Genomic DNA, 66,632 nt, shown 5'->3' on the forward strand with positions numbered 1-66,632 from the left:
TCTTCGTGAGCAATGGAACGCAAGTGACCACCACGAGGAATAAACATGATCAGAAAATGGCTGACTGCCAGACAACTGACTGATTCTGCTATCATTCACTCCCACAACATCATAGAAGCCTCATCATTTCTATTGATGGTTGACATCTAGTGGAACCCCTAGGCAGTGCAACATCATTCATATCTCAAGGGGATTTCATTGGGGACTCTGAATACATACAAAGCTCAGATTTCTGACTTCCTGTTTTGATTTCAACTCAGGAATTTGCCTGCCATATGAGTTTTGTTATACTCATAATCGGTCAACCTCTAATTCCTACAAGCAGACGATGCACAAATGTTTTTAAACAGCAATTGGGAGGGGGAGAGCACTTTTGAAAGCCACTTTGGCCTTTGTTAAGAAAGAGGGGATCCCGGCTTTCCATTGCCACCATGTTTATTTCTTTACTCATACAATTGCGCGTGCCATCGTAAAGAAAATTGCTGTTACAACCGGTTGAATGCATTCAGTTGTGCAACTGACTAGATATCCCCTTTCCCTATCTGAGTGACTCAAACATAACAAAATAAATGGGGACCTGTGCCATGCCAAATACTCCTGAATGCCATATTTTTTAAAATCTTTGATTCTCCCTGACTGTAGTTTTTATTTGGGTGATTTATTATTTCTCAAACATGATCTTAATACACAACATGACCAAAAGTATATGGACGCCTACTCGTCGAACATCTTATTCCCAAATCATGGGCATTAATATGGAGTTGGTACCCCCCCTTTGCCTCTCCAAAACTGTTAACACAAAGTTGGAAGCATAGAATCGTCGAGAATGTCATTGTATGCAGTAGCCTTAAGATTTCCCTTCACTGAAACTAAGGGGCCTAGCCCGAATCATGAAAAACAGCCTCAGACCATTATTCCTCCTCCACCTAACTTTACAGTTGGCACTATGCATTCGGGCAGGTATTTTTCCTGGCATCCGCCAAACCCAGATTCGTCCGTCAGATTGCCAGATGTTGAAGCGTGACTAATCACTCCAGAGAACGCATTTCCACTGCTCCAATGGCGGCAAGCTTTACATCACTCCAGCCGACATGTGGGATTGTGCATGGTGATCTTAGGCTTGTGTGCTGCTGCTCGGCCATGGAAACCCATTCGTGAAGCTCCAGATGAACAGTTCTTGTGCCGATGTTGCTTCCAGAGTCAGTTTGGAACTCTGTAGTGAGTGTAACTGAGGACAGACGATTTTTACGCAGCCTATAGAAAAGTTTGATCATATGCACATCCTTAACATAGGTACTGGGCTAGTAAAGAACAGATAGGTTAAGCTACCAATGCACCTCTTTGACTACGCTTCGATCTGAAACAGATCTTCATCCGATCATAAAACATAGTGAATTGGGAGCTAGCTTGTGTGGCCAACCACTTTGCGGCTGAGTTGTTGTTTCTCCTATGTTTCCACTTCACAATAACGGCACTTAAAGTTGATTGTGGAAGCTCTAGCCGGACAGAAATATTATTAAAACACTTGTTGGAAAGGTGGCATGCTATGACTGTGCCATGTTGAAAGTCACTGAGCTCTTCGGTAAGGCCATTTTACTGCCAAATAGTTTGTTGATGGAGATTGCATGGCTGTGCTCAATTTTTATACATCTGTCAGCAACAGGTGTGGCTGAAGTAACCAAATCCACTCATTTGAAGGGGTGTCCACACCATTTATAAAAGTGTGCGTATATAAGTCCTTCATATTTTCTACGTACTTTATCTGGTTTTAGTCATTTAAGTTTACACAGAACATTTTTCTATGCAGAAAAATCCCTGGGATGTGGTCCAATGGGGTAAATGCAGATCGACCAACCCCATGCTTCAGCATAGCCACTATGCCACATCAGTTGGGCTACAGTTGATAATGTTTATTGCTAATGGCACATCTGATAATATAAACTCAGCAAAAAAAGAAACGTTCCTTTTTCACGACCCAAATAACTTCACAGATCTTCATTGTAAAGGGTTTAAACATTGTTTCCCATGCTTGTTCAATGAACCATAAACAATTAATGAATACGCACCTGTGGAACGGTCGTTAAGACACTAACAGCTTATAGACAGTAGGCAATTAAGATCAGTTATGAAAACGTAGGACACGAAAGAGGCCTTTCTACTGACTCTGGAAAACACCAAAAGAAAGATGCCCAGGGTCCCTGCTCATTTGCATGAATGTGCCTTAGGCATGCTGCAAGCAGGCATGAGGACTGCAGATGTGGCCAGGGCAATAAATTGCAATATCTGTACTGTGAGATGCCCAAGACAGTGCTACAGGTAGACAGGAAGGACACCTGCACAGGATCAGTACATCCAAGCACCACCCCTGCGGGACAAGTACAGGATGGCAACAATAACTGCCCGAGTTACACCAGGAACGCACAATCCCTCCATCAGTGCTCAGATTGTCCCCAATAGGCTGAGCGAGGCTGGACTGAGGGCTTTACGCCTGTTGTAAGGCAGGTCCTCACCATACATCACCGTCGCCTATGGGCACAAACCCACCGTCGCAGGACAAAACAGGACTGGCAAAAAGTGCTCTTCACTGACACGTCGTGTTTTTGTCTCACCAGGGGTGAGGGTTGGGTTCACGTTTATCGTTGAAGGAATGAGCGTTACACCAAGGCCTGTCCTCTGGAGTGGGATTGATTTGTAAGTGGAGGGTCTGTCGGGGTCTGGGGCGGTGTGTCACTGCATCATCGGACTGAGCTTGTTGTCATTGCAGGCAATCTCAATGCTGTGTGTTACAGGGAAGACATCCTCCCTCATCTGGTACCCTTCCTGCAGGCTCATCCTGACATGACCCACCAGCATGACAATGCCACCAGCCATACTGCTCGTTCTGTGTGTGATTTCCTGCAAGACAGGAATGCCAGTGTTCTGCCATGGCCAGCGACGAGCCCGGATCTCAATCCCATTGAGCACGTCTGGGACCTGTTGGATCGGAGGGTGAGGGCTAGGGCCATTCCCTCCAGAAATGTCTGGGAACTTGCAGGTGCCTTGGTGGAAGAGTGGGGTGACATCTCACAGCAAGAACTGGCAAATCTGGTGCAGTCCATGAGGACATGCACTGCAGTACTTAATGCAGCTGGTGGCCACACCAGATACTGGCTGTTACTTTTGATTTTGACCCACCCCCCTTCATGGACACATTATTCAATTTCTGTTAGTCACATGTCTGTGGAACTTGTTCAGTTTGTCTCAGTTGTTGAATCTTGTTATGGTCATACAAATATTTACACATGTTAAGTTTGCTGAAAATAAACGCAGTTGACAGTGAGAGGACGTTTCTTTTTTATTCTGATTTTATATTGTCCTGCTACTAACCGTGTTAATAATATATCTGTGAGAATATCCAACAGGCTTTCTAAATTAATGTTTTGTTTTCAAATATTGTAAATTGAGTTAGGAAAAGTGCCATTCTTGAACATGGGGTGAGACATTTGTTTCTAATTTGTAAATAAATCCAGTTTGTTATTTAGAAATATTTCTGTTTTTTTAGAGGGAGAAAAACCAAACACCTACAGTCATCTCATGGGTCTCCCAGTTGAAGGCGGCAGGGGTATTGAACCAGCATCTGTAGCAACACAGCATGCACTTTTTTAGACCATTGTGCCACTCAGGCACTGTACAACATGACCGGTCGGGAGTGGGCTACAGTAAGAGCAAAATAATCCTAATAAAAGAATAAGAACCTTAGTGTAACAACAGTTTTAGTAAGTAATACTGAAGATGTGCACAATTATCAGTTTCTATTTAGGTTTATGTCGTCCATTCATTGTCAGACACAGCAGAACCCAAAAGCATAGTCACTGCTCTAACTCCTCCTTGCGCTGGTCTGGAGCAATGAAGTGCTGACGCAGGATACTGTACTAAACCACATATTACCTCTTAAGTCCTGCTGCGTAAGTTCGCAACTTCTAAAGGAGGAACCACTAGCCTATTGCTATGTGTGCATTGCTGAGCTCATATTGTGAAGAAATAGCCTAGTAGTTTATCAATCCTTTTAGGCTAAATGTTCTGATCTGTTGCATCAGCCTCGTTGCTTTTAAAAGTGTTTTTGCTATACACTGGTTGTATGAATTTGAAATGTCGTTCAACAACTGTCCCAGTCTGTTTTGGAATATTTATTTCTCGCACAGAATGACAAGCTGACCAATAGAATAGGTCAACTTTTGTATTATCGGGTATAGTAGAGTGACACAGGCTAGTGCTTTTGCTGTTCGTTACTCATCTTGTTGGCTTAGAAAGTAGATGTGAACAGTTCTAACGTCTTCAATATGCACCTCGGGGGGCTTTGAAAGTCAGGTCATGGCTCACAACACCATCATCCCAGAAACCCTAGACCCACTCCAATTTACATACTTCTTCAACCGATCCACTGACGACACAATCTTGATTGCTCTCAACACTGCCCTTTCCCACCTGGACAAAAGGAACACCAATGTGAGAATGCTATTCATTGACAATAGCTCAGCGTTCAACACCATAGTACTCTCAAAGCGCATCACTAAGCTAAGGACCCGGATACTAAACATCTCCCTCTATAACTGGATCCTGGATTCCCATCTGCCACGCTGATCCTTAACACGGGAACAGCATCAAGGGTGCATGCTTAGTCCCCTCCTGTACTCCCTGTTCACCCATGACTGTGTGGCTAAGCACAACTCCAACACCATTAAGTTTAGAGGCCTAACACCGTGTGTCGTCAGATCACTGACAACGATGAGACCGCCTATATGGAGGAGACCCGAGAGACCTGTAAGTGTGGTGCCAGGACAACAACCTCTCCCTCAATGTGAGCAAGACAAAGAAGCTGATCATGGACTACAGGAAAAGGAGGGCCGAGCACACACCCATTCTCATCAACAGGGCTGTAAGTGGAGCAGGTTGATATCTTCAAGTTCCTTGGTGTCCACATCACCAACAAACTATCATGGTCCAAACCCGCCAAGACAGCCGTGAAGAGGGCATGACAACGCCTATTCCCGCTCGGGAAACTGAAAAGATTTGGCATGGGTCCTCAGATCCTCAAGGTTCTACAGCTGCACCATCGAGAGATTCCTGACTGGTTCCATTACCACCTGGTATGGCAACTGCTTGGCCTTCGACAGCAAGGTGCTATAGAGGGTAGTGCGTACGGCCCAGTATCACTGCCCTCCAGGACCTCTATACCAGGCGGTGTCAGAGGAAGGCCCTAAATTGTCAGACTCCAGCCACCCTAGTCATAGGCTGTTCTCTCTGCTGCATAGGGTTGCACATTTTGGGAAATTTACAAAGTCCCTTCCACCAGGTGTCTGAGATATCAAATCTATTTATATAGCCCTTCGTACATCAGCTGATATCTCTGCTGTACAGAAACCCAGCTTAAAACCCCAAACAGCAAGCTATGCAGGTGTAGAAGCACGGTGGCTAGGCCAAGACCTAGAGAGGAACCAGGCTATGAGGGATGGCCAGTCGTCTTCTGGCTGTGCCAGGAGTGCTTGATTGCCATCTGCCTCCACCATGCCTGACAATGTGAGGGTTTGGGGGTGCTTTGGTGGTGGAAAAGTGGGAGATTTGTACAGGGTACAAGGGATCATAGAAAAAAGAAACCACTCCATTTTGCAAAGCTAAGCCATACCCTGGTGATGGTGCTTAATTGGAGCCAATTTCCTCCTACAACAGGACAATGACCGAAAGTGTAGGACCTATTTAGGGATAAAGCAGTCGGCTGGTATTCTGTCTATAACGGAGTGGCCAGCACAGTCACCAGATCTCAACCCTATTGAATGGTTTGGGAGCAACTTGACCACATGGTACCTAAGCAGTGCCCATCAAGCCAATCCAACTTGTGGGAGGTGCTTCAGGAAGCATGGGGTGATAACTCTTCAGATTACCTCAAATTGACAACTAGAATGCCAAAGGCCTGCCAGTCTAATTGCTGCAAATGGAGGATTCTTTGACGAAAGCAAAGTTAAGTACACAATTATTTCAATTAAAAATCATTATTTATAACCATGTCAATGTCTTGACTATATTTCCTATTCATTTTGCAACTAATTTCATGTGTTTTCATGGAAAACAAGGACATTTCTAAGTGACCCCAAACCTTTAAACGTAGCGTCTTTTATTTTGTAGTTGAACTCTGGATTGAATTGAACTTTTGAGGACTTCGCAAATGCTATATACCCCTAAATAGTATAATTTGAGGATATAACTTATAAAGTATGGTTCCATTTCATTTGCTCTGTTAAAGCTACCCTTTTGAAATGACTTTGATGGCAGTAATGAATATATGGAACATTTTGGGAGACCTGACCCATGTGAGTTAAAGATCTGTCATTCTCATTGAAATAGAGCAGTAGATCGTTTCTAAGCGCTATTGCATTTTTGCATGTCTTACTTTCAGTTTTGTACACCAGCTGATAGTACAATAGTTTTGGTTATTGAATATATATTTCATAGCGGTTTAGATGATTCTCTACATTTGCTGGTTTTGTCACAAGCTGAAATGAGGGGAACTGCATATTGCACTGTTTTGCAAGATCTGTCAATCAGTCTCACGATAGCACATTGAGAGTCGGTGACAAATATCAAAGCCAAATATGGATGGGCTTGGTTAACACCCTTCATGGGAGACCCAAATGGATAGCTGTAGAGACCAACTTTCCCATATGAGGTGCTTCCCAGCATATTGTTTTGTTCTTTCTTATAGTGGATATAACGTTGAAGATCTGACATGTTTGAAAGATGCAGATTCAACACTTTATACAAGGCTTATCTATGTTGAAAATTGGTAACCGTGGTGACAATCCTGTGGTTTTGAAGTTTCACCCTCAAACGTGGATTTTCCACATCACTGTTGACAAATTACTTTGAAACAATGTTGCTTTAACCAGTTTGTGCCCAGTGGGAAGTTTCCGTCATGGGATTTGAGGGCTTTGTGTGTGTGTGTGTCCAATCATGTGGTGTAGTGGTTATGCTGACGTCTACGTGTTCCCCAGGCTCTGCTGGAGCGGACAGGATACACCCTGGACGTAACTACGGGACAGAGGAAATACGGCGGGCCTCCACCAGAGGAAGTGTTCCAAGGAGCACAGCCTGGGATTGGAACTGAGGTAAAGCTGCCAGAGACGTAACATTATTTGAAAGGGTCATCGTGGCAAAGCCTTTGACGGATGTAGAGAAGAGAGGCATTTGAAAGACTGTGGCCCCAAGGATGTCAACAGAGACGTTTACAGCAACACTACAGCAGTCTTCCCCTGCTAAAGTATCAAAGGAGCTCATCTGATCACATTGTGGAACCCTCACTGATCTAGTCTCTTTTCTGAGTTCAGGTGTTTGTGGGAAAGATTCCCAGAGATCTGTATGAAGACGAGCTGGTGCCACTGTTTGAAAAGGCGGGCCCTATCTGGGACCTGAGGCTAATGATGGACCCTCTGTCGGGTCAGAACCGGGGATACGCCTTCATCACCTTCTGCGGCAAGGATGCAGCAGCTGAGGCTGTGAAACTTGTAAGTCCCTGCATTCAGTCAAGTCTTCATCTTCACAGAACCAAGGGTCTGGTTTCCCGGACACAGATGAAGCCTAGACCTGAACTAAAAATCACTTTCAATAGAGAATCTCGATTGAATGTGTTTGGTTTTTTTGTGGTCTAGGGCTAGGCTTAATCTGTGTCTGGGGAAACCAGCGCAAGATGTGATAAATTTCATTTTGGACCAGTCACAGGACCTTCTCCAGCTTCCATATCAACCCTGCAAAGCAATCTTTCCTCTTCTTGTTTTCAGTGTGATAACTATGAAATCCGGTCTGGGAAGTACCTTGGAGTGTGCATATCTGTAGCAAACAACCGCCTGTTTGTTGGATCAATCCCAAAGAACAAGACCAGAGAGAGCATATTGGAGGACTTTGGCAAAGTCACAGGTCAGTGAAAGTGTAGACACCCCAATTTAGGTTTACGTTGTTCTGTGGTTTATCATTAGTCAGATATCAGTCATGTGACGCAGGTCTCTCGTTCTTCCTCCAGAGGGGCTTCAGGAAGTGATTCTCTACCACCAGCCTGACGACAAGAAGAAGAATCGTGGCTTCTGTTTCCTCGAGTACGAGGACCACAAGTCTGCAGCCCAGGCCCGCCGCCGCCTCATGAGCGGCAAGGTGAAGGTGTGGGGGAACCCGGTCACTGTTGAGTGGGCCGATCCGGTCGCTGAGCCCGATCCGGATGTCATGGCTAAGGTGAGTCCTGGCTCGCTCGCTCTCACAATCCCACTCACTTTCATTTTTCTTATCTTACAATAAACTCTTTCTGCATAAACTGAGATCAATGTGGAGTTGAATTGTAATGTTTGTGTGTCATCAGGTGAAAGTCCTGTTTGTCAGGAAGCTGGCCACCCCGGTCACAGAAGAGCTACTGGAGAAGACCTTCTCTGCGTTTGGAAAGTTGGAGCGGGTGAAGAAGCTCAAAGATTATGCCTTTGTCCACTTTGAGGACAGGGATGCAGCTGTGAAGGTGGGTTACTCTCGGTAAAAACATACTCCTGAATTTTTTTTTTTTTTTTTTACCTTGCTTCGTATGTTAACATTTTTGCTGCTTTTCTCAGGCAATGGCAGAAATGAATGGGAAGGAGCTTGGGGGAGAGGAGATTGAGATAGTCCTAGCCAAGCCCCCAGACAAGAAGAGGAAAGAGCGGCAGGCTCATCGCCAGACCACCAGAAACCCAGGGTGAGGCCACGGAGAGAGACTGTACTTGACTGATTTCTGTTATCTATTTGAGTAGATCTCCCATCATGGGATTGCATTGAAGCTGATGTGTTGTTCTTGTATTCTGCAGGTATGATGACTATTACTACTACCCACCGCCACGCATGCCCCCACCAGGTAGGGGCAGGGGCCGTGGTGGCCGTGGGGGCTATGCTGCCTACCCCCCAGACTACTACAGCTACGAGGACTACTACGATGACTACTATGACTATCACGACTACCGTGGGGGTTACGAGGACCCCTACTACGGTTACGACGACGTGTACAGCATGAGGGGCCGTGGCAGCCGGCCAAGCAGGGGAGGTCCGCCCCCACCCAGGGCCCGCGGAGCACCACCCACACGAAGCCGAGGGGGCTATGCCCAGAGGGGGCCACCAATCGGCGGGCCCAGGGGTGGCAGAGGGGGCCGGGGGGGACCCTTCCAGCCACAGAGGGGCCGCGGTACCCGAGGAGCCAGGGGGAACCGCGGTGGCAATGTGGGAGGGAAGAGAAAGGCGGACGTCTTCAACCAGCCTGACTCCAAACGCCGGCAGACCAACCAGCAGAACTGGGGGTCTCAGCCCATCGCCCAGCAGCCCCTGCAGCAAGGGGCCGACTATTCCGGTAACTATGGTTACAGTAATGACACCCTGGAGTTTTCACAGGATTCTTATGGGCAGCAGTGGAAGTAGACGCGTCAATCATTATTTGGCTAAATAAAATTAAAAGACAGAAAAAAAACGTAAGGAGTTTGGCAACACTTTTTTTTCTTTTCTTTTTTTATCCCTCACGGGGAAAAAAATATTTCACTAAGAGAAAAAATGGACAGACCCCCAGAATTGGCACAACATGATTGGCTGGAATAGTATTTTGGACTGAAGATGTGAATGTAACCATTTTGCTGAATCATTTCTTACGGTTACATGTGCGTTTTAAGATAAACGCCCCATCACTTTTACCTTCTAACATTTTGTTTCTTTTAAAGCCAACAATGAGCATTTTAAATGTGGACATTAATTTTCAAAAGTCTGAGAGGCTGTTATTAAAATCATGATATTGCCTTGCAGGAAAGTTTGTCCAAGCCCCTCCCTCCCCTACCTGTGTTCCCCTTATTTCTGTTTTCTAACAGTAGCATAGGGACTTGCTTGTAAATAGTTGCTTATGGCTAGAGCTTCATATACATTTTTTTTGCCGTGATGGAGAAAATCCACAGAAGGAGAGAATGTAAACGTTTTGTAATGTTGAAAGTGTATGTCTAGCATTTCTAGAGGTAGATCAATTGTGTTTTTTAAAACTGATATTATTACATAACTTCCTATGTTTTCTTTAAACTTGCCCGTTAGAATTTGGTTTGGCTTACCTTAAAAGCCATAGCAGTTTGTTCTCGTGATGTTTGTATTTATAACTTTTACCTTTGTTCCATTTCAATAAAACTCAGTTGAGCATCATTCAGTTGTCAGGTAACTTCAAATTCAATGGTGTCATTCAGTCTACTTCAAATTTCACAGTTGAAACAAGATTTTGTCTGCTTTTTTGCTCCAAGAATAAATCAAGAGACAATGAAATTGTCATACCAAAATAATGGATGACAGAGAGCACAAATGTTTGAATGACTGGAAAAAAAAAACGAACACTTTCTTTTCCAGGATATCCCACCCTCTTATGATCTGATTAAAGTTAAGATATACAAATGCAATTAACATTATAGTTGTACATTTGTATACCGATGCAGAATTTATTTATTTTTTTACCTCGATCTTGTACATTGGACTCAACATCAAGACCAGAACAACTAATAATTTAAATGCACTCTCCTTCCCTGAAGGCATTGGTTCAGTTGCAACTCACCTCAACACCAATGAGGCCCAATTTACACAGTTAAAAAAAAACACAATTTATCAGAAGTAATGTTTGTGCTGCTGCTGTAGCAATGACCCTTCAAGCCCTGCTGTCTTTCCAAAGCAACATGCTAATAGCAAATGCCTTTGGTCCCATGACTATTATTTGTCTTTTGTTTTGTCCTTTTATTCAAACTTACCCAGGTGGTGAAGCGAGAGCTGCATCGCTTGAGTGAGGAACGTACTCACCCTGAACTGTGTTCCTTACAAAAGGCCCGGGTGAGCTAGTTTAGAGTACTGTTTCTCCTCGCCTACAACTGAGGCTAAAATCAAAGGGGGGCAATTTCCAGCAAAAGTCATGCCACACTTGTTGCTGATAATATACTACTGTGAATGATGTAGGTTCTACATTTTAAATGTATTATTTTTGTGGGTATCAATGACAACCCTTGCATCCTCAAACTAGGGTAATGAAGCTTCTATATAATTGCATTGTTATTGGAACTCTAGACAACTTCAAATCTGGAGAAGGTAATTATCGTCCCCCTTACTTGGGAGTTAGCCTAGTCATCCTGATTGGCCAAGGCGTGGTAGGTCACAGTAGTATTAAAGCCATTTGACCACACTACTCTGAAGCAGATTAGACCTATTAATTCACGGAATGAAATGGACAAAAGCAGACAGTCAGATTCTAGGCTTATGAAGGACATAGCTGTTCATTTGGTTTGGAGGTTTAGACCCGTCACTTAGGCTCCGTCTAAAATGGCACCCAATTCACTACTTTTAAACAGCCAATAGGGCCCTGGTCAATAGCAGTGCACTACATAGGGAATAGTGCCATTTGGGACACAGTCTTAGCTACACCACATTGTGATAATTGCTTGAACTGTCCCCATGCCACATTCTTTTGAAAAAGGATTTCCTTTCTTAATCTCTTGATCCTAATCTCAAGGGACTATAATTCCTTTTTCTTTTTTTCCCCCTCTGACTAAGCATATGTTTTATTGGGCAATTAGAAACTCTGACATTGACCTTCTGTATGATGGATACCTGTTCCTACTGTGGTAATTGACAACACTGATCCCAATGTATTTCAAGATTACAATTTAGTCGACGGCTGGGCAAGCGATAGAACAAGATGGTGCCTGGAAATTGGGCAGTGTATTTGTTTCACAGATGTGCCTTATCTCACAAGCAAATGTGATTAATGTTGCCAACAATTTAGCATTGTATTAATGTCTAATCAAAGGTATATTCAAATGATGCTATTTAATAAGAGTTGTGTGTTTATATGTTGCTTCTGTCACCAGACTGTAGGGGAGCTGCCCTCAAGCTAGCCCTCACCCTGTCCTACCTGTGGACCAGTTAGGTTGGGCTTATACAAATGGAGTAGACTTGTGGGTAAGGTGTCATTTGTTCCAATTCTATTCTGTTGTGTATTATTCATCTATAACATTTGAAATCGGAGCCCTTAATTTATATTACATTATTTTATAAGTAAATCCATTGAAGATGCTCTGAGATGTGATGTCAATCATTCACTGATATTTGCCTATAATATTCTAGTAGGATTCCATTGATAACCTAGCATTCCATATATATTTTTAAAGATTCTATTGAGGTGTTGCTGAACTTGTGCTTTGTTTCACAGGAATGTCTGATATTGGTTGAGATTGCTTTCTCTGTGGCCCTTTTACAGCTCTCCCCCTAAGGAGACCTCTGTTATTTCCCCCAAACTTTCAGCCTGGGCCACAGTGGGCATAGACAACTCCCCTGATGAACTCTTGGGATATTTGCGAGCCCAGGCTGATGAAGACTCCATGGCTACTCTACTACGTTGATCTTCCTGTCCCCATACCTCTTGTCTCTAATGTCATAGAATGGAAGGTGAAAATAATATTTAATTTCTTCAACATAAAATCTTTATTTTACATATTTTTTGGGGGACAGTTGCACTGATTATTCTGTTGATTTTGATGTGTCCACATACCTATGCAGGAGTGGTTAGAGGCAGACTCTGTCTAAGCAGCTACATCAAGGCCTGGACCTTAAGGAGAGCCTGGCTGCACGGGTGAGGGAGGCCATCCAGCGCCTAGAGACCCTGGAGTAGGCCAAGAGAGCCGCCCGGTTCTGGCACTGTCACCACCCACTGTCGCTGTGGCTCCTCCACCTGTCACCCTGAAGACAGGCTGCTGGACATCAGCCGGAGCCCTAGCAGACAAATTCAATATGAGAGGAAAGTTGGACCATGTTTTGCTTTGACCATTTAGGCAGACCTATTTTATTTTTGTTGAAGTAAATTGACTCTTGTTATACTTTGGATTTCACGACTGGTGTTGATGTATGTGAAAGGTGGGATATGACTTTGCTAAAAAGTGACAGTGCCCTTTTCGATTGAGCATGTACTCCTTAATAACACACGTTCCTGTGTGGCTTAGTTGGTAGAGCATGGTGCTCGCGTTCAATTCCTATGGGGGACCAGTACAAAAAAATTATGCACTCGCAACTCGTAAGTTGCTCTGTATAAGAGCATCTGCCCAATGACTAAAATGTGAATCACTTATCTAGCATTACATTACAATAGGGGTTGAGGTTGTGTCATTTCTCTTAAATCTGCATTTACCAACTGGTTTCTCATGAGCATACACCGACCTCATCAATTGAGGAGGACACTATCAGATATGGCGTGATCCGAAGTTGGAATGAAGTTTTGAGACCCATCTGTCCATGGCGCTTGCTGTGATGCCATGTTTTGGACACTTCATGAGTGGCCCAGTGACACCTTTGCACTGGTTGTGGTCTTGCTTATCCTCTTCATCAGCCTTACAATCATCAAGATGAATCAAAACCAGGTGACTGACCAATAGGTTTCATAATTTGTCTGGGGCTTTATAAAATATTTCTCCATACAGTATCAGTAGTAGATGATACACATCAGCATAATTAATATTGAAGAAAAATTAATATAACTTGCAACAATGATTGAGATAGTAATTTTTACGTCAACCTCTGCTGCAGTGCACTGTGGACATGCAGTAGCTGTTTCACCAAGGCTTCAGTAGGTGATCATGCAGCTGTTGACTGCCCTGTACAGGATTCACCAACCTCGACGATGTTGTCCATGGAGTGTAGCGTGGAGGAAGATTCACGGGCTCCGAAACTGACGAGAGTTCCCTTTCCATGAATGGGCAGATACTTAGATATATCAGATAGGAATGCTTTTTCTGTGCATCGGTAGTAAATGGTAATCGTGGGAAATGTGGTATATTTTTGAACACCCAAATAGTTTTTCAGCACCAAAATATATATTCCTTGCCTTGAAAAAAAAATTCAAAGTATTTCCCATTTTACAGTGAAGTTTTACATCAACTAGCTATGTTTTATGCAGTTTATTGAATGGTTTGGAACATGAAACCTGACCTGTACTATTAGTGATCACAAATCTTTATGTATTATATATTTTATTGACATGTAGGGCTGGTTTCCCGTGCACAGATTAAGGTTAGTCCAGAACTAAAAAGCTTTCTCAGTGGCGATTCCCTATTAAAACCTTTCTTAGTCCAGGACTAGGTTTAATATGTCTGGGAAACGGCCCGTATAATGTTTATTGAAGGCCCCTATGTTTATATACAGTACAAGTCAAAAGTTTGGACACACCTACTCATTTAAGGGTTTTTCTTTATTTTTTACTATTTTCTACATTGTATAATAATAGTGAAGACATCACAACTATGAAGTAACACATGGAGTCATGTAGGAACCCAAAAAGTGTTAAACAAATCAAAATATATTTTATATTTGAGATTCTTCAAAGTAGCCACCCTTTGCCTTGATGACAGTTTTGCACACTCTTGGCATTCTTTCAACCAGCTTCACCTGGAATGCTTTTCTACCAGTCTTGAAGGGGTTCCCACATATGCTGAGCACTTGTTGGCCGGTATTCCTTCACTCTGCGGTCCAACTTATCCCAAACCATCTCAGTTGGGTTGAGGTCGGGTGATTGTGGAGGCCAGGTCATCTGTTGCAGCACTCCCATCACTCCTTGGTCAAATAGACCTTCAACAGCCTGGAGGTGTGGTGGGTCATTGATGTAAGAATAATAGTGAAGAGAATGTAGAAAATAGTTAAAAATAAAGAAAAACCCTGGAATGACTAGGTATGTGCATATGCGCGCAAAAAACTGCATTGAGTCACGTGATAGTGGATATTGTGACGTCAGATGAATGAAGCCGAGATGGCGGCTGCTGGAGGAGAGCCCTCTGCCCAGAGTGGTCCGGATGATTTGTTCAATCATTTCTACACAGAGGTATGATACATTTAGGAAATATATGCTATTTAAGGTGTTGAACATTTCCGATCATTAATGCTCTGGATTTGTAAGAGGCCTTTAAGCACCTGCTGGCTAAAAAGCTCGAGAGGCTAATGTTAGCTAGCTCAGTAGCTGACGCGAGTTAGCTTTCGTTTGCTCGCATAACACGGTGTGTGTATATGTGCTAGCTAGGAATTGCTAACACTAACAGCTGTGGTGTTGATTCGCCAGGACAATTCTCAGTGATCCTAATACGCATAAAGTTTGGTAAACTGCTATTTTGTTTTGTAAGTGTAGAGCAATTGTGTTTGCTTTTTTTAAAGTGGTGAATGGTTGTATTTGATCTGTAGTCTTTCAAGTATTAGTTTCGGTATTTCACTTATGGATACGCCCCCAGCGTATTCGTCAGAAGGCTTTATTACAATACTTGCTCAAGCTCGCCAGAAGATCCGACCCGCTTGTTTACAGCTGTACTTGGGTCTTACAGGATTCCTGTGTAGAAGGCACTGCAGAGCCAGGGAAATATATGGCTTGGAAAACGTAGAACGTACTGCCTCTGCAACGCAATGCTGCAAGGCAAATGCAGCATTACATTAGAAATGAATGTTCTTCTGCGGTGTGATTGAGGTGTTAATCTCGGTACGTGGTGTTTTATGCTGGGTTTAGACAAGGTATGCAAAAGCCGTCATACCAGTCTGCATAGTGGGACAAGAAAGCAAGAAAGACTGAGGGCAAAGCAAGCCAGCGTTGCTAAACAAAAAGTGCAAATCAACATCTGGAAGAAAAACAACATTATGGAGGACGGCAAAATATTTTAACTCTGGCGGCAAGTCCCATCTACCATAGTGGCAGATGGCATTTACCGTTGTGCTCGCATTGAAAACAATTACTTCCAGTTTGCCGTCTACCTCATACCATGTAATCACAGCATTAATCTACACAGGAAGCCTGTCAGACCCTAGTGCAGCTGTAAGAAAGCAGGTCGTATCTTCTGGATAGTGCTCTGGAATGAATATAAACATGCTCAGTTCCATCTATCCAACCTTCCCCAAGTGGACTCATGAGGCCTGCGGTATAATGCTACGCCAGCTGGCCAGTGAGCGGGATCAAGATTGTAAATGATCATGAGTGAACTTCTGTTACCTTACCTAATATGACATTACTTTGTCCAACAGGTAAAGCAGATAGAGAAAAGAGACTCTGTGCTAACCTCGAAGCAGCAAATAGACAGGTTGCTCAGACCTGGGTCGTCCTACTTCAATTTAAACCCCTTTGAGGTAAGTGGCTAGTTCCTGTCACATTCAACTGTAGTTGATCTATTATTATTGTGACAAGATTGACATGTAGAACTGCATTGAAGGGTCCTTAGTACAACACCAGCCACCTCATCAAGAGGTTCAGGCCTCTTGGCATAATGGCTTAGGTGTTGTGCTGACCGCATCGTTGCAGTATTCAACCCGTTTGGTATACTTGCTGAATGTGCTGGATTGGTGTCAAAGTTAAATGGCGTTAACGTTGTGTGACCATTGTCATGGTAAGATGGTAAAGTGCAAAAGTGTGTTTCTCAAAGGGAAAGGCGTGGTGTAACATTCTTTGTCCAACACCAGCGACTTTGTCAAGAGGTTTGGATCGCTTGATGTAAATTGGTATTTTTACTGGCAGCCTCATCTGTGTTGCTTAGGCTATGCAGTGTCAACTTTGCTTCTAGTGAAATGCCTAATTTCAATTGCAGGTGTTACAAATCGATCCAGAGGCAACAGATGAGGAGTTGAAGAAGAGATTCCGAGCGGTAGGTATGCTACATCTCTGACAGAAGGTACCGGAGTATCCCATCTTGGACCAACATATTCCTTGACAGCTTCCAGGCCATACCACTGTTGAACAGCCTACCCTAGTTGTCCACCTGCACCCTATTAAGAGACTATTTGCATGGACTCTTTACACCCATTCCATACATGCACTCTGACACTCACTACCATCACTGCTGCTTTTATTTATTTGTACTGGTCGATTTACATACGGTCTATTTTATAGTTTAGATTTCCCATCATATCTTAACTGTAAACCTTAGTGGTGAAACAACCACGTCCGTTTGCGATAGATATTGCAACAACAAAGAAGTTAATGCAAAAACATTGCTTTTTCCCCTCGTGCGTGCAATTTAAATTTTTTTAAATTTTACCTTTATTTAACTAGGCAAGTCAGTTAAGAACAAATTCTTATTTTCAATGACGGCCTAGGAACAGTGGGTTAACTGCCTGTTCAGGGGCAGAACAACAGATTTGTACCTTGTTAGCTCGGGATGTCCGCAATGATGTCCGAAGTAAAGACTGACCGATATGGGAGTTTTGGGTCCGATATCGTTTTTAGGGAGGCAAAGGTCACAGATTATTGATATAGCTGCCGATTATAGTTTGGTTTTTTTGAGGTGGATGGCAGTGGATAAGAATCCAAAAGTGTTTGTCCTGAAACACAGAAATTAATTAACCTTTGTCTCAAAGTAAATGTAATGATATTGGTCACATACGTGTTTAGCAGATGTTATTGCGGGTGTAGCGAAATGCTTGTTTCTAGCTCCGACAGTGCAGTAATATCTAACAAGTAATATGTACTCTTTCCATTTCAGTTGTCCATCTTGGTCCATCCAGACAAGAACCAGGATGATCCAGACAGAGCACAACTAGCCTTTGAAGGTAGAAATATGATTGCAGGCACAATATGTCTACATCAGTTAGCTGAATACATTCAAAGAGTTCTTATACCACTGTACCACCCTAATACCACTGTATTTCTAGCTGTGGACAAGGCATACAAAAACCTGCTGGAACCAGAACAGAAGAAGAGGGCAGTTGATGTAATCCAAGCAGGAAGGGAATATGTTGAGCATAATGTAAGTAACTGACCGCTGGTCCCTCTGTTCATACGTCTCATAGGGAGCTTCCCAAATGGCACCCTATTCCCTTTATAGTGTACTACCTTTGACCACTGCCAGCATTATAAAGGGAATAGGGTGCAATTTGGGATGTATATTTACTGCTACTATTACAGTTGAAGTTCATGTATTGCAGTAAAAATGTTGTGCTGTGGCATCTTTTATTGCAACAGATGAAAGAGAAGAAGAAACAGCTGAAGAAGGATGGGAAGCCTCAATTCGTGGAGGAGGATGACCCAGAAATGGTATTGACAAGTGGTTAAATTTAACTTGTAACAGATGTAAGGCTGTTTTGATATTGGGTTTGTTATTTTACTAAGGAAACCACTCTTCTCTCAGTTCAGACAGGCGGTGTACAAGCAGACTATGAAGTTGTTTGCAGAGCTTGAAATCAAGAGGAAGGAGAGGGAAGCCAAGGACATGCATGAACGGTAACAGTGCCATTTCAGTGAACTGAATATTGTACATGAAGAGTTTGGAGGTACAGTGGGGGGGGGAGTATTTAGTCAGCCACCAATTGTGCAAGTTCTCCCACTTAAAGATGAGAGAGGCCTGTAATTTTCATCATAGGTACACTTCAACTATGACAGACAAAATGAGAAAAATAATTCCAGAAAATCACATTGTAGGATTTTTAATGAATTTATTTGCAAATTATGGTGGAAAATAAGTATTTGGTCACCTACAAACAAGCAAGATTTCTGGCTCTCACAGACCTGTAACTTCTTCTTTAAGAGGCTCCTCTGTCCTCCACTCGTTACCTGTATTAATGGCACCTGTTTGAACTTATCAGTATAAAAGACACCTGTCCACAACCTCAAACAGTCACACTCCAAACTCCACTATGGCCAAGACCAAAGAGCTGTCATAGGACACCAGAAACAAAATTGTAGACCTGCACCAGGCTGGGAAGACTGAATCTGCAATAGGTTTGAAGAAATCAACTGTGGGAGCAATTATTAGGAAATGGAAGACATACAAGACCACTGATAATCCCCCTCGATCTGGGGCTACACGCAAGATCTCACCCCGTGGGGTCAAAATGATCACAAGAACGGTGAGCAAAAATCGCAGAACCACACGGTGGGACCTAGTGAATGACCTGCAGAGCGTTGGGACCAAAGTAACAAACCCTACCATCAGTAACACACTGCGCCGCCAGGGACTCAAATCATGCAGTGCAAGATGTGTCCCCCTGCTTAAGCCAGTACATGTCCAGGCCCGTCTGACATTTGCTAGAGAGCAATTTGGATGATCCAGAAGAAGATTGGGAGAATGTCATATGGTCAGATGAAACCAAAATATAACTTTTTGGTAAAAACTCAACACATCGTGTTTGCAGGACAAAGAATGCTGAGTTGCATCCAAAGAACACCATACCTACTGTGAAGCATGGGGGGTGGAAACATCATGCTTTGGGGCTGTTTTTCTGCAAAAGGACCAGGACGACTGATCCGTGTAAAGGAAAGAATGAATGGGGCCATGTATCGTGAGATTTTGATTGAAAACAGCAAGGGCATTGAAGATGAAACGTGGCTGGGTCTTTCAGCATGACAATGATTCCAAACACACTGCCCTGGCAACGAAGGAGTGGCTTCATAAGAAGCATTTCAAGGTCCTGGAGTTGCCTAGCCAGTCTCCAGATCTCAACCCCATAGAAAATCTTTGGAGGGAGTTGAAAGTCTGCATTGCCCAGCAAACATCACTGCTCTAGAGATCTGCATAGAGGAATGGGCCAAAATACCAGCAAGTTTGTGAAAACCTTGTGAAGACTTACAGAAAACATTTGACCTCTGTCATTGCCAACAAAAGGTATATACAAGTATTGAGAAACTTTTGTTATTGACCAAATACTTATTTTCCACCATAATTTGCAAATAAATTCATTAAAAATCCTACAATGTGATTTTCTGGATTAAAAAAAAATCATTTGTCTGTCTGTACCTATGATGAAAATTACAGGCATCTCTCATCTTTTTAAGTGGGAGAACTTGCACAATTGGTGGCTGACTAAATACTTTTTTTGCCCCACTGTATATCGTTGGTGAAATACAGAACACATCAGCACAGAACGCTCAGTGTAATTGCTTAATACTTGAGTTATAGGAATACATGGCCCTCATGTCTTTGGTCTTCTTTTGGTGGCCATAAGGAGGGAATATCAATGTTTCGCGTCATTTTTCTCCTCAGGAAAAGGGCAAGAGAGGAAGAAATTGAGACGGCAGAGAAAGCTAAGCGAGAGAGGGAATGGCAGAAGAACTTTGAGGTATGTTGAAAAAAGGTTGTATTTACATTTGAGTGAAAATGACATTAAGCAGTAAACGATCAACATCTCCCAAAAGAAGCTGGGATGAGGAGGGACGGAGTACCTGTGGCGCAGCGGTCTAAGGCACTGCATCAGAACCTGGTTTGATCACGGGCTGTATCATAACCGTCATAGGGCGGCGCACAATTGACCCAGCGTCGTCTGGGTTAGGGGAGGTTTTGGCCGGGGTAGGCCATCATTGTAAAATAAGAATTTGTTCTTAACTGACTTGCCTAGTTAAAAAGGTTAAGAAAAGTAGCTGCTGGCTCTTCAGTTGTTTAACTGAGATTCAGGGATATGGCGTTACCACCACCACCAGCAGCAGGGTAAAGTCAGTTGTTGTAGAAGTCGGCCAGATATTGCTGTTTTCTTCATGCATCGCTGACTATACCTTACATTTTTTGTCACAAGGAAACAAGGGATGGCCGAGTGGATAGTTGGAGGAGTTTCCAGGCAGGCAAAGGCAAAGCTAAAAAAGAGAAGAAACCCCGGTCGTTCTTGAAGCCTCCTAAAGTCAAGATGGAGCAGAGAGAGTGATGTCTGTTGAGGTGTGATGGTTAAGGATACTACCCAAAGTGTGCACTTGCACACTCCACATCATGTTTAAAAGCATTGGCCCGAAGAGAGTTTCCACCATTGTAAAAATCCATGCAAGGAAGTCTGGAAGTGCACACTTCGGAAGAAGGGTTGAGAATCGAGACTCGACCTGTTATTCTTACTTGCTCTTGACAGTGCATCCACCGTCCTGAGAAATGTACTTTTGTGCTTGTTTTTTTAATGTATATAATTGTGACGTGCAACCTCCATGAGAGCATCACACTGACTGGCCTCAATTAAAGTAGGAAAGATGACAGGAAATCTTCCATTTCTGTAACCACCTTAGTTTGCCTGTATTTTTTTATATACCTTTTAAATAAAAGCTTGTTTGTAACAACGCAGTCTAGGTTCAGGTTAGAACAATGACATCCTCAGGTAACGACTGCCTGGTATGTGTTCGGAAATAGGTACAGGATCCGCTAACATATGAAGTAATTCTTCTCTTACTGTGAAACAAGGGGTCCAGCCGCTCTTGGAGGACAATGGAAGTAGATTTCAGAAATACTTCTTTATTATTTCTGCAAGTGCACAAATATTCTCCCTTCAGTTTACTCCTCTATTCATGCACTTTGGTTGGCGAGCGAGGTAGCGACAACGTCCCGCAAGTATCCCTCTTGCTTTGCCTTCATCAGAATGTCAATTCCACTACACAGAGAAGGCATCCTATTCCATATGTAGTGCACTACTTTTGACCAGAACCATATGGATCCTGGGCAATAGACATGAACTAAATGGGGTGTCATTTGGGACAGATTAGTTACCCCAATTTACCATTGCTCATGACCCTCTGGCCATCATCTTTGTCATAAGAACAGTATTCTTCCGTAGCATTGTGCATCCATTCTGTTTTCATATCAAGTGTTTAATTGCAGCAGTGTTGTACTCAATCTACAGTACCACAGAAAGCCAGGGCCTAGTCTGTCAGTTTAACTCATTGTTACACTATGCCCAATTATATTCTTAAAAAGGTAATCTGAGTGATCAAGTTATACATTTCCAAAGAGATTCGCCAGTTTGTGCTCATGCAACATTAAAGACAATCAATTCCATTTGGCAGACAGACAAATTGACACAAAGTACATTTTCTTAAAGTGCGTAAGTTGTAAATCAGTTCAATGACAAACCTATCGAGGATGTTCTAGTCTAAAGCAGAATATTAACAATGGTCGGGCTCCCGAGTGGCACAGCATCTGTGCAAGAGGCGTCACTACAGTCCCTGGTTCTAATCCAGGCTGTATCACATCCGGCCATAATTGGGAGCCCCATAGGGCGGCGCAAATTGGTCCGGGGTAGGCCACCATTGTAAATAAGAATTTTTCTTGCCTAGTTAAAAAGGTTAAATAAAAACAAGTGAGCGCATGACAATACAGACAGAACAACCAGCACTAAATGACAGTGATCTCCACGGCTACAGTGGCAAAGAAAAGATCAAGCAATTGAAATGCATCTTCACATTCACTTACCCACTGGCGTAACACAGTTTCTCTGAACCCCCGCAAGGTTGGAGTTCTTTATGGAAGGGTTACTGTCAAAATGATTAAAATAAAAAGTAGACTTCTAACAGGCGCGTCGGGGCTGCAGGGGTATGCCAATGCACTTACCCGTTCATCTTTAAACAAACTTAAAAGGTAGACTCAGCAAAATGACATTGCCACGAGCAGCAGATATTGAGATGAGGGAGATGCAAGATGAGCTCGCACATGCACACAGCTTTGCTTCATGCCATTAGTGTGGTAGGTACTGGACCAAAACATCAGAGTTGAGCTTTACGCTTTGTTGATGCAGGAATTGACCCACTATGCTGTTTACTTTCTGCATCTGTCATACTTCTGAGTCTACTTTTACAACTTTGGCTTCATTATCATCTCATCACAAGTGTTGTTTTTCCTAGAGTTCAGTGTCTTCAACTTCTCACAAGGGTAACCTCATTCCCAGTCATTTTTTGTTACCACATAAATATAGAGCCTGTTGGTGGACCAGATTAAAGTGCTAGATATGTAGCTTCGGCCCGGCTTTCACGCATGTGAACGAAGCCTGGAAGTAGAGGCCAGGTGATACAAGTTGTCTTTTGTCTCACATGACTTTACACTGGTCCCTGCTTGAGGCCATAGAGCTCTGGGCACCTCCTGTCCCATTCAGACTGAGCCCCTTGAAGGCACCAACAACTAATCATTCTTCGCAGCTTTCTGGTTGCTCTTGGCATTGGTCTTACTCTACATGGGGATAAAAAAACAAAAAGGTTAAATGATCCGTCTCTTGTAAGTTTTAATACTAAACTCCTGGCCAATGGTAGCCATGTAAGCACTCTGTAAAGAAGAGACATTCTAATTGAACTGACACTCATGTCTCTTGTGATTCCCAAGTTTCATCCATAAACTCCTTTAATCCATCAAAATGAAATGGGTATATTGTCAGATCAGATGTCCACTGAACGAGTGACTTACATCTGTCATTATGACCAGTTACACGTGACGTTCACACACACAGAATTACCTTAGGTAGGAAGTGCTGGCTCCTGATAGATCTCTCTACAATCTTTCTGTTTCTTGCAGTAACACAATACAGAAACATTAGATGTTTCAGTGGCATTGTGAGTCTCCCAAGCAGATACACAGTGCATTCGGAAAGTATTCAGACCCCTTGACTTTTCCCACGTTGTTACGTTAGTCTTATGTATTACGTTCCCCCTGATCAATATACACACACAATACCCCAAATTGACAGAGCAAAAACAGGTTTTTATAATACTTATGTAAATGTGATATTTAAGTTCACACACCATTTACTCAGCACTTTGTTGAAGCACCTTTGGGCAGCTATTACAGCATCGAGTCTTCTTGGGTATGACGCTACAGGCTTGGCACACCTGTATTTGGGGAGTTTCTCTCATTCCTCTGCAGATCCTCTCAAGCTCTGCCAGGTTGGATGGGGAGCATCGCTGCACAGCTATTTTCAGCTCTCTCCAGAGATGTTCGATCGGGTTCAAGTCCGGGCTCTGGCTGGGCCATACAAGGACATTCAAAGACACTCCTGCATTGTCTTGGCTGTGTGCTTAGGGTTGTTGTCCTCTTGTACTGAGGAGTGGCTTCCATCTGGCCACTCTACCATAAAGGCCTGATTGGTGGAGTGCTGCAGAGATAGTTGTCCTTCTGGAAGTTTCTCCGATCTCCACAGAGGAGCTCTTGTCAGAGTGACCATCAGGTTCCTGGTCACCTACCTGACCAAGACCCTTCTCCCAATTGCTCAGTTTGGACGGGCAGCCAGCTCTAGGAAGAGTTGGTGGTTCCAAATTTCTTCAATTTAACAATGACGGAGGCTGTGTTCTTGGGGACCTTCAATGCTGCAGAAATGTTTTGGTACCCTTCCCCAGATGTGTGCCTCGTCACAATCCTAACATGGAGCTCTACAGACAATTCCTTAGACCTCGGATTGGTTTTTGCTCTGACATGCAATGTCAAATGTGGGACCTTATATAGACAGATGTGTGCTTTTCCAAATCATGTTCAATCAATTGAATTTGTAGAAATATCAAGGATGATCGATGGAAACAGGATGCACCCGAGCTCAATTAAGTCTCATAGCAAAAGGTATGTTTTTTTTATACATTTGCAGTAATACATTATGGGCTATTGTGTTTAATTGATGAGGGAAAAAATGTATTCAATACATTTTAGAATAAGGCTGTGGTGTAACAAAATGCGGATAAAAGTAAAGGGGTCTGAATACTTTCCAAATGCACTGTACTTAGATACTAGATACTTATCTAAATAAGCTCTAAAGGACAGTTTCCCAGACACAAGATTTAGCTTAGGCCTGGACTAAAAAGCCTGTTCAATTAAGAATCTCCATTGAAAGTACTTTCTAGTCCAGGATTAGGCATAATTTCTGTCTGGGGAAACTGGCCTTTAATTATTTGATATCTACTAAAAACAATGGCCAACCACATCGACCTTTCTCTTTGAATATCAGCCTGGCATGCTCTGAGCCAAGAGTCTGGTACAGCTCTCTGCAAGAGACGGTCTTCCTTCTGACTGCTGTGCCTCCGGACTACAACTAAGCTCTTCCGTTGAGCCCATGCTCACCACTATGCTCTTCCATCGGTCCCCCATGCACTTTTTTGTGTGTATTTTGTCTGGTTTTGTCCCTGTCCCTGACACAATTGCTTAACTGTTTGATGGGATCACCCAGGGACTTAAAATCCTTCTCTAGTTGTGTGTCTGCGCTGCAGTATCTCTCACTCAGAGCTGGAGGAACTCAACTAATGGCCTGCTTTTTCAAACCTGTCAACGGCAAAGATACAAATAATTAGGCTGAGAAGATGTTTTCTGCACAAGGCTAGTACAAAGGAGGGAAACTACACAACTTAATACATGCACTGTCTCTGATTGCAAGTAGATCTGAACGGTCTTAGAAAAGTGGCATTATGACAATGTAAACTACATTATTTACAATACAGCCAACCATACTAATAATAAAGACATAACAAAAATCAATGCAAGGCTCTTTCAAGTGTGACCCGCATTGTCATTTTTTGGCAAATACCTGTAAATAGTTGATTTGTTGTAACCAAAGAAATCAGGTAATCCACATTCCTCAATGGCAAAACAGTATTGCTTTGAGGTACTCCGGTTGATGGACTTCTGCGCATTTGTCCGGTAAAGTGCCTTGTCTCCTCTTATTGGGATTTCAGACAAACCTCCCTGCTTCTCAGGCAAATTAGCTGAAGACATAAGCACTAATCTCATTACAGGGATGCAAACAAACTAGTGTAGGAAAGAAACAAGTATCATGTCATGTAGTTTAATGACATGGAATGACCCATTCCCATTATTTGAATTTGGTTAGTTTAATGAACTGTCAGTGTAGGTATAGTTATAGGCCTGTGTTGCCAGGTGATATGTTAGTTCTGACCATAAGTCAAGAGTGAGAGGGGGCAGAGAGAAGCCACAGTCTGGAGGAAGACCGCATTGAGGCATGAATCACGTTTGTTTTCAATGTCAGCAAGGGGATATCCGCTTTTCTTTAGAATAGCTGCCATTTGAAGTTGACAGTGACTCATTGGTGCAACCTTGAGCCATCAGCCATCCACTACTTTGTACCCAAATAGCACAAAAGTCACTCAATCCCCACCACCCTTGATCATGTCTATACATTTTGACCGATGGAAATAAACTGTTTGTACAAAATCCAATTAAATGTATTTTCTGGGTTGTTTCTATAGCTAAACGTTTATTAAAGGTTAATTGTTCAGTTCACCCAGTGAACTTAACCTTAGTTTACTGGCACACATCTACAGATTCTGTATAGGCTGTGCTCCAGTTTTCATGGTAGCAGGCGAGGGAAAGCAGGCCAGGGAGTTATGAAAGATGGATGAATACCCATGGCGGTAGGTACTCCTGCATGGCTGCCACAGCTGATCCTCCTGTCCTTGTTCCTTCCTGTGGGTGACACGGCAGAATTTATGGAGGAGTGGCCATGGGTGAATCTCAATATTTTATTGCAAACCCTTTTCTACTCCTTCTCAAAACGCATCGGAGGGGAACATTCGAGGAGGGGAACATTTGAGGAGAGGGACCTTGGTCCTTCTCCTCTAATAGGGATGAGAAGATAATTTCAGAGCCCATGTCCTCTAGACTATTTAAGTAGCAGCAGAGTTGATGGTACAACACTATTAAATAGAGCAATAGGCCAGGGTCAGTCAAGGGTTTCCTGACAGCCTTCTATATCATTGGCCAAAACACACTACAGTCATTAAATAAATCAGGGTTCATAGACACAGTCGAGTATAAGAGAAAAACGCCTCCCCATAACTCAACCAACGGCACTACAAGCCTTGGCAAAGGAGGACTTAACTTTAATTCGACAATCATACATAGTTTTATACATTTAAATCTTATACAAAAAAATAAATGTACAGGGAGGAGATGAACAGCGGTAGCGTCTCATAATAAATACTGTAAACCGTGTGCTGCTGTGTGCCTGTGGCATTGGGGTTCCATACGTTACTATTATGACCCTGTGTGTGCTTCATCTCAGACCACAGGCCTGATACTATCACACATGTAAAAGGCAGTTTGCAGTTTGTGTTGTATGGGGTCTGATTTGTGAGTGTCTGTCATTTCCCCAGACTAGATGAAGACCAGCTGAGAAAACATGTCCAGTTGTGAATACTATTATTACATTAATATGGCATCAATCCCTCTCCTCAGAAGCATTGCATAACGTAACAGAGATACAGTAGATATATTATATCAATAGGAGAGGCCTATATAAGCAATAAATGTGGAGTGGCAATCACTCATTGATGAAACGTGCCAGTCAATTGGCTAACATTAGCCAAGATTGATAGCTGAGTTTCCAAATAAATACAAGACAGTGCCCCTCTTCTCCAAGCGTTTCACCTCAAATGAAGAGGTCACGATATTGGCTTTCAGAGCAAGGCTTCTCTTGCTCTCACTAGTGTTCCACTACACGAGGCCGGTCCTTTCCTTTACATGCGGAAGACTGGAGCTGGGTAATCTAAGGTTGGGCTAAAAACTTTCCCCTTGGTCGTATGCCTTCTGTTGGAGCAGAAGCCGAGAGGACTAAAAGGAGGGCTGTCTGGTCCGTCTGGTTTTCTAGCTGCCAGCATGAGCCTCTCTCCTAACTGTGGAGATGGGTGGAGGCAGTACAGTAAGCAGGAGGAAACGGGTCCATGCTGTGATGAATGGCCAAGGGATTTCAGACAGCCTGATAAGGTCCATCAAATTTGGCCGTACCGCCTTAAGTGGTCGTATCGGTCTGCTCCACCTGAAAATTCGCTCTATCGTTAAGAGTCTGTGGAGGTCCCGGGTCACCGGCTGATGTCGCGGTTGCCCTCCCAGCTCTTCCCCCCCACCGCATCGCCTGCTGTCCCCGATTCGAAGAAAGGGTGTCTGAGGGAGTCTGCCAGGGCCAGGCGCTTAGCAGGCTCGTATTCCAGCATGCTCTCAATCAGGTCAAACAACCGATGGTGCTCCTCGGCTTCCGACAACAGGTACCTCTGAGAACATACAGAGATGTGATCAACATAATGAAAATCAGGAAAATGTGAATACTATATTTGGGGTTAGGGTTCATTTCAATAATGTCTAAATAGAGGTTGATATCAGAAATCCCTGGTTAATCCGACATGAGGGGGTGAATGGGAAGGAAGATAAGTAGTGGGGTGCTATACAAGGAGCTGCTCTCTTACCCGTAAGGGTTTGCAGTTCTCCCTCACGTATCTCCCAGCTGACGAGCTCTCGTCCCAGTCCAGACGGCCACGGTAAAAATATTTCTGCTTCCTGAGTTAAAGGGGAGAGAGGAATTATTGCAAAGATTGAGGAAGAGCGGCATATATAGATAAAAACAGTGTGTGCGCAGGGGCAGCAGCATGGAAGAGTTGCCATAGGGTTCAATACCCACAGACAAAGATCCCCAACAGGCCCTTTGATGTGGCATAAACCTACAACTTCACTTTGATGCTCTGCGTCAACAACTAGACAAAGCAACACTATGGGTGTGTGTGATGGATGACTTGTTGACCTGCAACTACACAGATGCACCTGGTCGTGTGTGTATGTGTAAGCTCTGACCTTGTCTTGCGTATCATCCTGGAGGGCACTGGCCCCAGTATTCTCTCCATCATGGCCAGATGTTCCCTGTTATCATGAGTCTGAGGGAGGGATGAACAAACAAGACAGCAAAGGTAAATCTTAATTGCATTTCTTTCAGTGTATAAATGGCCATAAATGTAGATTGTGGATATCAGCAACGAGACCGATGCCAACACACACCATTATCTATCTTGCAGCAATTTGACTGATAGCACAGAGTAAAATTTGGCCATAAATACTGAGCGCTTTGAATAGAATGAGTGGAATAGTATGAGAGCGCCATCACCTATGGCGTTAGCATAGCCAGGCAGAACTCGGAGCATGGAGGACAACGTCAACCAAGGGTTGATCCCAATTGGATTAGCAGCTGTGTCTCTCTGCTGCGCTCTCTGGCTCAGTGTGTGTGTGTTTGCTTATGTGTGCTCGAAAGCCATTCTGGGCTTTGTTTAGTCCTTCCTGACAACCCGAATCGACCAGACACGGAGAGTAATCTTGGAAGGCATCTGTCGCCACAGACTATGGGATTGGGAAGGCAAGTGGGGCTTTACCTGGAACAAGGTGAAGCCCAGGTAGTACTCGAACAGGATGCAACCGATGCTCCACACATCACACGGCTGGCTCCAGCCCAGCTCTACAGGACAAAACACAGAATGGGTGAATGTTTTTGGGGGTGGTTTCCCGGACACAGATTAAGCCTAATACTGGACTAAAAGTATTGTCAATTGGGATTCTCCATCTGAATTGGTGCTGTGTAGGCTGGTGGAAACTAATAAAACAATGAAAAAGCTCAATGTAAGACCCTAGCCTCACACGCTTGCTCCAGTACTTGGATTTATCAAAAGCAACAACCAAAGTTTCGGCAGCAGCAGCTTTCTACCTTAACATTGGTTGTGACTTCACAACTAGCATCATAGATCAAGAGGGTGAAGATTTAGCTTCTTTAAATAGAACAAGGATGCATACAGGCCACATAACAGACCATGAGTAAGCTTACACATTGAGCTTTGAAAGTATGTGAAAAGACAATCAACTCAGCTCAACTCTGAGCAAGCACACTCGACTAATTGTCTCATGTACTGCAAAGTGAGTACAAAGCCAGTCAACTGTGCTTAATGTCTGACTGTGGGTTGCTGTTCAGTGTCTACCTGACTGGAACCGAACTGGCAGATTATGGCAGTTCAATGCCACTGCTAAGGAACACCCCCTCTGTTTTAGAATAGCCCAACCAGACAGACTATATGTCATGTGAATTTTGTTTTTAATGTTCATAAACTGAGCTTCACTTAAAACACTGTCTATTACTAAGAATTTGTAAGGTTCTTATTGAAATGAAATATACAGAGGCCAGTTTACAATAGTCAGTAATGTTTATTTACAAGAGCGCTGCTGTTCATATACAAAGACATTCCTTTTATAACTTTCTCTTACCCTACCTACACACATGCATACACACCAACCTTTGGATATTCTCATGAAGTCTCACCACAGTTTATAACCACTCAGCTGACAGTTCCAGTCTCCCCCAGATACTAGAGCTCTGGAGGGGCTCTCCCTGTCCTATCTTATCTCTCCAGATTTACAGCCAGGTCGGTTCAAACATAGGTTAATGCTCCTCTTCATTCTCTTTCGACACCCACATACATTGCTTTCTTCCTAGATCTATGCTACATAACCCCTTCCTAATGAACAAACATTTATCATTATAGAAAGACAGGGTAGAATTCTGTTAGTTATAATTCTACGTTAAATGTATACATAATTTAGTGATAATTCATAATAATTATAACACCATAGCAGTCCATTGTCAATGTAGTGGCTACACCACCTGTAGTTTAGAATAGTCCTCATCCAATTGTTCAGCTAACTGGCCTGAAGGAAGATAGGGCTAACTCTGGAACGTCACTCACCTAGTATGACTTCCGGGGCGCGGTAGTGCCGTGTGGAGACGATGGTGCTGTGGTGCTCGTGGTCAAATGTGGCGCTACCAAAGTCCACCACCCGTACGTCCGTGCTCTTCACTGTCCGCTCGTCGCGCTTCTGTAGGGAGGAAGGTGAAAAGGGACATGGCTTAGAACCTTATAGTTTTGTTAAAATTAAAAGGCAGAATGCAACTTTTTTTTCAAACCTCATGAAACACGTGAAGCTAAACTTTTAGACAATTGGCCAGTGAATGACACCTTGATTAGTCCTGATATCTAGTAACATTGACATTATCTATTTTCATGCTTCTGACATTAAACCATACCTGTATCCAAACTGAAAATGATTCCCATTTGTTTTGGTACATTTAGGTCTAATCGTCATTTGCACTTCAGGCAATAGCTGACTGCCAAAGCATTTGCGATGACACTCAGCCTGTGTCCCAAATGGCACCCTTTCCCCTATAGAGCACTACATTTGAACAGGCCCTGGTTAAAAGTAGTGCACTATTAGGGAATATGGTACCATTTGGGACGTAGCCTCTGAAAGCAAAACAGGCTCTGCAGAAAGCCTATTATCCTGAGGCCCGACTCCTCGTCTCACCTTCTCTACATTATAGGTCATAGTGAAGTCGGAATTGACAAACAGGATGTTTTCTGGCTTCAGGTCTGTGTGCGTCAACTTGGTATCATGAAGAACTGTGAGGAAAAAATACCAATTAAAAATCCCAACAGCCATTCACATTCGATGGTGGTCAACGAAAAGAACACTCTTCTGATAGGTGTGTTTGAACCAACGATGCCCTCATGTGGCTAAAGACTTCTTATTGCAAACAATGGTGGCCTTATAGTCCAATTCCTACCTCTCTAGGTGAGTAAGGGGGGATGGCTAAATCAACAAAAAGGAATGAATGAAGGCTTGTGTCACGGTAGTGATAGGGGTCTATGTAGGGCATTGGTTGTTGGAGTGAGACTTATGACCAGTTGGTAGGTCATGTTGAAATTGTTAAAGAGAATGTGCTCTTGATAACTCATCTGGTTGAACAAAGGCAATAAATACAAGATAGTAGCGTAATATCGGTGTGCACTTACACTTGACAGCTAGGCTGTGGAGTGACAATTATGACTAGTTGACTGCTAGTTTCTGCACTTATGTCGGGCCATTATTGTGAAAGAAAATGTGTTCTCAATTACTTACCCGGTTAAATAAAGGCAATATTTTTTTTTATATACAAATAAATATATACTTACACTTGACAGACAGGCATAGCTGGTAGGCCATGTGTCGGACCTGGGCAATGGAATAGGGCAGGTAGTTGTTCTCCTTGAGGAAGTCGAAGGTGCTGAGGGCCAGCAGCTCGAAGGAGATACACATGTGGCCGTGGTAGTCGAACCAGTCATACATCTGCACACACAGGCTGGGAGGAAATATGAGAGGGGCGACATAACTAACAATGTAAACATAAGTCAATAAAAACAAAATGACACAGGGTCCTGTGTAATTAGGGGTTTTCTTCAGGATCAAAAGGGGGGGCTTAGGTGGTGGGTGTGGCAATGGGCGTGGTAAGCAAGGCTGAATTTCTGAGGCCACCCCATCTCAGTGATGTAGAGAAAGGTTTGCATTTATTAAGCCAACTTTATGCATATCCACAGATTTCTCCATGGAGCCGAGAGATATTTTTGCAGTTTAAAAGCTAATTTCCTGCAATTCTACACAGTTGGCCATGGAGCTGAGAGAAAAATTGTGTCGTTTTAAAGCTCAACGTGGGGCGGCAGGGTAGCCTAGTGGTTAGAGTGTTGGACTAATAACCGGAAGGTTGTAAGTTCAAATCCGCGAGCTGACAAGGTACAAATCTGTCGTTCTGCCCCTGAACAGGCATTTAACCCACTGTTCCTAGGCCGTCATTGAAAATAAGAATTTGTTCTTAACTGACTTGTCTAGTTAAATAAAGGTTAAAAAAAATTACAAAAATCTAATAAAATCAATACCTCTAAATTGGAATTTTCAAGTCTCCTTAATTGTCAAGTTCTCAAAGATTATATTATTTCAAAATATATAGGTCCATTATCTTTTCTACATACTTCATACCTGATTTTAGTCATTTAAGTCCATTCCTGAAAATGAATGTAATTACACTGTTTGGAGAAAGTATTTAAATTGGAGAAAAATCCCTGGTAATGAACAATACACCGTAGTGTTCTGAGTCAGTAGTAGGCTACTCACTGTTTGTTTTCTGGATCTTTCTCATTGATTCTCTCCAGCACATTGATCTCCAGACGAGCTGCTTCCTTGTATTTCTCCACATTTTTTATGATCTTCAGAGCAACAGCGGCCCCTCCCCTGTAAGACAAATACAGTATGAATGACAAAGACATAACTAACCACACCACATGATGAATATAGACACAAAACACATGAGGGAATACCTTGCGGTGCAAAGCTGTGATTCCCTAAATTAGGTCCATCTACATAACCCGAGTTAGTGCTGTTGCTTGGGAACCTGGTGTCACAGGTTTGGTAGCTAAAATAAGATGGATACCTGAAGGATAGCTTTTGAAAACAGATTTTTCAGCCTCTTTAACATGATACATTTGTCCAAACTTGTTGAGCCATGAAATTCCACCTTATTTCATACAAGCAAACTGTATTGTGATGAGTACATTCTATTCCCTTGTCCTTGCATGTTGATTATGCAACATGTTATGTTACCAAAAAGAAGTTAGGCTTTATCGCGTTCAAGTTCAAACCTGTATTGTGCTTCAGGGGGCAGAGGCAGGGACATAAGCATGGAACAAATTTGCATGGGGTATCATTGCCCAGCCCCCTAAACTCAGGACCCATAGAGAAGCACACAGACGTCTATAGTGAGCCTAAGTGCAGGCGCTAATACACCCATAGCAAGCGGCCACGACGTGATAGAATAACAGGATCAGCCGAAGGAGGAGGGTTCTAACTCTAGAACTACTATTTGTAAATAGTAAACACCTAGTGCAGGTAGAGGGAACACTTAAAGAAAAAAATAGGACTCCGGAGGCATTAAAAAGGGCCACCAGCTAACAGTCAGAGCAGTTTTCATACATACCGACGATGGTCAATACATTGCATCACCCTCCCAAAGGTGCCTTCCCCCAGAGTGCTGACAATCTCATCTGGAAGACAGACAGAGAGACGGGGAAAGAGAGTGGGAAAGAAGGGAAGAGAAGAATTAGACATGTGGACCGGAGCAGGGACATAAAGGCAAAAAAAAGTGACAGGCGTTTCAATACTAGCACCCATCCCCCTTTTCAGGTTGTGGACAAATGGGATGCCAAAAAGAATGTTTACGTTTACACGGTCCTAGATAACCTATGATAATCGGGGTCCACACACTACCAGAACAAATTATGGGAAAATGTTTGAGTGCCCCCCAGCAGCCTATAGGAAAGAAAACCAAAAGTATATTCCTACAGATGTTTTGGTGGTGTGCCTAATTTAGAGCAAGGGCGTCGGGGGGGGTTGGGTTTTACTGGTTAACCTATATAATTGAAAAATGCACTCAAGCAACACTTCTGAAATAAGTGTAAATGTGCAGACTAAGCAAATAAATTTGGTTTCAAACTGGAAGAACATACAAGTCATGCCAGGGATACGAGCTGGAAAATGGTAAGACTATATGTTAAGTGGGTGGGTGTTATGAGATCATGGATCATAATAACTGTGCTTTTTTAAGCATACAAATCATGCTCTTAATTTACCACTACAAAGAATTCTATAAAGTGTAGCATTAAAAAGATGCAACACTGTCAAAGGTCAAAAATGCAACACCGCAGACAAGGCCCTATGGATGTTTACTAGGTAGGCCTCATGTTAGTTTTGAAGGAAAGGGCTAGATATGAGGGGTTGCAAAACTATTCAAAACAAACGTTCCTAATTGCTTCTCCCACTTAATGTATTACGAAAAAAATATTTGTTTTAGACCTGGACTTTAAACTAAAACGCAAGAGACAATTAAGAAGTTGAGGAAATGTTGTGTTAGGGGAAAACTCTAATATCTCTGATATAAAACCACAGCTAGATAGCCTCAACACAAAACGAGCAGTATTTATCTAAAACCGATATCCTCAAAAAAAATTTGGTGTGCTATCCACCCTGCTTTTTGAGCTAGAGCGAACAGCATTCTACCATGGCATCATCATCAGGCACTCCCCTGTCAGTGAATGCTCTATGGTTTTAAATACTCATATGGAGAAGGGTTACGATAGAGTAGTGGCAGTGAGTACATCTCTCTTGCAGGACGTCCCCACTCCGACAGATCAGGTGCCCTTCCTCGTCGTCCCTCACACTCAGTGCCCGCGTCCGGCTGTCACTCCGCTGTTTGCAGCCCCCACAGCATTAGCAGGTCACGACACGACCGACAGGGGACAGGGGGTTTTCGGGGGCAGCCGTAGCCATGGCGATGGAAGGCGGCACAGGTAGAGGAGGGAGGAGGAGGGTGATGTTGTAGTTGACGTAGTGGTTGTAGGTGGGTGTGGTGGTCATAGGGCGATTCGTATGACACCACGTGAGGAAATATATAACGATAGGGATATAGTGCAAGGGAACAAGTCAAAGATCACATTTTGTCCTCTGCTTCTCTCCCCCTCTACCTTTTAACCCGTGCTATTACAAATAAGGAAGCAACCTGCATATCCATCCATTCATCCAACAAAAAGCCAATTCAGAAAATACCAAAAATATCTACATCAAACTATGATATTGCCCACTTAAAACGAAGCAGAGTACTTCCCAAGAAAACAAATAAAATGAGAGGATGGTAAGGCAATCAAGCAAAAGATAGTTCAAGATTAAAATCAGTGATACATAGATACATGCCAGCCTATGGTCCTCTCTCTCATTTATGTCTACTTAACGCAGAAGGCGAGAATGTGGATGATGCTTTATCCACGTGGGTCCAAAAACAGTCAATGTCTCACTACACAACTCATTTTATGAGAAGACTGTAGAAGGTAAATCTGGATTTAACTAAGACAAACCAGCTACTCAAATCCTGCTGACAAAAACAAAACAAAAGATTGTACTACTTACCAAGTCCAGGAGCTGTGGACAAGAGAAGGTAATAGAGAAGTAGAGACAGAAAGACACGAGGAGAAGAGAAAGATAGAAAGGAGCGGGGGGGGTTAAAGAACAAGCTCGGGCCAGGCTGTACTCACCGAGGAGGATGGGCTATAGGACCTGGTTCTACGCCGCCTTCGTTTGTGCTTACGCCTGCTGCCCTTCCTTCGGTACAACTCCTCCCGTTCCCTCTCGCGCCCCCTCCGGTAGTCGCACATGCTCGGTGAGAAGTCACGTGCGTAGTAACCGCCGTCGGCTGCTGCTGGTGCACCTCCATGTTCCCTTTCCCGGTTTCCGCGGTCTCGTTCGTGGCTCTGGTCCAGACGGCGGTAGCCCTCACAGTAGCGCCGGTCGTATGGCCTGCGGTCTGCCGAGCGATTATCGTAGCTGCAAAAGAGGCACCCAACACCATGGGTTAGAGCAGTGGTGTCTCTGACCACCAACTCAGGCTACACGTTATTCAATGAATGCCAACAGTGCCCTTTGATACTGCTCCATGAACCTATTGAGAGTTTAACAAACATTTCTACCAGATAAACTATCATAAGGTACAAAAGCTTACATACCAATTATTTCGTTTGCAAGTACGCAAATATAACACAGCCATACAAACAGACCTCCTGGAGCGAGCGTAGCTTCCCTCCTGTCGGTTTCCCCGTCCCCTTCTGTCTCTGTCCCTCTCCCGGTCACTGCTAGACGAAAAAGAGGGTGATCTGCGGTGCCTCTGCTTGCGTCCTCTGTCTCTGTCTCGGTCTTGATAGCTGCTCCGGCTGGCCCTTTCTGAGGACGGGTACCGTCTGGAGTGTGGCATCTATGACAAGACATGTTACTTGGTATTTCATTGCCGTTGGTGAGGGGTTGGATTGCAATCAGTAAGGAAGGGATACAGAACAGCTGCATGGTGGGGGAAAGGAAGAAAAATAGTCAAAGAAAACCAGGTGAGGATCCATCCTCAGCTCTCCCATCAAGCCCTTAAACTCTGAAACTGTTTTAAAGTCACCATTGGCCTTATGGGAAATCACTGAGCGGTTTCTTTCCTTTCCAGAAACGGAGTTAGGAAGGACGCCTGTATCTTTGTAGTGACTGGGTGTATTGATACACCATCCAAAGTGTAATGAATAACTTCACCATGCTCAAAGGGAAATTCAATGTCTGCTTTTTTATTTTTACCCATCTACCAACAGGTGCCCTTCTTTGTGAAGCATTGGAAAATCTCCCTGGTCTGTGTGGTTGAATCTGTGTTTCATTTGCTTGACTGAGGGACCTTAAAGATCATTGTATGTGTGGTGTACAGAGATCAAATCAAATCTGATTGGTCACATACACATATTTAGCAGATGTTATTGCAGGTGTAGCAAAATGCTTGTGTCCCTAGCTCCAACAGTGCAGTAGTATCAAACAATTCACAACAAATATATAAGTTAAATGGAATTAAGAAATATATAAATATTGGCACAAGCAACGTTGGAGTGGCATTGACTAAAATACAGTATAATCCATATATACATATGAATTGAGTAAAACAGTATGTAAACATTAAAGTGACTAGTGTTCCATTATTAAGGTGACCAGTGATTCCATGTCTATGTAGACAGTGCAGCAGCCTCTAAGGTGCAGGGTTGAGTAACTGGGTGGTAGCCGGCTAGTGATGGCTATTTAACAGTCTGATGTCCTTGAGATCGAGAGACTGAAAAACAGCTTCTGTCCCAGCTTTGATGCACCTGTACTGACCTCACCTTGTGGATGATAGAGGGGTGAACAGGCCGTGGTTGGGTGGTTGATGACCTTGATCTTTTTGGTTTTCCTGTGACATCGGGTGCTGTAGGTGTCCTGGAGGACAGGCCGTGTGCCCCCAGTGATGCGTTGAGCAGACCGCACCACCCTCTGGAGAGCCCTGTGGTTGAAGGCATTTCAGTTGCTGTAGCAGGCAGTGATACAGCCTGACAGGATGCTATCAATTGTGCATCTGTAAAATGCTTGTGTCCCTAGCTCCAACAGTGCAGTAGTATTTCTTCTGAATGTCTTCAGCCTCCTGAGGTTGAAGAGGCACTGTTGTGCCTTCTTCACCCACAGTCTGTGTGGGTGCATTTCAGATTGTCAGTGACGTGTACGCTGAGGAACTTGGAAGCTTTTTAACTTCTCCATTGCGGTCCTGTTGATGTTGATAGGGGCGTACTCCCTCTTCTATCTCCTGAAGTCCACGATCAGCTTTTGTTGACGTTGAGGGAGAAGTTATTTTCCCTGGCACCACTCTGCCAGGGCCTTCTCATCCTCCCTGTAGGCTGTCTTGTCATTGTTGGTAATCAGGTTCTACCACTGTTGTGTCGTCTGCAAACTTGATAACTGAGTTGGAGGCGTGCCGTGGCCACGGAGTCATGGGTCAACAGTGAGTACAGGAGGGGGCTGAGTAAGCACTAAAATTAGGTACTCATTTAATCATGGTAAACACCAGTTGTGGAAAAGGTGAGTCACCCAGAAAAATACTACCTGAGTAAAAGTCTAAAACTATTTGGTTTTAAATGTACTTAAGTATCAAAAGTAAATGCAACTGCTAAAATATACTTAACTATCAAAAGTAAAAATCATTTAAAAATTCCTTATATTAAGCAAACCAGACAGTACAATTTTCCTTTTTACCGGTAACCAGGGGCACACTCCAACATCATTTACATACGAAGCCTGTGTTTAGTGAGTCCGCCAGATAAGTGGCAGTAGGGATGTGGTCTTGATAAATTGTGTGAATTGTACCAATTTCCCATCCTACTAAGTATTCAAAATACTTTTGGTTGTGAGGGAAAAATGTATGGTGTAAGAAGTACATTATTTTCTTTAGGAATGTGGTCAAAAATATAAAGTTACAGAACCAAAAAAACGACTTAAGTACTTTAAAATATTTTTACACCACACTTATTTCACAGAGTGAGGCCATGCAACTGATGCTACTTGTTCAAACAAGACATTTGAGCTTTTCATTTTTAATTAATTAGTACAAATTCCATAATTCCACTTTGACATGATTGGGTAAAAATTTAAATGGAACTTTAAATTCAGGCTGTGTAACAACAAAATGTGGAAAAATGAAGGAGTGTGAATAGTTGAAGGCACTGTTATTAAGTTGGGGCTGGCCTTATAACGTTACCTAGCTAAAGTTAGCAAATAAGCCAACCACAACGTACTGTACCTAGTTAGTTGATGTCACCTGGCTAAATGCAAACGTTAACTATGTAATGTCGTGAGTTAATCACTGTGCCAGTTTAGCTAAGTGTGATAGGTAAAGACATGGGATTACCAAAAATGTGTAGTTCGACAACTAAGTAGCTTGATAAATGGCAATTTGTTGACTCAGACTAGCTTGCACACTACTAGCTACGACATTCTGTCGAATTGGCTGGCTAACGTAGGTTGTTACTAGCTAGCCGACGCCATGATATTTCGCAGAAATGCAGGCACACGAATTGCTTTCGTGAAGAATTGCATAAATTGTAATTTTGTTCAAATAAATATGTTTGGTTAACTATTTCTGATATTTACCTAACGTTTGCTAATAGTTATTTAGATCGACTGGCTAGCTAGCTCCCTAATGCTAGCATAACATTGGCTAGCTAGCTAATTTGACCGCCATTTTACCTAGCGTAACCTAGCTACTCGCGTTCGTTAGCTTTGATGCTAGCTGACTATAATTGGACTCGCGTGGATCAACATATCACTGAACCCGGAAAACAATGTAGTGCACACGTGTATTTCCATATTATTTTACCGTTATATCAGCCAGGCCTGTGCGTTTATCCCACAGGAAATCCGTGTTTGCGCTTCAATTCCTAGTTTTCACTTCTCACTATTGGTTCAGCTAGTTAGGGCTCTAACCTCGTACAAACCATCCTGATATCGCGAGTTTACATTGTTTCGCTTTAGAGAAACATAATGTAAGCTCGCGAGAACAGGATAGTTCGAAGCTACGAGCACTGCTCCCCACAAGTAAACACCCCCTAATTAAAACACTCTTCCAGCCGCAGCCAAACCACAGAGCTACTGTTTTTTTTTCCGGCCAGACCCTTCTTCAGGTGCGAGCTCGTGCCTTTACTAATGTTTAATACCGTAAGTTCTTCAGAAATAACTTCAACATTTGTGAATATAGTTTGCTAATATATTCTGGCAGAACACATTTGCAGAATAAATTAGGAATGCTATAAAGTACATTTAAATACTTGAATTAATTTATTAAAGCACAATTTAAGAATTGTAATATGAACAAAAAAAACTCAGTGCATGATTAAAATACAAAAACGTTCATTTTTTTATTGAAAAAAGGTTAAGACTACCTATTACAGTATATTCATACATTTACTGCAGCGGTGAAGCTGGAAGTAGTAGTATGGGCTTTCATAACTTTTCCCTGCACTCTGGATCACAGCGACAAATCAGGACTCTTGACGACCTTTTCACACCAAGCTCACATTTATAATCCCACGCCAGCTCTGTACCAGCTCTAATGCGCCTGAAAAATAAAAAGACAATATGATGAATATACTGAAGTGTATGTTATAATACACATGCTTTAGTCCACCTGGGCATGGTCATTTATTATAGAGCCAAAGGCATGAGCAGAACCCATATTAATCCTGGCTTGGATTCTCAAAAGACCAAGCAATAGATAATATCATAACAGAAGGTCACTAACTTGCTGGCAAAGAAGGCCACCCAGGGGAATCGAAGGTCATGTGTGTCCACAAAAACATTCTGCGCAAACAGGTTTGGTTGGCAGCTATGCTGTAGAGAGAAAAAAAAGGTTAATATGTTGTCACAAATATTCAATCCCAATAATAACTAAACAACTATTTAAGCTTTGACCAATCCCAGAGGTTTATAAAACCTGGGTTTAATAATAATAATTAGGCAAAGACTCAGCTTCTGTAAAAGGTTCGTAAGCTTTATTCAGAGAACGTTCTAAAGTAAAAAATGCAAAGACAATAACTTTATAACTCCCACTCCCACCTACTTACACGCGCACAAACAGTAGGTGGGCTGTATCTTTCCCCACATCCACATTCCTCATTTATCACTATTCTACCAAGCTGGCAGTTCCATGCCGTTCCCTTCCTCCCTAGATTAGAGGGACCTTGACAGGGCCTCTTTCTTGTCATAAGTTCTTCAGAGTTTCAACCAGGTCATGTATAGTTCAATTGTCCTCTGTTTTCTCAGTCCCACAATTCTCACGCTTAACTTGTCTCAACCAAACCTTATTGGATTTTAGTCTAATAATTACATTTCAGGGTGGACTTCTTTAGTCATTACTTTAAACATACAAATTCCCTTATCAGATGTATAGTTGGCAGATCTCTGAGAAGTATGGATATAGGTAAAATACAGGGCATACTTTCCAACACACGATACCCTCTGAATATTCCTCCTCATGACTCACATTGAGATAACGACCCACATTCCCCTCCAGCTTTGCGTCGATGACGTAGCATGACTCCTCCCCATCAAAGAAATGCCTAGTGGCATTTGAGGCCTCCTTGTCATTTCCCTCTGCTGTACCATCCTGCTGGTCAGAAGATTTGGCGGCAGAGCCCGATTTCTTCGCTGGGTCTATGAAAGAAGTGTCATTTGATTAGTCTGGGAACCAAAAAAAACAAACATTTTTAAAAATCCCAAAATAGTGGAGAATTCATAGATGTTTCCGTATAGATTTTTGTCTGTGCTTTACTTTCCTCTACCTTCCTACAGTATTTTGAGAAACCAACATTTATCAAACCAAATAAGAATGAATTCTCTACTGAACCTCAGTAAACTTTTTAGTTTCCCTCCATGTTTGTTCTGTATATACTGTTTCCTCTTACCCTCCTGTAGTATTTTGGCATGCCTGCGGGTGACGTAGCTCCTCTCCATAGAGGAGACGTTGTGCCTGAAGTCATCATCAGAGCCGCCATCATCTTCACTGACATTATAATCCTTGTCCTCATAACTGTCCTCATAGTCACTGGGTTCTTCATCATATAAGTTCTTCATACGAAACGGCTCTTTGTCGTGGTTTCCCTCTTCATCACCACCCCCTTCATCACAGTCATCATCATGTTCACTGTTGTCTTCTTCTATGGGCTCTTCTGAACCTGATGGAGAACAGAGGCCGCAACATTACAGAGATGATCAGTTCTATTTCTCTTTGCACTCCGTGATCTCTGTGTCCCCACTGGGTATGTGTATTTACAGTTCATGAATCGACATGGAAATCCAGTGTATCTTTTTCACATTCATATAAACATAATACACAAATAGGGTAGATCTGATGCTATGGTTGCAGGTGAGGCCAGGCTCTGCATGTCTGTACCTGACTCATTGTCGGAGCAGCGGGCCTCACTCTCGTAACCCTCCTTGCTCTCAGCTCCCTCTATGTGGTTCAGGTTGACCATGTACATGTTACCCTCTGTGCTCAAACTCTTCTTGTTCATGATTATCCCTAAGGAGAGAGATGGCAAAGGAAAAAGTTGAGCATTGTGTGGAATATAACAGGAAGAATGAGTAGAAGGAGAGAAGAGGGCAACACTACTAGAGGGCTTGTATTGAGCACTAAAATTATATATATATATAGATATAGACATATATATATATCTATATATAATTTTAGATATAGATATATATATATATATAGATATAGCATTGCAGAATAAGACTAATAGTGTATTTAATAGGGCTGTCCCCGACAAAAACAAATCTTGGTCGACCAAGAGGTGTCTGTTCTTTTGACCAATTGATTGGTAGAAATTTATAAACATGTTTTTTTCCATATAGACAGCCTATGTGTTTGAATCAAATCAACTATATGCACTGAGCTTGTCTGACGCTTTAGGCGAACTGTTTGATGAAATAATTAAGACACAAATTACTAGAGGGAGTCCGACCGCAATTGATTTGATTGTGCCGCCTGGCTCAGACTTGCTGCACTGTGTAAGAAAATAGACAGTTCGCACCCGTGGTCTCTCTCCTCCCTGCTGTAGCGACCACCACAGATAATTAAACATGTGACTGAAAAGTTCCAAAATTCCTCATTTGATTAGGAAAAACATGACCTATTCCCCCTCAAGCCTTGTATGCATCGCATGCACGTGACCAAAGACCTACTCGCACGGGACTAGCATTACTAGAATGTCCCTTATTCTAGATAACGATTCGGACTGGATTGTCGCCCCCCCAAACTGCCCCCAGTAATTCTCTTTTCTTTTCCCCAATAAATTGACAGTTATGAAGGAAACCTGGAGGTTTTTATTCTGGCGTGAAGATACTGAATTTCAACATGTCCAGGTGATTAGGCCACACTGATAACTCGAGCTTGGTTCCCAAGTTCCTAAACCATATTTCCTTTAGTGTTGCCATAATATTTGAATTGATGAAGTGTGATCATAATCATGAGGATATTTTAGTGATCTGCAGTATGTCCTAAATGCTCTCAAGCCTTCAGAGTCAGCTAAACAGTGCAATTGCACTTGAGATGCATTTTAAGGCTACGGATGAGAAAGTTAACTCATCATTTCCAAACGTTTTGGTCAGTTGTATGCTGCTGCTTTGCCATCTATTAACAGCAAGGGTTGCATTAAATAGGCTCAATACTTTTTACTGATGCATTTGACAATATTCAATTTATACGCACAAAACATATAAACAAAATCATTCACTGTGAAAGTTGATGGGCTACAAGTAGCCTATTCATATATCCCTTATGCGCAGCACTTCGTTCAATTTATCGAATCAGTTACTGTTTTTGTTTTCTAAACAGGATGTGCTTTTAGGCCTACAACTCGATGGTGGTTACTAATGTTAATTACATTATTACTATTTTAATAATAATAGCATCAAGAAGGAGATCAAGAAAAAGGAGCGCTATTATTATAAATATTTGGTGTAAACACTAAATCAATTAAAAATAATACCAGAGAGGCTGTGCTAACACAAAAAAAAAGTGTAAAGTCTTTATTACAGCAAAACAAAGATATTTTTTTTTTTATCAATTTGTGAAATTGTTTACTTGACATGTTGTTGCATGAGGCTTGGTGCTCACATAATCAGTAGTCTATTAAACAAAAACTGATTTATTTCTGTAGATATATTGATGATTTATAAAGCCAGGCACATTTAACAGTTAGGCTATTGATTACAGACCTAATTGACTATAGACCTAATTAAGTTGCGGTTTCCTCTCCTCACTTGAGACAATTAAGGCAAGGGCTGTTTTTTCATCTCCTCATTCTGCTGCTGTCGCCACAGCATTGTTCTCAACACCAATATGCTGGTTAACTTTGCTATTATTGATAAGGGAATTATATGCTTAAAGGTAATGATTACAGAACCCCACCCTGAAACATAAATAATTAGTAATTATTAGTTTATGTAACATGTATAATAAATAATTAAAGTATTAAACGTAAGTCCAACAAGGTTCAGAAGAGACCTGTGAGGGAGAGAAATGTGTGTGCCTAAGAAAATACAGAGAACAATTCAACTGTGTTTGACCCGACCTGGCTAGAACTCTTGAGAAACTTATGATAGGACAGTGAGTCCTTCTCAAGGTTCCTCTAATCTCGGGGGAATGGAGCTGTTGGCTGGGTAGTGATAAAATGGATGTCTTTGTATTATGGACTTCAGAACGTTCTCATGAATAAACCGTTACTAACCTTTTGCCAAATTATTATTAAACCCAGGGTCTTACGAACCTCGGGGATTAGTCAAAGTTTATTGATTGTTAGTTATTATCATTGTGATTGAAAATTCTCGTGACAATTATGCACATAGCAACATAGTAAAGGAAAAGGCACCAATTCAACAGCACACTGATATGTTTCAGAACCGTGGACAGCGACCGCTATCCAATGAGGGAGAAAGCGCATTTTTGCTACTGCTTGACTAAAGAAATCTTGGTCAACTAACAGCCTATCGACCAAACAATTGACAAGTCGACTAAAGGGGTCAGCTCTAGTATGTAATCAACAGAAGTCATACTTAACAGCAGTCTGTTTGTGTTGGGTTAAATTAGGTTAGATTACTAGCTCACTCACCAGTGTAGGTGCAGATGAAGGTGCCCTTGGCAATGTCATCCAGGCAGCGGATTCCCCAGCTCTTCCCCACGGTCATGAAGAGCTGTAGCCGCAGCTGAAGGCCATGCTGCACCACCCGGTTAGAGCACACCCGTGGGTCACAGCGGCACAGTGCATTGCACTCATATATACTGCAGACAGAGGGAGGTGGTTGATATAGAAATAATAATAATAATAATAATAATAATAATAATATAAGGGCTTTTCAGACATTGCTCTCAAAGCATGTCACAAAAACAAATGCAGAGAAAGAGCTTGAGAGGAAGGAGAAAACTGAGACCAACAGTCAAATGGATATTGCGATTGATGGATCATTTCCATCTGTCAATTAACAGCCTCACCCCGTGGAGAGGCGTTTCTCCAGCCTCTTGTGTGTGTAGCCAGCGTTGACGTCCTCAGGGCCTGCTGGCAACAGGGCTGTGGCCTGGATGGTCAGCTGGTGACAGGAGCATGCCGACCTACATCAACACAATACACATGTCCATAAATGCTTATGTCAAAACAACCTCTACATACCCCAAATATAATCCGATTAAGACATCGCCATTGGGTGAATGGATAAAAAAAATTTTTTTTTAGATGTGCCACATTAGGGAATTACACCCCTCTTCATTGGCTACTACCTTTAACTCTTGGTGCATACTTTGCATTACAGAAATCAAGGAGTATCAAAAACATGGCACCATGATGACACACTAGGGGTTAAAGCAACCACAGAAAAATACCAAGACTGAAAATTAAGTCGATCTTAGATCGATTGTCTGAGGGGTCAAGTTAACCTCCCTTTTCATGTATAACAAAAAATAATGACCATCATGCTTTTAGGGAAACAGGGATATTTTGTACATCTATTAAACTGCTTGTCCAGTCTTTAAAAAAAGGTTAAGGAAATAAGTGGCAGTGATGGAGAACTTTAACCCGTGACACACACCTGTCCCTGCAGCCGTCGGTGCAGTCGCAGCCCATCAGAAAGTCTGAACTGGTGTTGATGGAGACCCCACTGGCAGCGACACGCTGCTTGTTGTAGATCACTGAGAGTGGCCGGATGCTGTTGAGCTCGTTGATGCAGGACAGCGGCTGGTTCTCTCTGCCCAGCGTCAGGTCTGGGATGTTGATCTTGTAGGGCCGGGGCTGGTGAGTGGTGGTCACAGACACAAAGGGGTCCAGGCAGAACATGTCCAGGAAGAGGAAGTCACAGCGTGTCTGTTGAAGGTAGTCCTGCACAGCAGTCATGTTGCTCAGGCTGAGGCCACACGGCGACCGGTAAAATATGTGGAAATACGTCTGAGAGAGACAGAGAACCGGAGGAGGAAGGAGGTGAGAAAACCCCCCCAAAAAAGCACAACTATACCAGAGTTTTGAATAACTACAGGTATGAATCTTGGATGACAACAGAACTATACATTATTTTTCATCTGTTCCTATGGAAATGTAGCAATTGCTCTGCTCCAAATTCTCCAGTTAAGAAGAGCACAGCATCAGGCATGACCTAACACCCCTGGAGATGAGTAATCACTATAGGTAATGGCAGACTTCTGTATCATAAAGTATGATGTTCCAGACAGTCCAGTTAGCTAGGTGCTCACCTTGTTACTGACCAGGGGTGAAGTTTCCCCTAGGATCAGCTTCACCTCCCCCAATCCTAACCTGAACCATTAGAGGGTAAATGCCCAACTAACCCATGATCAGCATCTAGGGGAAACTTCACCCTACACCCACCTTGTTATTGACCCGGTGGCGGCCCTTCATGCGGCGGAACTCGCAGAGCAGGGGGATGAGCAGCGGGTTGCGTCCACGGTGCTTGGCCTCGACCTTTGACCGGATGCAGTTCAGGCAGGCGGGGCAGCAACGATGGGGAGTGAAGGTGACCGAACCTTTAGCTGTGATGACAGACGACTCCTTGTCAGTTGTACGATCCTGGCCAAAGGGCCTCCTGACATGACCAGGGAGAAGATGACATAGGTTTGAGGGAGAATGAACGAGGGAGGAAAGGTTGACAGCCTGAAACAAGGATCCAAAGGTTAAATAAGGGGTACTTATATTGGACCTGTATCACGGTGTGTGTGTCATGGTGTGTCACGAGAATCTTCAATCCCAATGATAATAACTGACAATCAATAGCTCTGACCAATCCCCGAGATCTGGAAGACCATGGGTTTAATAAAAATGAGTCAAAAACTCAGCATATGCAGAAAATGCCACCTTTGGGGCGGCAGGGTAGCCTAGTGGTTAGAGCATTGGACTAGTAACCGAAAGGTTTCATGTTCAAATCCCCGAACTGACAAGGTATCAATCTGTCGTTCTGCCCTTGAACATGCAGTTAACCCACTGTTCCTAGGCTGTCATTGAAAATAAGAATTTGTTCTTAACTGACTTGCCTAGTTAAATAAAGGTAAAAGTAAAAAAAGATAGTTTATTCAGAGAACGTTCTAAAGTCCATTATACAAAGACATCCATTTTATAGCTGCGCACATACTTCCACACAAACAGTAGGTATCCTACGCACATACTTCCAGCCAAACAGTAGGTGAGTTTCTCTTTATAGTTCTCACCACTGTGTATCACTGCCCAGCCGACAGTTCCATTCCCTGAGATTAGGGAAACCTTGAGAAGTACTCCCTGTCCTCATAAGTTTCTCAGAGTTCCTGCCAGGTCGGTTCAAACAGTTTAATTGTTCTTCGGTATTTTCTTAGGCACACACATTTCTCCCTCTCCCAGTCCAACCTAATTGGACTTATGTTTAATACTTTAATTATTCCTTATACATGCTACATAAAATATACTCCCTAATGGTTACGTTTCAGGGTAGAATTATTTAATCAGTATCTTTAAAACATCAATTATTCGACATAGCAAACCACAGATGTTTTGAACGGGTCACAAGGTGAGACTTTTTAAATGAGAAAGGAGTATCCCGTAGCCAGATAGCATTCGCTATAAATTACCATTCATTTTGGTTCATAAGACGAGGTTCCAATCTCGTTCCTGGTACTTCATAGCACATAAACACCAACTCATCCAATGGCATAAATCAATTGTCAACTCCAGATACTCCCATCTCAAGTAAAACCTCTTCTTGACCCCTCCTGGACAAGCTCACTGAGGGGAGTAAAGCCTCTAGGTCATACACTAACCCAGGATAAGTGGAACATCAGAGATGACTTACAATGGTTCCAGACACTACCACACACATCCCCCAATGCCAAAGGAGGGAATGACTGGCGCACAAACATTGTGGAGACAAGTAATTGGTTCCCCATTAATCACACCATCCCTTCACATGGTTTAAGAATAGGTAGACACATTCACATATGAAGACAACGTTCCCTCCTGTCCTCTTCCCTTTCTGATATTCTGCATAGCACCAGGGACATGTGAAAGACACACCTGACCTCTCCCCTCTGGGCCTCAGGTGACTTTAGCCTGATAAGGGAATTTATATGTTTAAAGTAATGACTAAAGAATTCCACCCAGAAACGTATAAGACTATGTGAAATGTATTAGAATAATAAGACTATATTCCAATAATGTATGTGAGGGACAAGTTAAGAGGGAGAAATGTATGGTTGAGAAAACAGAGGCAGGTAGACTACACATGATAACTCTGAAAAAGCTGACAACAGGAGGGCCCTTTCAAGGCCTCTCTAACCTAGGGAGGAGAGAACGGCGAGAAACTGCCAAGGCTGGTATTAAAGTGATAAAACTGTGTGTGTGTGTGTGTGTGTGTGTGGAGGGGGTTATAAAGACTGTTCAAATGTTGGTTGACTTTAGAACGTTCTCTCAATAAAGCTTACGAACCTTTTGCAGAAGCTGAGTCTTTGCCTAATTATTATTAAACCCATGGTCTTACAAATCTCAGGGATTGGTCAAAGCTTAAATAATTGTTTAGTTATCATCATTGGGATTGAAAATTATTGTGACAAGCCCCAGCTGTGGGAAGAAGTGCAACTGAGTCCGAAGGGATACATTCTAATAACAAGTATATCACCTAAGCATATTATGCAGATAAGACATCTTAATGATCTGTTACACAACTAATTCTGATTCCTCCGCCACATGGGTTACTGGCCCAACGCTCTAACCCAGGGGTGGGCAACTCCAGTCCTCGGGAACCTGATTGGTGGCACACTTTTTCCTCCTAGCGAACACAGCTGATTAATCAAATTGCATTCTAAACTGAAGATCATGATTATGGAGTCAGGTGTGTTAGCTGGGGTAAAACTGTGACAGCAATCAGGCCCTCGAGGACTGGAATTGCCCACCCCTGCTCTAACCGCTAGGCTACCTTCCACCCTAATAAAATTGAATAATAATGTATGCAGGAAATACATATTCAAGAAATTCGTGCAAGACGCACTTTTGAAAAAGAGTACAGAAACAGTATAAACACAAGACAAATTCTACTCACCCTACGGATGCCGACTGTTTACCAGCAGCTGGCTGGCCCTGGCTGACATTGTTGGAAGTGACCTGCGCTGGTATTACTGTTGACGAGGGGTTGACGTGAGGTTTGTTGGCAGCAGCCGTGCTAGTCTGGTGGATTGTAGTAGTAGTCGAAACTGCTCCCCCTGGGTGATGGACAAAGAGTGTGCTCGCTAAATAAACACATTGTCCAGATGGCTGATGTAGATGTTCATTCAGACAAACACAAGGCTGTAGATGTGTTCATTATTTATCAACATGGCACAGAATAAAAAGGAGATAAGACAGACACTTACCACTGTTGGGCCGTGTCACTGTTGGTTTATCCTTTGCCTCCTCAACACGTTTCTTCATGTTGGCCATATGCTCCAGACGCAGAGAGCCTCGGTACACCCATTCCTTATGTTCGTCATCCTGAGAACACCACACAGACACACCTTACCACAGTGAGACATACAGGAAAAAAGGCTTGCCATTATGTGTGTCAGTGAATAATTAGACTTCAGTTAGGTAAGCATAACCAGAATACCAGGCACAATATACTGCAAGTCAATCACTATCAATTTAATTCATGGTTACAGACTAAGTAGTTGTAGCTTCTCACCTTGAAGACGACGCACAACAAGCTGCAGTCAATCTGCTCTACTTCTGTCCTCCTCTGGATCCCCTCAAACTCCACGTTGATGGGCTGGCCTGGTCTGTACTGGGCCATAGGCGGGTTGGGATACACCTTGATGTAATCCTTGATGAACTCCCTGTTGGCCTCATCCTCTATGTCCTCCCACACCTCCGGCACTGCAGTCGATAGAGAGAGACAGGAGGCTTAGCTTGAGTGAGTCTGTGTGGTATCTGCAAGAATCTCGCCAACACCTGCATTGCAGATTAAACTTGTAGCATGACAACAACCCGCGTATGAGTTTTGCTGCTCCGTACAAGCCAATTAATTGAAAAATTGATAACTCAAATTACTTTGGTATATCTTGTTGCACAGGTGGATTCACCCAACTACAGCTGGATCTGAATGAAACATCCTACATTTGGTAGGAGGATCAAACAAGATTGAGCCAAGAAGTATTGAGTATAAGAGAGACTTTTTTATTTTTTTATTTAAGTCTGAGGCTGTTCTTACGTGGTCTGCAAACAATGTGAAGATCCGGCAAACCGACATAGGAAGGTGTGCCGTCATCAAAAAAGACTAGGAACCTGAAACACAAGAAGGAGCGCCACAGAGCTTTACTAAGACATTGATGGATCACATTCAGCATGATGTTTACATATAATATCATCCAACCAATCACACATAATACTATCACATATGGCTGCTACGCTGGCTGTTCTACCTGATAAATGTAAATGTTCCCCTGATTAGAGGGGAACAATTAAAAAATGCAGAGGAACTGGCTTCGAGGTCCAGAGTTGAGTTTGAGGGGTGTAGGCTATATTAAATGGATTTATGTTCCAAATTCCACATCAGTGGCTTGTAGGTTATGGTGTAAGCCATGAGATGCTAAACGTGTTTATGTTAAATAATGCTCAATTACTGTGAGACCGGCAATTATTTGCATGACAATTGAAAGGCTGACAAAATGTAATGAACGCCACAGCCCTACTCACACACACTCTCATACCTCATGCGGTTCTTTCGGTTGGGGAGCTCAGCCAGAATGCCAGAGTAGAACCAGGACTGCTCGGCGTCCTTGAACTTGGCCACCACGCGCACACCCACGTACAGCCTCTCCAGTGAAGCAGTCTGGTCAAAGGCTATGTGGTGTCCTGACAGCATGCTTCTCCCTTTCTCGCTAAAGTCCACCTTATACCTGCTTCCATTCTCTGTGGAGCATCAATGGTTGAGATATAGAGAACATGGAGAAAACAAAGAATTCTGTAAAGGACATGAACTGATATAAAAGCAGATTTATGACTAGATATGTCAAAGTGACTTGAGATAAGAAGAGATTATTGTCCCCATGGGGACATTTTGTTTGCAGCTCTGTGCATACATTACAACACAGCAAGCATAGACGAATGGACATATCTATACCATTACAGACAAATACAATGAGAATATAAATAAATCAGTGGTTGTGTGTGTTCTTACCTGATGGTTTGATTTCTGTAATCCTTCCTGAGTGCCAGGTCTTGGTCCTCCTCCTAGCCAGGACCTTCATATCAGTCTTAATCTCCTCCTCTGTGAGGCCGGGAGGTGGCTGAGTGGCAGGGTTTGGTGCATGTGTCGGAGCTTGCGACACGCTGGTCACCACAAATGGAGTGGACGTTTCTGTCAGAGAGAGCGAGAAGACCACCATGAGAACTAAAGATTTTCATTAAAGATATATCACTGACATCAAGTTGAAAGCAATTTAGAGAAGACCAATAATACAAAACAAGGTCAGACATTTGAAGTCCAAAATGCAAAGCACAAGTCACCTTTTCTGGCCTCTTGTTGTTTTAAAGGGACAGTGGAACCACTTTTGCTGGCCTCCTGTAATTTTGGTGGGGAAGCTGTGCTACCTTTGTTTGAGTTCTGCTGTTTTGTCGACGCAGAGCAGTCACCTGCTCTGGGCTTTTGTGGTTTCGATGGCACAGAAGGATTTGTTGGGGCAGGAGGTGAGTCTTCCCTGTAAGACACAAGTTGATGCTTGGTTCGGACAGATTCTCTTCTCTTCCTTTCACCTTTTCTCGGCCGTCCACGTTTGCTGGACTCTGGACGTTTTGTTGAGATCTTTTTTGATTTTGATGGAGTATACTCATCGCCGCTGTCTTCTTGTGGACTTGGTGGTTCAGACTCTGACTCAGCAAGGGGAGTTGTTGGGGTATCATTAGAGTTTGAGGCTTCATTTTGGGCAACAGTTACAGTCACAAAAGGGGTGGTCACAGCTGGAGAGGATGGCATGCTCTCCATGTCATCTGCCATGTCATTGTACTAAGGAAGAATGAGAGAAAAGCATGTCAGGAGCATGGCCGAGACCACACACGTAGAAGTGTGTGCATTTACATCCTATCTGGCTAAGTTCTCACATTTTCTGTGTCACTGTCTGTAGCTGGGACTTCTCCAGGAGCCGAATCGGAAGCAGCAACTGAGAAAACGATAGAACGGAGATTAAACAATAAAGCATAACGTATTGAGATTGAGGAACACATCCCATCCCCTCTGTTCCCATTGAAACAACATCTCCCTCAATCCCTTACCTCCGTCTGTGGCCATGGTGTTGTCGTTTCTGTCAGCGTCCCCATCATCAATCTCAATGATGCTTTGCTGGCCCACTCCTTCATCTTCAGAGTCTGTGTCTCTGTACTCCATGCCCAGTTTGCTGTACAGCGCCTTCATAACGGTCTCACACTCCACCACAGACCTGTGGAGAAACAGTCAAGGCAGAGGTTGCGGTCCCGAAGGTAACAGCCCTGTTCCCGCCCTCCCTGGAAGCTTCTTCCCCACATTCTGCTGCACGTTTCTTTACCTCTAAGCACATATTTTTATGGTCACCCTGCCTTCACATTTCTCACTCAATCACGAATTATAATACTTAAAGTTTTACTGGTGAAACATCCACGCAGCATCTGCATGTGTCGCGGCAGAATCAGAATCCTTTAATAAAACATCTTATTTATAAATGTTGCCTAATTTTCATAAGCATGCTTATGTGGGTAAAGTTACTTGGGCCCAGAGAGGGGAGAGGTCGGGTTAGTCTTATCTGTGAATGTGTCTAACTATTCCTAAACCATGTGAAGGGATGGTGTGATTAATGGGGAACCAGTTAGGTTGGCTCCACAATGGCTGTGTGCCAGTCACGTCTCTCTGTAAGCTTGTCCAGGAGGGGGTGTAATTGATATATGCCATTGGATGAGGTAATGTTTGGTTCTAAGTGGTACCAAGAACGAGATAAGAGCTTCGGTTTAGGAGACCAAACTGAACGATCATTTATAGCTAATGATATAAATTATGGGATACTCTTTTTTTCTGGTAAAATGTTCTTTGTATAATGTTCCTAAGACCTGTTATTCATCATGTGAGTTTTGATGGGTGTGTCTTGGCTATAAATGATACTAAGGACTTTTGTAAGCACTCCCAGAGAATTCATTTATAGACACTGAATTGATCTGAGAGTCACAGGGCTATGGTGAAGCTCATATAATTAAAGATGGACTTTATGATAACTCTGACTTGTGTGTGGTTTGCCCTCATGATTTGGTAATACAATTTCCACGACACATGCCAACCATTTGATCTCAAATCAGTTTCATGGGAATATACACTTAGATCTTCCTGAGTTATGTAGTGTTGTTTTGAAGTACAGTATTGTTTAGAATTATTATGTACAGTGAGCTAATTTTAGAGTAGAGGGCTGTAGCCTTTTTGGTGTAGGGGGCAGCATTTTCATTTGTGGATGAATAGCGTGCCCAGAGTGAACTGCCTCCTACTCTCTCCCAGATGCTAATATATGCATATTATTATTAGTATTGGATAGAAAACACTCTGAAGTTTCTAAAACTGTTTGTATGATGTGTGTGAGTATAACAGAACTCATACGGCAGGCGAAAACCTGAAAAAAATCCAAACAGGAAGTGGGACATCTGAGGTTTGTAGTTTTTCAAAGCTTGGCCTACCAAATACACATTGAGATATGGATAAAGTTGCACTTCCTACGGCTTCCACTAGATGTCAACCGTCTTTAGAAACTTGAATGAGGATTCTACTGTAAAGGAGGGGCTCATGAGACCTCTGAGTCAGTGGTCTGGCAGAGTGCCTTGGTCTCATGACGCGCGCTCCCGACAGAGTTACCTCTCGTTCCAGTGCTTTTCTGAAGACAAAGGAATTCTCCGGTTGGAACATTATTGATGTTTTATGTTAAAAACATCCTAAAGATTGATTCCATACATGTCAAATGATGTAACGGAACTTTGAGTTTTTGTCTCATGAAGATGGATTACTGGGCTGAACACGCTAACAACAAGTGGCTATTTGGACATAAATGACGGACTTTATGGAACAAATCAGTCATTATTGTCGACCTGGGATTCCTGGGAGTGCCTTCTGATGAAGATCATCAAAGGTAAGTGAATATTTATGGTGTTGTTTCTAACTTTGTTGACTACAAAATGGCTGTTTTGGGTTCTGAGCGCCATTCTCAGATTATGCTTTTTCCGTAAAGTTTTTTTTTAAATCTGACACAGCTGTTGCATTAAGGAGAAGTCTATCTTTAATTATGTGAATAACACTTGTATCTTTTATCAATGTTTATTATGAGTGTTTCTGCAAAATCACCGGATGTTTTGGAATCAAAACATTACTGCACGTAAGGCGCCAATATAAACTGAGATTTCTGGATGTAAATATGCACATTATCGAACAAAACATACATGTATTGTGTAACATGATGTCATATGAGTGTCATCTGATGAAGATCATCAAAGGTTAGTGGTTAATTTTATCTATATTTCTGCTTTTTGTGACTCCTATCTTTGGCTGGAAAAATGTCTGTGTTTTTTCGACTTGGCTATGACCTAACAATCATATGTGGTGCTTTCGCTGTAAAGCATTATTAATATTATTTTAAATCGGACATGATGGGTAGATTAACAAGATGTTTATCTTTCATTTGCTGTATTGGACTTGTTAATGTGTGAAAGTTACATATTTCTAAAAAATATTTTTGTATTTCGGGCGCTGCCTTTTCAGCAGAATGTTGTAGAGGGGTTCCACTGCGCTAGAAAGGTTAACAAACTGTAGCATAGCTGTGTTGTTTCAATCAAAGCACATATTTTGCCTAGTGCTTTAGTGCTGTTGAGTTGTCCGCATGAGGGAAGTGAGGTTGTTTTTGTCTTACAGTAACGTTATACTATGCTATTATAGTCGGTTCTGTGTAGAATCGATCATTATGTGATCTTGCAGACATTGATTTAGATTTGATCTTTTTATTTTATTTTTTATTGTCAGAGTAGCCTGTTCTCTGGGCAGACGAACGAGTAGAGCAGAGACCGTGCATAAAGTAGAGAATCCTACACATGCACAGAAGCTTCGGATCATTAGCTACCGGGAAGAGGCTTCCGAAGATTTCGGAACTGCAGCCTTTGGAATGTCAACAGTCAAATCAGTGCACAACAAATCCACAGCCACGAGTCCAATAGCACTGCTGCAGACAACAGTCTCACATGTATATGCTACAGTGGAGGCTCCTCAGAGGAGTAAAGGGAGGATCATCCTACTCAGTGAATTTCTAAAAAATATTCACGTCATCAAATAACTGATTGAAACACTGTTAGGAATAATGACTAAACAATATCCCCATTTTAAATAGAACTGTAACAAAGTAAACTTATACTCCGTTTTATTATATCTGATTAACAATATGAATTCATAAGTGAGGGGTTGTGGAGCCTGAAAAAGGGGGTAATTAAATTAAATAAATACCATTCCAGCCAGGTTGGAGAAGATTGGAAGTGAGGTTTTTTAAGTAAGCAGAAAGGGTCATCAACCTATGGCTGAACCGACTCAACTTAGCTCTGGGATGTTTAGATAAGGCAGTGTGTGTTTCCTTAGGTTTTCCATTAGCTGGAACTGTCTGCTGAATGGTGATGGATGAAAACTTCAGAAGGTTTATCTCGAATGAAATTTTGAACTGTTGGGAGAAATAATATTTTATAACCTATGACGTCATATTTTGTATATAAACTGTTGTTCCTGGTTACATGGCAGGCGCTCCAAGAATAAATACTATCATCTATTTTTGATAAGACTGGTCTCTGTCTATTTTATGCAAATAAGAATCCTACAAATTCTCATAAAATAGACTAAGTGAATTCAATTAAAGAAAACATATTGGAATTATGAAATTACAGTAACAAACACTTATCTCCCGAGTGGCACAGTGGTCTAAGGCACTGTATCACAGTGCTAGCTGTGTCACTAGAGATCTTGGTTCGAGTCCAGGCTCTGTCGCAGCCGACCGTGACCAGGAGACCCATTGGGTGGCGCACAATTGGCCCAGCATCGTCCGGGTTAGAGGAGGGTTTGGCCAGCAGGGTTGTTCTTGTGCCATTGCGCACTAGCGACTCCTGTGGCGGGCCGGGCGCAATACACACTGAAATGCTCGCCAGGTATTCAGTGTTTCCTCTGACACATTGGTGCGGTTGGCTTCTGGGTCTAGCGGGCATTGCGTCAAGAAGCAGTGCAGCTTGGCTGGGTTGTGTTTCGGAGGACACACGGCTCTCGACCTTCGCCTCTCCCGAGTCTGTATGGGAGTTGCAGCGATGGGACTAGACTGTAAACTACCAAACTACCAGCTGCAGGACAACTATTTTCCATCCTCCTTTGAGTACATTGATTTCAATAGAAGTCCTGGGAGGCTCATGGTTCTTCCATGAGCCTCCTAAGGACTTCCTCCAACCTATTAGAGCTCTTGCAGCACAAACTGATATGTTGTCCACCAAATCAAAGGATCAGAGAATGAACCTTGTACTGAAAGCATAAGCTATAGCTAGCTAGCACTGCAGTGCATAAAATGTGGTGAGTAGTTGACTAGCCAATAGTTTAACAGGTTAACAAAATAATTTATTTATTATTTTATTTCACTTACTAGCTAATGCAGCTAGCTAATTTAGCCTACTCAAACAGACAGGAATGATATTTATGTTGGCTAGCTGGCTAAGGCTATCCAACACAAACTCTGAGTCGAGGTAAGCTTTTGGTTTTATAGTACTATGGCACTGGTAATTTTCCACAACTGTCCAGTACCCTCTTCACACACCACACAAAGGAGTGATTTATTACTGGCTCCTAAAGACCCTGCCAGGCTGAATTCTTGTTCCATCTGTTGAGGCTCTAAAGATCTTATCACTCCCCTTAGACCCATAGACAGTGAGAACTGGTGAGAACCTGTTCTTGTTTGTTCAATGCTTTACGAAAGTGGAACCAAGTACCTTAAAAATATATATATATATATTTAACCTTTATTTAACTGGGCGAGTCAGTTAAGAACAAATTCTTATTTACAATGGCGGCCTTCCCCGGCCAAACGTGGACGACACTGGGCCAATTGTGCGCCACCCTATGGGACTCACAATCACAGCCGGATGTGATACATCCCGGATTCGACCCAGAGACTGTAGTGACGCCTCTTCCTCATGTAACTTTCGAGAGGAGCAAAACTTCTCTCCTGACCCTTATGCCACAACATTTGTAAAATCAAAATAAAATATCTACATTTGTAATTTTGATCTGTCGCTCTGTAAACATGCCTGGGCGAAATTAAATAATAGCAAGGAAGCATGGGCTTGGATCACAGCATGACGACAGATGTCGTTAGCAACGGAATAATTATACACAGACAGACAAAGTAGGCCTACTAAACGATGCCAAGTAGACAGACAAAAATCAACCATATCGCCCCAGCAAAGTAGACAGAAAATAGGAATATTGAACAACAACGACCAGCTACGGATTCTGATTCATACATGATGTTTGGAGAAGGGGAGACTTGTGCCATGTAACGAGTGACTGAATGCGAGTGAATGAATTATTCCTATCACAGATAATTACAACACCGTTACAATACTTGTTTTATATGAATGACAGTCATCCAATAAGCTGCAATAAAAATAAGATGCAAGCATTGCAGACTAGGAAAACAAAACTTATAGGCTGATCCCAGATCTGTTTGTGCTCTTACCAATGCCACTTCTCACGGTCAAGCCAAACATTTCTATATGGCATGAGAAACTGACAAGAAGTCAACATGACAGCAGATCTGGGACCAGGCAAAAACACTTAAGCCAACAGGCTGAAAAACACTCACTCGCAGGCAGTGTTGAAAAGGGTGCGTGTGCAGAGGGCCTGCTTCTCCTTCCGCTGCACTAGGTTCTGCATCTGGGCCAGCTGGGTCCTCCTGAGTTTCACCAAGTCTTGATTCTCCACCTCCTCCTGTATCCAGCCCTGAAGCTCCCCCACGGTCATCTCCATCTCATCATCCCCACTCTCCATCACTTGGGAGACTGTGACACCTATCTAATGGCTGCTCTCAGGTTTTCAACAGTAGGTCTGTGTTCTGGTCCTGTTCCTGTTGACAAAACATTGTCAATTTCCTTCCGCTTTTCTAAGAGCTCATAACATTTAACTGCAGGCCATGCTTTCATTATTTGTTTAGATATTAAAATTGGCGTTGTAATGTAAACATTGATCCATTTGACATAACAAATCGTCAATCGCCCAACAAATCAACACATTTGGCACGTGAACTGTTACACGGTTGTTGATAAAACACCACAACGCCTTTCATTAGTTCAAAGAGGTATTAAGTGTAAGCTATTAACAAACTAATTTATTTTACTGTAATGAAAAGGTCCAAACTGCACAACGACGGCGAAGAAAGTGAATGTTGAGGTAACGTTAGAGAAAGTGAATGTTATGAGGTAACGTTAGCGAGCTAACGTTAGCGTAGTCTGATTAAGCAGGTTGTGAAATAATCTATTATTCGTATACAAATTAACGCGAAGTGTGTATTACAGCCTGATTAATCAGATAAACGCTAACGTATCTTGCCTGATTAATCAGATTGAAGTTGGCGGATCTAATGCGACAGTTAGTAACGCTAGCTAGTTTAGCTAAATTAAACCCAATTCCATATTTAGCTAGCGTTAGTATTACGAGTACTATGCTAGCTAATCCAAATGTCTTAATGGTAACTATAAAGCTAGTATAGCTAGCTACATATCTAGCTAACTATGGCTGAATAACTCAATATCTTCGGTTAACCAAATTGTGTTGCAAAAAAACATGTCTTTTCTCACCTGAAGCTTCCCGCAAAAACATTCACTGTCCACTTCCGCGGACGACGTTAGCCCAGTCAGCTTGCTAAATGAACGTTAGCTTTAGCCAGTCAGCTAGCTAAGTGATTGTTAGCTTTAGCCAGTCAGCTAGCTAAGTGAACGTTAGCTTTAGCAACCAAGGCAAGGGGGAGGGTATGTCACAGTGTTCCGTTTTAGCCTATTTTTTTCAACATGCTGCAGTTCTTAGACCTTTGTGTTTTAAACGCAAGTAGTATATAACGTATAACGTTACAAGTAGTATATAACGTTATAAGTAGTATATAACGTTAGCTTTGTCCAATTTCCCATGCATACTCTTTGGTCGAAGTAAAAGCACCAGGGTGTGCAGGCTAAGTAACTATTACTACACCCACCGCCATGATGAATTGGAAGATGCTTGCAAACAGGGTAGTGGATGGTAACGTTACCCCCGTGTGCTCTCCTACGATGGCGCCATGATGAATTGGAAGACGCTTGCAAACTGGGCAGTGGGTGGTAACGTTATCCCCGGTGTGTTCTCCTACGATGGATATACATGTGCACTGCAGATAGAGTGTAGAATGCGACGCTAGAGCAAAGATCTACTGTAATATATTTGCTTAAATGTATCGAGTTAATAGTGATGAGTCGGCTCTAAGAGCTGGCTCGCATATCAGAAGAGCCGAATGTATTTATAAAAATATAAAATCATTAAGATATTAATAATCAAAAGACTTAAATGAGTAGAATTAACTCATTCAAATAACCCCAAAGGAAATAAAATAATATAGGCCTAAATGCTCAAGCACACATTCGTTCACACACTTAGCAGCCGAGGAGAGAGAGGAAGGACAGCTGTGAAGACAACAGCTGCAAAATGAGTCGGAAGCACAGTAGCATGTTAGAGCATAGTGTAGAACTTGCCAAAACAAAATCTCATATAAAGCCGGTTATACGCACAACCTACATCGGCATATGTGCACCCAACTGTGAAGCTAACTGTGAAGCTAGCTGTAGCAGAGTTTCAAGAAACTAGCGGGCCTGCTAGTGATAGTGATGGAGCCAGCACCTCCACACATGGAGATGTATCCATCCAGTCAAGTAGGCCAACTCCGCGACCAACAGTAGCGCAGTCTTCTATGGACCAGTTTATGCCAAAGTCTATGTCTGTATCAAAACAAGACCAAATTGATATTGCATTGGCTAAAATGATTACCACCGATTTCCAGCCATTTTTGATCGTGGAGGACAGAGGTTTTAGAAATTATAGTTTCTCTTTATGGGGTAATACCCCCTGTTGTTTGCAGTTGTAGAAATAAAGAGAGAAATAGAGGTGAAAGATGATAAGGAGACTCTGTGCCCTCTTAGGACAAATAAAAGGAACTGGAAAGGAAAGGGGAGACAGAGCAAGGTGCAGGAAGGAAACTATGGGAGAATGATGTACATATATGGAGGAACATAATACTGTAACACAAGAGAGAGATACACTTATAGAGTGCATTTGCCATTCTGGTAAAATGCATTGTCTATTGTATAGGAGAGGAGGCCATGAGAGTATGGAACAGCTGAGCACGCTAAAAACAGACCACACGGAAGGGAAGGTGACACATAGGCGCCTAGGGCAACTGGACACACTAAAGATGGAGACACATAGTCTGCTGACCCTAGATAACACACAAACAGAAGAACGAATTAAGCTGAGTGCAGGGATAAAGCAAGCCTATAAAATAGAGGAATGTATAGTATTTTTAGTATAGCTGAGCACGCTAAAAACAGAGGAGACACATAGTCTGCTGACCCTAGATAACACACAAATAGAATAATGCATTAAGCTGAGTGCAGGGAAAAAGCAAGGGTCTTGTCATCATTATAATCTGACGGAAAGCAGATATGGGCGTTATTGGGCTGAACAAGCAGGATGCACAGATTGGGATGTAACTTCATTTGCATGTGGGATGTATGTGTATAAATCAGAGCGAATGCTCTGAAAAAGGTGTGTGTTCCGCGGACCATTCCGGCTTGCAATACATTGTATTAAAAGTCTGTTATTGAATTCACAAAGTTCTTGTAAGCGTTATATTTGAACCGATTTTCCACGACAAAACCAGAAAAGTTTAACTGTTATGAAAGATCATGTGGAAATAGGAAGACAAGTGTGAATGGTTTTGGTAACATGGGTTATCAATAATAGTGATATTTGATGCGATATACTGGAATAAGACATTAAGTCATCTGTATTATCCAGTAATACATTTGCAGACATTATAGTATAGATTCTAATACAAGGTGTTAAGTGCCGTGACTAATTAATTATTGTCCGGAGAAGTGGATAGCCCTACCTTGGAAAATACTTAATAGAAGGATTGGATTATAGAAGGGAGGGGTAAAATAATTAGCAAAGAGGTTACTAAACCTAAAATGAACTTTCAAATTTTTTAGTTAGTTTATGAACTTTGTAATGGTTGGCAAAACAATCAGAGACAACCACAGGGCCCTGTGAACCCATGGGTGGGGCCTAATCAGGGATACTAGAGATGCCCAGAGAATCCTACAGGGGAGGGTCAGTTTTCAATGATATCCACGAGAGCTGATCAAGAACTTATGCTACAGGTTCAAATAGAGAACAGAGGCACACCCATGATGATAGATACTGGAGCCACTTACACATGTGTAAATCCAAATTATGCCTCTCATCTCCCCATGTCTGGCAAATATGCCAAAACTATAGGATTCTCAGGACAAACACAGTTAATTCCAGTGATGGCCCAGTTCGTTTAACAGCTGATGGCAGATCAGCAATACTCCCTATTCTAGTGTAGAACAAACTCTGATTAATTTAAGGGAAGAGATGTAGACTAGTGAAGGTAACAAAAGACAGTCATTTGGAGAATAAGAATTTCAAATTTGAATTGATTAAGAATTGGCTGATGTATTTTCTACATTAGGCACATTACAGGTTCATCTTAAAATAATAGATGTTTACTGAGTGTGAAGCAGTGGTTAGTGATAACAAATATAGTCATTGATAAGGAGGATTGATGTAAACATGATGAGCATTGACAGTATGTGAATAGTAATATGTTATTAGTACCTTTTAGTAATTTTTGTAATTTGATAGGCTGAAGTTTCAATACAAGGTTAAAGGATGAGTAGAGGGATTGAACCTTGAGATTGGAAAATGATTAGCTGCGGTTGAAAGCAAGCAGGTAGTGGGACATTTGAAGTAGAGGTATGAGAAACATTCTTTGACAGTTTTTGATTATTGTTGCTTGGTTTTATAGTTAAGTAACTTCAGTGAATTTGAGCAGGAAGCTAATGTATTATAAAATTATAATCTGTTTCCATTACGTGGAGCAGTGTCCAGTAATATACAAACAGAATTAAATAAGTATTGACTGCCAAGCTGATAAGACAGCACCAACTTTTTGAAGGTTCTACATTTGTGAAACAACAGTTTTGTATTTTACTAAACTAATGCAACAGGATAAACTGATAGGATTACTGGAAAGGGGCTCTGGAATTGTTTATTTTTAAAATGGGGTCAATTCCACTTAATGGAACACTGTATTGTCTGATGAGTCTTGAATAGAATTCTTGCTTCCAGGAAAAATGGAAGTCCAATGTATGTTAATTAAGGGAGACATAGGTGACCATGTCTAAAACAACTTTTTATTAGAAGCCTAGGATCAAATATCACTGATTTCTTCAGCTGAGAAATAGACTACCTTTGCGACAGGAAAAAGTATTACTTTTAGAATGGTTAACAGGAACAATCTAAGTGTTACGATCGTCGAAATAACATTCGGACCAAGGTGCAGCGTGATATGGGTTCCACATATTTTTATTCGTGAAACGCACAAAACAATAAAATAAGCAACCGATACGTGAAGTTATGGAGTGCTCACAGGCCACTACACATAAACAAGATCCCACAAAAAAACAATGGGGAAATGGCTGCCTAAATATGATCCCCAATCAGAGACAACGCTAGACAGCTACCTCTGAATGGGAACCATACCAGGCCAACATATAAGTAAAACAACCTAGATTACCCACCCTAGCCACACCCGGCCTAACCAAAATAGAGAATAAAAAGTCTCTCTATGGTCAGGGTGCAACAGTACCCCCCCCCCCCCCCCCCAAAGGTGAGGACTCCGGCTGCAAAACCTGACTCTATAGGAGAGGGTCCAGGTGGGGCCCTAGCGTCAGTGGCGACTGTGGTACCCACTCTGCTTGCGGATCTGCCAGCATCGATGGCAGCTCTGGTGCGGGACAAAGAACCCGCTCATCCTGCGGATCCAGCATCGGCTCTGGTGAGGGACTTTGCCCCCGCCCAGACCACGTGTCCGGCCATGGAGCCGGGTAGAACGTCGTGCCCGTACTGGACATCGGTGCAGAGGAAGGCTCCTGCCATGTAGCGGGACTGGACGCCGTGCCTGGACTGGACCCCGGCGCAGAAGAAGGCTCCGGCCTTGGAGTGGGACTGGACGCCGTGCCTGGACTGCACATTGGCGCAGAGGAAAGCTCCTGCCTTGGAGCGGGACTGGACACCGTGCCTGGACTGGACACCGGCGCAGAGGGAGGCTCCTGCCCTGGACCGGGGACCTTCGCCGGAAGCTCCGGACCGGGGACCGTTGCCGGAAGCTCTGGACTGGGGACCGTCGCCGGAAGCCTGGTGCGTGCAGCCGGCACAGGTGGCACCGGACTGGTGACACGCACTTCAGGGCGAGTGCGAGGAGCAGTCACAGGACGTACCGGACTGGGCAAGTGCAATGGAGGCCTAGAGCGTAGAGCCGGCACAGGTTGCACCGGACTGGTGGCACGCACTTAAGGGCGAGTACGAAGAGCAGGCACAGGACTGTTCAGTAATCAATGTTCATAAATTCCAATTATCTTTATCTGTCTGATACACAGAGGTTGTAAAGTTCTGGTCTTAAATAAAATAGACAGAATTCCCAGCTCACAATTGATCAGATCCAGGTTTATTTGCCAGAGGTCAAACGTTTTCTGTAAGTCTTCACAAGGTTTTCACACACTGTTGCTGGTATTTTGGCCCATTCCTCCATGCAGATCTCCTCTAGAGCAGTGATGTTTTGGGGCTGTTGCTGGGCAACACAGACTTTCAACTCCCTCCAAAGATTTTCTATGGGGTTGAGATCTGGAGACTTGCTAGGCCACTCCAGGACCTTGAAATGCTTCTTACGAAGCCACTCCTTCGTTGCCCGGGTTGTGTGTTTGGGATCATTGTCATGCTGAAAGAACCAGCCACGTTTCATCTTCAATGCCCTTGCTGATGGAAGGAGGTTTTCACTCAAAATCTCACGATACATGGCCCCATTCATTCTTTTTTCAGATCAGTCGTCCTGGTCCCTTTGCAGAAAAACAGCCCCAAAGCATGATGTTTCCACCCCATGCTTCACAGTAGGTATGGTGTTCTTTGGTTGCAACTCAGCATTCTTTGTCCTCCAAACACGACGAGTTGAGTTTTTACCAAAAAGTTATATTTTGGTTTCATCTGACCATATGACATTCTCCCAATCTTCTTCTGGATCATCCAAATGCTCTCTAGCAAACTTCAGACGGGCGTGGACATGTACCGGCTTAAGCAGGGGGATACGTCTGGCACTGCAGGATTTGAGTCCCTTGCGGCGTAGTGTGTTACTGATGGTAGGCTTTGTTACTTTGGTCCCAGCTATCTGCAGATCATTCACTAGGTCCCCCCGTGTGGTTCTGGGATTTTTGCTCACCGTTCTTGTGATCATTTTGACCCCACGGGGTGAGATCTTGCGTGGAGCCCCAGATCGAGGGAGATAATCAGTGGTCTTGTATGTCTTCCATTTCCTAATAATTGCTCCCCACAGTTGATTTCTTCAAACCAAGCTGCTTACCTATTGCAGATTCAGTCTTCCCAGCCTGGTGCAGGTCTACAATTTTGTTTCTGGTGTCATTTGACAGCTCTTTGGTCTTGGCCATAGTGGAGTTTGGAGTGTGACTGTTTGAGGTTGTGGAGAGGTGTCTTTTATACTGATAACAAGTTCAAACAGGTGCCATTAATACAGGTAATGAGTGGAGGACAGAGGAACCTCTGAAAGAAGAAGTTACAGGTCTGTGAGAGCCAGAACTCTTGCTTGTTTGTAGGTGACCAAATACTTATTTTCCACCCTAATTTGCAAATAAATTCATAAAAATTCCTACAATGTGATTTTCTGGATTTTTTTTTCAATCATTTGTCTATCATAGTTGAAGTGTACCTATGATTAAAATTACAGACCTCTCTCATCTTTTTAAGTGGGAGAACTTGCACAATTGGTGGCTGACTAAATACTTTTTTGCCCCACTGTACATACACACCAACATATGGATTTTCTCATGAGTCTCACCACAGATTATAACCACTCAGCTGACAGTTCCAGTCTCCCCCAGATACTAGAGCTCTGGAGGGGCTCTCCCTGTCCTATCTTATCTCTCCAGATTTACAGCCAGGTCGGTTCAAACATAGATTAATGCCCCTCTTCATTCTCTTTCTACACCCGCATACATTGCTTTCTTCCTAGATCTATGCTACATAACCCCTTCCTAATGAACAAATATTATTTAACACTACTAGAAAGACAGGGTAAAATTCTATTAGTTATAATTCTATGTTAAATGTATACATCATTTAGTCATTATTCATAAAAATCCCATGACAATACACACTTTGACTAAATATTATACTCACAAGCACACATCTATTTTTATTATAAATATCTATTGTTATCCAAAATCAAACAGCTACCAATATATGTAATTACATTGACTGTTCTAGGCCTATTTCAGAATCATAACTCTTCTTATCAGGATTTTCGTTGTAATCTTCATCAAAGAAACAGTCTAAACATCAAAACTAGAAAACCTAAATATCAAAAATGGTCTCATCAAACATAGGCTCCTCGTAATTTAAAGACGCAGAGCCCTCTCCGAGGCCACTGGTCAGAGCTTTGAATCGATCCGTATCTCACCATCTGTTGAGTTATCAATCTCTCCAGTCCTGGAAATGAGAACTTTCACGCACGGAATCAAACCACATCCGCACAAAACTAACACAGTCACACAGGTGAAAGTTGCCCACAACACCGTGATCATGACATTTTTTTCAATTCCCAAACACACTATCAAACCAATTTGTTAGAGCATTATCTACTCCAGTTCTCTGCCAGGGCCTGGAGCTGTGTTATCGGGGATGAAATTACAACATTCTGCTCCGAACCTCATACACCCCCTTCTCTTTTCAGCCAGTAACATATCCAAGGCTATTCTATTCTGTCATCCCATCAACCTAGTTGCAGCTGTTATCACCAGAAGCTGCTTGATTCCAATCCAGAACTCATCAGGTAACCCCCTTGGAACTCCAATGCTATCAATGTAAACTCTATTGTCAAAAGATCCTGACAGAGCACTCCTTCTCTCTTTTCTACCTGGCTCCAGGTAAGGGTGAAAGGCATGCCTAACTGCACTAGTGCACAACTACCGGTCCAATTGGTGGACAGGTTAGGCCACAGCTTCATACCTCCACACTCTTATCCATTTCATCTGCCAGTCAGTTCCCTCATTGTCTTGTCGGTTGTAACATTCTCTGTCCTATGGCATGTTCTATGTTCTTACTTCCCCTACGTCCCATCCGTGTGTGATGTATCGAGCTATTGTCGTGGCTGAATCAGAATTAGTTAGGTAACATAGATAAATAAGATGTTTTATCTTATTCTTGTCATTAGAATGTCTTCTTTTGGACTACACTGTTGGCAGTTGCAGTTATCCCTTCTCAGCTCGGGCTTAGTCACTTGGAGCCCAGAGAGGGGAGAGGTCAGGATTGTCTTCATATGTGAGGGTATCTGTTAAACCATGTGAAGAGCTCCACAATGTCTGTACACCAGTCACTCCCTACTTTTCCCATTGGGGAGAGGAGTATGGCAGTGTCTGGAACCACTATATGTCCCCT

General features: G+C 42.7%; 4 protein-coding genes across 10 annotated transcripts in view; 2 read left to right on the plus strand and 2 right to left on the minus strand.

Annotated features, from left to right (window-relative positions):
• Window positions 1–10,206, plus strand: part of LOC135552406 (heterogeneous nuclear ribonucleoprotein R-like) — a 13,525-nt gene extending 3,319 nt beyond the window's left edge. For all 4 annotated transcript variants that reach the window (XM_064983996.1, XM_064983995.1, XM_064983997.1 and 1 more), the window contains exons 5-11: window positions 7,026–7,139; window positions 7,359–7,535; window positions 7,809–7,944; window positions 8,048–8,253; window positions 8,378–8,527; window positions 8,619–8,740; window positions 8,850–10,206. In XM_064983996.1, coding sequence (XP_064840068.1) covers window positions 7,026–7,139; window positions 7,359–7,535; window positions 7,809–7,944; window positions 8,048–8,253; window positions 8,378–8,527; window positions 8,619–8,740; window positions 8,850–9,450 — 1,506 coding nt within the window. In that variant the 3' untranslated portion in view covers window positions 9,451–10,206. The remainder of the gene's footprint in view (window positions 1–7,025; window positions 7,140–7,358; window positions 7,536–7,808; window positions 7,945–8,047; window positions 8,254–8,377; window positions 8,528–8,618; window positions 8,741–8,849) is intronic.
• A 4,587-nt stretch (window positions 10,207–14,793) lies between these two features.
• LOC135552410 (dnaJ homolog subfamily C member 8-like) lies at window positions 14,794–21,016 on the plus strand. The gene is made up of 9 exons (XM_064984003.1): window positions 14,794–14,902; window positions 16,081–16,182; window positions 16,638–16,694; window positions 17,532–17,598; window positions 17,701–17,795; window positions 18,011–18,082; window positions 18,177–18,268; window positions 20,028–20,103; window positions 20,554–21,016. The coding sequence occupies exons 1-9, from the start codon at window positions 14,816–14,818 to the stop codon at window positions 20,677–20,679; spliced, it is 774 nt and encodes a 257-aa protein (XP_064840075.1). The 5' UTR covers window positions 14,794–14,815; the 3' UTR covers window positions 20,680–21,016.
• A 5,507-nt stretch (window positions 21,017–26,523) lies between these two features.
• On the minus strand, window positions 26,524–39,269 carry LOC135552408 (dual specificity protein kinase CLK2-like). Of its 3 annotated transcripts, none has more exons than XM_064984001.1 (13): window positions 39,124–39,269; window positions 35,984–36,177; window positions 35,465–35,753; window positions 34,535–34,625; window positions 33,358–33,424; window positions 32,499–32,615; window positions 31,526–31,692; window positions 30,879–30,973; window positions 30,263–30,392; window positions 28,904–28,986; window positions 28,335–28,414; window positions 27,953–28,043; window positions 26,524–27,760 (listed from the first exon to the last, which is right to left on the minus strand). In XM_064984001.1, exons 2-13 carry the CDS (start codon window positions 36,175–36,177, stop codon window positions 27,572–27,574), a joined length of 1,593 nt encoding a protein of 530 aa, XP_064840073.1. In that variant the 5' UTR covers window positions 39,124–39,269; the 3' UTR covers window positions 26,524–27,571. The 3 variants fall into 3 exon arrangements, with proteins under 3 accessions (XP_064840073.1, XP_064840072.1, XP_064840074.1); XM_064984000.1 differs by lacking the exon at window positions 39,124–39,269 and adding an exon at window positions 37,103–39,113; XM_064984002.1 differs by lacking the exons at window positions 34,535–34,625; window positions 35,984–36,177; window positions 39,124–39,269 and having other exon boundaries at window positions 35,465–35,555.
• A 367-nt stretch (window positions 39,270–39,636) lies between these two features.
• LOC135552411 (histone-lysine N-methyltransferase SETDB1-B-like) lies at window positions 39,637–59,144 on the minus strand. 2 transcript variants are annotated; one of them, XM_064984005.1, is made up of 20 exons: window positions 59,050–59,144; window positions 57,667–57,927; window positions 52,064–52,227; window positions 51,893–51,951; window positions 51,302–51,797; window positions 50,973–51,152; window positions 50,503–50,704; window positions 50,004–50,077; window positions 49,479–49,669; window positions 49,171–49,288; window positions 48,861–49,020; window positions 46,172–46,385; window positions 45,384–45,736; window positions 44,794–44,910; window positions 44,414–44,583; window positions 41,695–41,823; window positions 41,207–41,476; window positions 40,786–40,955; window positions 40,045–40,133; window positions 39,637–39,861 (listed from the first exon to the last, which is right to left on the minus strand). In XM_064984005.1, the coding sequence occupies exons 2-20, from the start codon at window positions 57,849–57,851 to the stop codon at window positions 39,747–39,749; spliced, it is 3,456 nt and encodes a 1,151-aa protein (XP_064840077.1). In that variant the 5' UTR covers window positions 57,852–57,927; window positions 59,050–59,144; the 3' UTR covers window positions 39,637–39,746. The 2 variants fall into 2 exon arrangements, with proteins under 2 accessions (XP_064840077.1, XP_064840076.1); XM_064984004.1 differs by lacking the exon at window positions 59,050–59,144 and adding an exon at window positions 58,658–59,041.
• Between the last annotated feature and the right edge of the window lie 7,488 nt (window positions 59,145–66,632).

The sequence above is a fragment of the Oncorhynchus masou genome, chromosome 13, assembly GCF_036934945.1.
Source record: "Oncorhynchus masou masou isolate Uvic2021 chromosome 13, UVic_Omas_1.1, whole genome shotgun sequence".
Taxonomy (NCBI): domain Eukaryota; kingdom Metazoa; phylum Chordata; class Actinopteri; order Salmoniformes; family Salmonidae; genus Oncorhynchus; species Oncorhynchus masou.

Excerpts from the sequence above, each read along its gene's own strand:
- LOC135552410 (XM_064984003.1), top strand. The coding sequence starts at position 14,816 with ATGAATGAAGCCGAGATGGCGGCTGCTGGAGGAGAGCCCTCTGCCCAG. Across the intron at positions 16,183-16,637 it reads TCAATTTAAACCCCTTTGAG|GTGTTACAAATCGATCCAGA; the intron begins GTAAGTGGCTAG and ends TTTCAATTGCAG. Across the intron at positions 17,796-18,010 it reads GGGAATATGTTGAGCATAAT|ATGAAAGAGAAGAAGAAACA; the intron begins GTAAGTAACTGA and ends TTATTGCAACAG.
- LOC135552408 (XM_064984000.1), bottom strand. The coding sequence starts at position 37,276 with ATGCCTTCAACCACAGGGCTCTCCAGAGGGTGGTGCGGTCTGCTCAAC. Across the intron at positions 34,626-35,464 it reads CCTATAGCCCATCCTCCTCG|CGGAGTGACAGCCGGACGCG; the intron begins GTGAGTACAGCC and ends GGCTGCAAACAG. Across the intron at positions 28,415-28,903 it reads TGGGCTTCACCTTGTTCCAG|ACTCATGATAACAGGGAACA; the intron begins GTAAAGCCCCAC and ends TCCCTCCCTCAG.
- LOC135552411 (XM_064984005.1), bottom strand. The coding sequence starts at position 57,851 with ATGGAGAGTGGGGATGATGAGATGGAGATGACCGTGGGGGAGCTTCAG. Across the intron at positions 50,705-50,972 it reads TACAGAAATCAAACCATCAG|AGAATGGAAGCAGGTATAAG; the intron begins GTAAGAACACAC and ends GATGCTCCACAG. Across the intron at positions 39,862-40,044 it reads GTGGCCTTCTTTGCCAGCAA|GCGCATTAGAGCTGGTACAG; the intron begins GTTAGTGACCTT and ends TTTATTTTTCAG.